General features: G+C 38.3%; 2 protein-coding genes across 2 annotated transcripts; one reads left to right on the top strand and one right to left on the bottom strand.

Moving 5' to 3' along the window:
* Positions 1-3016: 3016 nt before the first annotated feature.
* MRAP2 (melanocortin 2 receptor accessory protein 2) lies at positions 3017-13295 on the top strand. The gene is made up of 3 exons (XM_058802514.1): positions 3017-3182; positions 8413-8512; positions 12727-13295. The coding sequence occupies exons 1-3, from the start codon at positions 3056-3058 to the stop codon at positions 13076-13078; spliced, it is 579 nt and encodes a 192-aa protein (XP_058658497.1). The 5' UTR covers positions 3017-3055; the 3' UTR covers positions 13079-13295.
* Positions 13296-19122: 5827 nt separating this feature from the next.
* CEP162 (centrosomal protein 162) lies at positions 19123-61610 on the bottom strand. Its single transcript, XM_058801246.1, has 28 exons — positions 61590-61610; positions 61065-61242; positions 60132-60234; positions 55371-55509; positions 46955-47107; positions 46506-46692; positions 45507-45559; positions 44201-44316; positions 43224-43254; positions 42738-42860; positions 41823-42014; positions 41573-41654; positions 40453-40717; positions 39018-39276; positions 37211-37353; positions 36182-36409; positions 35430-35564; positions 34413-34525; positions 33528-33633; positions 32640-32766; positions 31572-31735; positions 30063-30167; positions 28796-29020; positions 27019-27689; positions 26051-26192; positions 24965-25063; positions 22044-22178; positions 19123-20318 (listed from the first exon to the last, which is right to left on the bottom strand). Exons 3-28 carry the CDS (start codon positions 60189-60191, stop codon positions 20109-20111), a joined length of 4263 nt encoding a protein of 1420 aa, XP_058657229.1. The 5' UTR covers positions 60192-60234; positions 61065-61242; positions 61590-61610; the 3' UTR covers positions 19123-20108.
* Between the last annotated feature and the right edge of the window lie 10479 nt (positions 61611-72089).

The raw sequence follows: 72089 nt of genomic DNA, 5'->3' as shown, positions 1-72089 counted from the left end.
CCTTACAGACTTTCATACAGATTATAAACAAGTTCTCATGAAGGCATAATTCAGATCCAAGAGTTGCAGTTGGGTCTCCATGGGGAACATCTGGTTACATTTATCTGCAGAGAGCAACCCAATGCTTCAGAAGAAAGCCCTGAGCACTTGCCCTTTTTAGGATGCAGTCCTGCCTAAATTTCTGCTTGGCAGCACTGAACACAAGTCCTGCCTTGAGGTTTCTCAAATAATCAAAGTGAAGCTTTTTATTCCTGACTTGCTCCTGAAAGAAGAGAGCTGGAGTGAGGAAAGCCTGGCTGCATCCATACACATCAAAATCAATGGAGGGGCTTTCATGTTTGCCTCAAAAGGCTCCTGTACCTTCCAGAAAAACCCTCAGCCAAGTCAGTTAGAGGAGGTCCCTGTGAGGCTCCAGAGCTGTGGGATGAATCATGGCTCTCTGTGTCTCACAGAAGAGTGTCTGAGAGCATCTCCTGGAGGAATTCCTTCTTAAAGGCTCTTACCTCTTACCTGAATGCCTGCATGACCTGCTGCAGCCAGGCAGATGCCCCTGAGAGGCTGCAACCCTGCCAGCTCAGCCTGCCTTGCTCTTCCCAGGAGATGCAAGGTCTAAATAGCCACCTCTTCCACTGTGCTGGTCCTTGTACCACCATGCTAGACTGGCGTTTCAAGTAGAATAAAAGCTTTTCACATGTTTGGGGCTGAGTTTTTGGAGCTATTCAGACAGACAAATCTTACAAGTGAGCTGAAAGTTGGTTTGGAGCAGTGCTCATGCTTAGCCCCGCTGGTTGATTTAGAAGCATATTTATGTGTCCTTGAAAGCACAGATTAGCCAGAGAGGTGGTGAATCAGCTTTTGTTAGCACCTCTCCCTCTGACAGTGGCTTGTCTACAGTGAAAGCAAGTCTCCACATGCATGCAGTCAGTGGTGAAAGGCTGGAGCTTCTAATCCTAACCTAATGCTATTAGGACACAGATTCTTTGTGTCCTGGAAGTGGCTATCCTCTCCATAAATCATAAATGGACACTAGTTACCAGAGTGGGAGAGAGCTCTGTGTGTGGCCCAGTCTGCTTTGAGGTGGGAAGAAACACTTAAGGTGGAAGAAACAACATTTTTCAGATTGTTCCCATACTCTATTCTGAAGTTTTCTACAAGTGGATTTCAGCTCTTTTTGCAATACTAAAAGGAGGGAGGAGACAATGGCCATTCTTGATGCCATGTGAGGAATATTGAAATGAAATGCTTCATTGGAAAGTTATAAAAAAGAAAAACAGCCTTTAAACAAGACTAATGTTGTCAAGAGACACGTCATCAACAAAACTTTGAGGAGAAGGGGGAAAAAGATGGTGGGAACCCTGTGTGGCTCCATGTTTTGTCCCAAAACAAAACACAGGGTCTTGTAACAAACAGAGCAGAGATGGGAGCAAACCAGGACAGGGATCCTAGGGTCTTCTCTGTGCCACCTCCTTCTCCCAGAGGCAGCAGTTGCTTTAGTTGATTAAAATAAGAAAGCTTCTGTCTAAAGCTTAATCAGGCATTCTCTCTTTAATTTGAAGAAATGGAAAAACCTAGGGAGAACTTTACTGTTACAACACAGGCACTTTTAGTTAGACTTACCTCTTCCTCTCTGTCCATTTTGAAAGGGTTGGAAGTACAAGATGGGAAGCATCCTCAGCCATGAACTGCACTCTCAGTGATATCCATGGTTTTTTTCCTTCTCCTCTGTGCTTCAGGCTATTTGATAATGCTGGAGGCTTTCTAAATGGCTAAGGGGAGGGTGAGGATAATGTGGTGAAGCTTCTTATCCTGATCCGAGAATGGGGTTGGTCACTTCTCTCCCCAGCCCACCCCTTCACCTTTCCTGCTGTCAGGTTGCTCATTCTGAAAACTCAATTGGTTTGGGTTGAAAAATAGATCCATTTATTGTTTTAAAAGATTTATAACTTGCCAGTCAAGTTTTTTGGCATGTGTTTAAAGTTCTGAACATTGTATTTAAGTGTGAAGTTTACTTTTTCAGGCATGCTACTTATTTAAAATTGCTTTGAGGCATTACTGCCAGCATTTGGTCATGGTAAAACAGCTGCAGAAAGAACTATTTTGCAAATTTGAAATGCTGTTCATATTACCTGAGTGAAAGTGTTTCTTATTTTGTGCCTGATTTTTTGTTCTTTATGATGGCTCTCCTAGCACATGAAGCATTAGTCAATCCTGCTGGGTTTTAATTGAATCCAGAATTACCCAAATCTCAGCTTGCTCTCACAAAAAGTATTTTGAAATATGTTTCAATTTGGGTTTCCTGACTCCAGCTACTGCAGCACGTTTTGTGCAGAGATGTGCTTTCTTTTGGTGTGCATAAAACTGTCTCATATTATGAAAAAAATTACTCTGCAAAATGCAAGACTCCAGTAGAGAATGGTGGTAATGACAGAGATATCTATCAAGAAAATTTCATCATGCTCAGTGTTGCTTTGCAGTTTTTTGCTAGTCTGTGAGGGAAATCACTCCTGTTTTCTTTACCTTCTGTAGTGTCATATTAAGCCCGTTTATCAGCATAGAGAAATTTAGGTTGGAAGGGACCCCTGGTGGTCATCTGGTCCAACCTCCTACTCAAAGCATGTTTGACTAGATCAGGTAAGCTTTTCCTTTTATCTAATATGAATTTCTTGTTGCCCAATTTTTGTCTATTCCTTCTTGTCCTCTTACTGTGCACCTCTGAGAGGAGCCTGGCAGTGGCATCTCTGCACCCTCTGAGTGCAGACAGCACTGAGGTTTCCCTGCAGCTGTCCCTTCTCCAGGCTGAACAAACCCTTAGGTTCTTTTACCTCCCTAAACATCTTGGTTGCCTTTCTCTGGGCCCCACAGTCTGTGTCTGCAGTTAGGGGAAGGAATGGGAGGGGATGGGGCAGCCTTGTCTGAAGAGGCAGCGGCTGCTCTTGGGAGCAGGGGTGGGGAAGTGATCCAATAGATGAGAAAGAGCAAAAACCCAAAAGCTGTGCTAGGTGTATCTCCATTAACACATTTCATCTCCACAGGTCTGTATTTGCTGAGGTGCAGGATGTCTGCCCTGAGGCTGATCTCTAACAGGACCTCCCAGCAGGCCTTGTCCAACTCTGATTACACCTGGGACTACGAGTACTATGAGTATGGACCTGTGTCATTTGAAGGCCTCAAGGCTCATAAGTGTAAGTTCAGTGGAGACACAGTTCATGCAGCTCAGCTTCCTGTGTTCCTGTTCTTCACTTGTGACTGCATATTGTACAAAAACATTCCTCTCCTAATTCCTAGGAGTCTCTGCAATTAGCAGTATCCCTCTATTAGATCATCATTGTTGTTTATTATTCTGTATCCTTTTGTTGACTTGTACATGAGAGAACCATGGATTTGTTGGCTGTGGTAGGAATTTGTCAATACTGAGGAATATCTCACTGTCAGGGAAAGTTAACAACAACAAATACAGATACACTGCTGCTTCTGGTGGCTACTTGTTAGATCAGTGTTGCTTTGTTTTGGTTCTATTTGTTTGTATTAATGGTAACATTTGATTCTGTTAATGGTAAAAAGGCAGTGGTGGGGAGCCTTACCTGCATTAGCTGTGTTTGGTTTTCCTGATAGAAAATAAATTTTTGGTTTTTAAAATGTTGAAAATAAGAGAAGAATTTTCTCCTTATGAACAAACTTGCCATTGGTACTTTCTTCATAGGAGGAGTGTGCTAAATTCACTTCTGTTAATACTGGAGTTGTTTTAGAGAAAAAGCAAAAAATGGAAAATGGGTACCAGAAAGATGAAAACTGTGGATTGGAACTTGGAGAAGGTGTAACTAGGACAGGCTAATACAGCTGGACTAACATTTTTCTAAAAAGTAGACAATGGATTTGATGATCTTTCCTTTTAGAGGAGATGATTGTGAAGGACAAACAGTAAAAAGGGGGGGGGAAAGTAACAGAAACCGACTTAATTACCTGATGTGTCTTGCAAGCACTTTGCAGAAGAGAAAAAACCCATCCTGTTTCTTTGTTTCTGAGGTAGATACACTGTGGAACGGTTTGATTCCCAGACTTTAAAGTTCTGGGGAAGGGTTCCCATCCAGTGCTGGAGCACTGGTCCCGGATGAATTTCGTACTTTGTCTCATTTGTCCCAATGAGCATTCAGCCTGGGAAAAAGTAGTGCCTGCACTGGCAAACAGCAGCCCAGAAAGGCAAATCTCCCTTTCCTCTACACAGTCAGAAGGTTTTGGGGAGGCTCTGCAAGGGATAGAAGAAATTTGTTGAAATTACTAACATGTTTGAAAAAACAATAGAGTAGAATTTACTTTTTATTTTTTCCCCTCAAAAAAGTCTGCTGATTACTGCCTGTATTTTTACAAGTGATAGGTAATTGAAAAACGTGGGCTAGCTTTCATCATGTTTTTAATTTATCTTCCATTCTTACACTTAATCAGAGGTTAGACCTGATTGCAAAGATTACTGGTTGCAAAGATCAGCTGGAATGTTATGTAGACTTCTTCTTTTCATCTCAGCTTCTCAAACAGCATGATGGGACAAAAAGGTATAAATGACATCTGCCTCTGGATTGCAGAAGGCACAGCTGCAAGTCAGGTCTTGGATTGCCACCAAAGTTATTGCCATGCTGAGCGTGGCAGCTGAGCTTCCCTGTCTGCTGTTCATAGAGCAGAAGGTCCTGAACAGGTCCTAGAGAATGGGACAGATGTAAAAACTGCTTTTCAGGTGGACTTGATGAAAGATGTCATTAGTAGTACTTGAATCAGTGATCTAGGCAGTCCCTCTAGCTAGGGTGGATTTTCTTTAGTTTTTGTTTGTTTCTTTGTTTGCTTTAACTGATAGGTTGGAGTTGCCTCTGTTTCCTTCACGGTTGTTGCATGCATTCTCCAGAGGGCAGAGTTTAATCTGCTAAAGGAATAGTCTGTGCTGTGTATGGGATGATACTTCATGACGTGGTGTGTTCTTGTTCCTGCTATTGCCAGCTGAGCTGGGATTGTTGTGAAATGTGGAGGCAATGTGACCAGACGTGAACTTCTCTGAAATCCTAAACTGGGGAGAAGGACAGGAGATTAAACAAGGGTTGTATGAGGAGGGAGACCTTGAAAACTAACAAAGAAAAGGTGTCAATGAATGCTTGTAACTTGTTGGAAAGCTCAACAGGGAATGGACTCCAGCATAGGTGATTTGATTTTAATATAAAGAAATTCAGAAGCCTGTTTTCTGAAAGCAGAGAAAAATGTATTCAAAGTGACCTGTGAGAAAAAGGATTGACCAAATAATCTACCAGACCAAAAAAAAAAATGCCACAGTGATGTTTCAAATATATGACTGCAAAAGGAAAAAAAAAAAAGGCAAAAAGTATGTTCTGCTGGAAAAGAAGTGAAGGCATGTAGTGGGATAGAATATAAGAAAATAAAGATAGTGTAGAAAGTAATCTTACCCCTAAGGAGTTGCAGCTGGGCCAATTATCAAAGATTAGGAACAGGCCTGACTGTACCAGGCCAGAGCTGTAACCAATGGGAAGAAGATGCTATAAAAGAGTGGGGTGGCTGGGTATTGTAGTCAGTTGGTGGCTTTGTGAAGAATAGAGAGTCAGTGCTCTGAAGATGCCCACGAGAAACACCAAGAAGGTATGAAACTTTTGTGATAAGGAGACAATGGTATGGAAGCCCTGTGATAAGATGAGAACAAAGGCAGGAACTAGAAATCAAAAAATCTGGAAAAGTAGGGACCAAATATCTTATACATAGAAGCTTTAGAAAGTAAATAGACAAAGATAGTGAGGAGATACTTGTGACTGGCAGAGATAAGAACAAAATGACATTTTGTGCCTTTGAAAATGAGGAAACCTCAGCATGTTAGTTATGCTAGTGAGAGGAAAAATAGGTAGCAGTGATCAGAGGATTGGAACTGCTGCCAGGATGTTATGAATCTGTGTAATGAAGAAAAGAAAGGTCAAAACTGCAACTTGATAATGTAAAAGTATCGTATGAATATCTGCCTGTAACTTTGGGCAGCATAAATGTCCTTCATACCATATTTTTTGAACAAAAGTTAGGTTATGTCCTGTTAATTTTGAATAAGTGTTTAGAATTTAGTAGGTTTGAATAATTTCCACTGAAGTGAGTGAGACCTAAATCAAATATTGAAGAGAACTCAGGATACCTGCTTGAATTTTAAATTAATTCAAACAATGTAATTTATGCAGCAGAGAGTTGGAAGTGTGTCAGGGGGCACAATAAAGCAAGGAAGGTGTAGCATTAGGCTCAGTAAACTTAAGAATTCTGTTGGGAGCAGGGGCACCAAACCAACCAAAAAACAGACTTGTTATTCAGCACACAATAGCAGCTGTGATTTTTGTGGGGAGCAGTAGTTTACTGGAGCCTTGACTTTCTTTTTTTTCTTTCTTCCTTTTAGTTAAGTTTTTCAGCTTGATTGAAATAATCTATGTGCATATTTTTTTAGTCATCTTGATTGCATTTTACATTCTGGTTGTTAATGCAGCTGCATACCATCCAAGCATATCTGACTAACTGGAAGGTACTAGTAGCTATAAATGCTTAAATGGTATTTTTTAAAGGCAGTACTTATTTTTAGATTAAATCTTCAGGTACTACCAAGTCTAGTAGGATCAGCTATTTTGTATTAGGAAGGTAAGGTACATCTTTAACCAGTGAATACAGGCTGTGCTTACAGAATGATTCTGAAAGTAATTTAGTGCGCATAATAGATGGAATTGCAAAAAAAAGCTCATGGCAGAATGCTTTAAGCAGAAAGGGGTATTAAAATCTCCTCACCTCCATCACAGAGATCTATACTCAAGCCACATTCCAGTTATTTTACACAAGGTATTGAGAGGGGAAGATATGGCATAGGAGAGATGGAATGAATATTGCAGTGGGAGACTTGAAACTTAACCTCCTTAGCTACCTAAGAAAGGGATTAAGGAGAGACTTCATTGTGATAGAGTATTTTCTCAGGGAGAAAATCTCAAGTTGCAGCAGGCATTTTGACTTTGCAGAAAAAAGAGAGAATGGTTTGAGTTGATTTCCGGTTTCCACATCTGCCTTTTAGCATGGGAGATATTCCACAGTGGGAGCATGATTAACAGCTGGGGCCAAGCACCAGGTAGGATAGCTGATTCCTTGTTTTTTCAGTGCCTTTAATTAGTCCTGTAGGAAATTCAGCAGTTCAGTGCTGTGCCTGCTGCACTGGGTCAGACATTACAGCCAGTGAGCTCTCTGAGGCTTGGTAGTGGCTGTGTCATGAGAGGTAAGGGTAGGAAGGATTCCTGACCAAGCCTTCCCTCCTGAATGTTTGTATGTTACTGTTTTTTGTCTTCTACAGTGGAAGTGTTGAATACTTGTATAGGTAAAGAATAACTAACTGAAATGACAGGTGAAAAACACCAGAGTGCTGATGGGTCCTGGGCCAGGTAATACTGAATGCTGGTGCTCTGTAACTTTGGTCCATGCTAATCAGTTGATTGTGTCTGGAAATATTTTTGTTCCACTTGAACCTCTCTAAATCAAATTCCTGGAAACTCTGAACAGCTTGGAGCAGCTGTGGACCCACCTTGAAGTTGTAAGTGGACATAGATTTGTTCTTAGTAGTGCTGGCAAATTGCCTACATCCATTTGCTGTAAATGAGAAGAGTAGTTGGAGTTTAAGCACACAGGTAAAAGGCCATGCTCTTCCCAATGGCTGCTGTATTTGCCTACTGCGCTGGTTTTCCTATTGCTTAACTGCTGGTTTGACTTTTTTGTCTAAATCTGTTGTGCTCCTTTGACACTGTGTTGCACTTTCCTGTACTTAAGTTGGAAACCCAAATTGAAAATTATTCAAAAACATCTGGTATCTGTTGGTTATTGATATTTATTGAAGTAGGAAAGGGTTTTATCTGTGGTTCTGTTTCTTGCAGAACCCTCTGTCTTGCCACTTAAAGGTCTTTTTAAACATATTTTGTCAAAGAATTATATTTAAATCCAGAAACTTAATGGTCTGGGGCAGAAATAACTTAAAATAGCAGGAGTTCAGTTCTACAGAGACAGAGGATTTTGAGGAAAATCAAATAATCCTCCCTTCCTAGTTCTAGCACTGAAGTTCCAAAGCTTGGAAATGGGCCTGGCATCACAGAGGGAGCTCCTCTTATTTTACTTACCAAGAGAATTGTCTTCCCTCTGTTATCTACTGTCTGGTTTGCATAGATATCAGTAAGATTTGGTCTTGAAATGAGATTTGCAGTGGCAGCTTTCTGTTTAAAAATAGATAAAAATAAATTTGATTTTCCCTTTGTCACCCAGAAATAAGCTGCAAATTGTTTTGGGTTTGCACTCATGCTGCCTGTAGAAGGCAGCTTTTTGCAAGTGCAAGTAAAATATTGATCATTTTGTTTCTTTTTCTTTCACCAGATTCCATTGTGATTGGATTTTGGGTTGGTCTTGCAGTTTTTGTCATCTTCATGTTTTTTGTCCTGACCCTGCTGACGAAGACAGGAGCACCACATCAAGAGTGAGTCTGGAAATGGGAATAACAAATCCAGGCTGCTGAGTGGCACACCTGGGCTCTTGCAGCCCCCAGACCAGCAGTGACAGTGCTGGCACTCTACCATCTTGTTACAGTCTGTTCTTATCAAACAGTGCAGCCTGTCTTCATTTCAAGAAATTTTACCATTTTCATTGTGAAAGGATGTTTTGGGTGGGCTGCCAAACAGGTGCCTTTAGTGGGATGGTTCTAAGTAGGCTCAAGTTTTCATGGAGTGATACTGTGAATATCAACAGAGTAGGAACAGATAAAATGCAGTGCAGATGTTGAATTTGGTTGGTTTCCAAATGTTTGTTTGTTCAAGTCCCAGGATAGATTTGGGTAGTGTTTGCAAAATCTTCCCTTAACCCCTGAGACCGAGTGTCAGTTTCTGCTGAGAATTTGCAATAGATGCTGAAGTAGAGACCAGCTCAACATTTCTTTCTTTCAGGTTTTTATTCTTTCTGGCTGATAAGTATGTGCAGACCATGCCTTGCCTCAGTGGTTTATCTGCATTTGCAGAGGATGCAGGCTGTCAGTGTCCCTTCCTCTGACAAAGTGTGAACCCACATCTCCTCTCAGGCTTGTGTGCCATAAAGTGGAAATAAAAAGCCTCTCTGGAGTGTGAGATTGCTTGCAGGCAGGTAGCAATGATGAGAAGATGATTGTAAAAGGCAATTGCTGGTGCTTATCACTTCCTAAAGCAGCCTGTCTCTGCCTCCTGGAGCCCCTTTGCTATTTAATCACATGTAAACTGGCTCTGGAACTCTGTGTAATAGCACATCTCCAGGGACAGGCCCATGTTAGGGATGGCTGATGTACATCCTCAGCCTCTTCTGTGCTCCTGAAGTTTTGCTCCTGTGAGGAAAAAAATAGAGTCAGAAGAATCCAGTTTACCAGAACTGATGTGCTGGTATTTTTGCTTCCCCTACAGAGTGTTATGAAGTAGCCAGACATTGGTCCCAAACAGATTTAAAATCCCTGTAATTGTTGGTGTGCTGCCTCCTTTTCACAAAGATCTTACTTGTTAGCTGAGCATGAGTCTGGATCCCATGTGGACAATCTGAAAGGGGAAAACATGATGAAGTCAAAAATACAGTGATAGAGACTTTAGAGAGCATTTAATATGGATATTTGCCAAAAATTTTACACTTGTAAAAATTTACTTTCAGGTAACAGAGGCCTGCTTGATATCTCCCACTTTTTTCTGCTTTTTTCATCAATTTTCTCAGAACACTGTCCTTAAGAGTTTGTGAAATGTCCACATTTGATCATCTTCTACATCCAGATAATGTAATCAGGATTCAGACTTGCCTTTCTTGAGACTTCCAGAAGTCCCTTCTACACCTTATTATAATTTTTCTTCAGTTGCTGGAGTGAGACCAATTATTCCTTTTAATATTTGTTATGGATCTGTTTGCAGCTTTGGGAGCTGTGTGCCTGAGTGCTTGCCCACTTGCCATGCATGCTGAGCTGGCACCTTTAACAAATTTGAGCAGTTTTTTGACATTTGGTAATGAAATTCTCATGGTACTGAACATGGATCCTCTGGGAATATGCTAAGGGCAGGGAATACAGTTGGGTTCTCTTATTCTTGATACATGTGTGTAAAAACTGGAGAACAGCTACCTGTAAACCACTTGCTTTAGTTTGCCTGCACCTTCTATTTCCATGCCTGACTGGATTCTTCATGGCTTGGTGTTTCATTGGTGGGCTGCCTTGAGCCCTCCTAGGAAATAGAAAATAGATGTTAACAGGATTCCCAGGTCTCTGACTTCAGGAAGGCTATTTGGCTGCTCTTTGAAGTACCATTAATGTGAGAGATTAGGTGTGTCTGGGCTCAGATGGATGGATCCAAAGTAGAATACTCTGATTTTTTTTTTTCCTAGTAGTAGGCTTTTCTTAGCTCAATATAAGGGGCCATGATAGGATGTACTTTTGAAAATTATACAAGATGTTCAGAATTAGGTACATTCTCAGACCAGAATGGACAGGGTATGGATGGGGACTGGCAGAAATTTAAAGAAGTTATGGAAATTAAGTCTGTTGCATTTATCTTTTGTTTCTTTGCATGCATGAGTATGTGTGGAACATTAGCTTGTTGCAACTGAAAAAAAAAAAATTGGCAATATCTGAATTTCCAAAAAATATTTTTATTCATCAGTAGGAGAGGAAAGCATGCCACGTTTGTTTCTGCATTTGAACACATCCTTAAGAGCACATTTGTGCAACAAATGCAAGAGATCATGCAACTGATTTGTAGAAAATAATGGCTGGTGTAATCTCAAAGCAGTAAATGTTAGATAACATTTTTTTTTAAGAAATGAGTTGATCTTGGTTAAATAAAGCTGGGATTTTTGAGGCTGCTTTTCTTGAGTGGGCTGAAAAAGATACCTGCTGAGGAATTATTGCAGATTGTAATGAGCAAGACTATGCTAGTTTCTAGTCTAGTTAAAAAAAAATGTAATAAAATTGCACTCAATTTCAAAGATGGTGTTTGTGAATTTCAAAATCCAAAACCATCGCTGTATATTAGATCATGTCTTCCCTGCTCATGAACACAGGTTTATACTTCATTATATAGCCTTGATATTCTGGGGCATTGTAAAATTTATTTTACATCTTCCATTAAAGTTAGGTTGCCATTGCCAGTCTTGTGTGCCCTTCTGCATGGTCAGCCTTTGCTCCCTCACACTTCACTGGATTATGAAGCACCTTCCACACCTATGAAGTAATTCTGCTCCTGCAGTGGATGCATTCTAAACTTTCTTCTGCAGTCACTTCTTCCTGGGCTTACAGTGCTTCTCCTTCTTTCTGTCCTTATTTGCCACTTCTGTTGCCTGTGCTACAACACAGGCAATTTGCCAAATTATATATGAAACTTAGAGTGGTGCTTTTTACTGCATTGTAAATACATAAATGTCAGTTGTCAGCTCAGAATTATTCCAGGCTGTTTGGCCCCTGCTGTGTATACAGCAGATTATTACTTGGTTACTGGTCAGTCTTACATCAATTGAACATTATTCTTCTACCTGGTTCACTTTGAAATGCAGAGTGAGCCAATACAGTTTTGACAAACGAGAGAACTGCTTTGATTTCTAGGCTAGTGGAAGTGATTTTGTGAGGACAGAATTCCCCCATCATGTAATGGAAGTAAATTAGCTTTTGAGAGGCAGGGATCTTTAACTGTGCCTGAAAGACTAATGCTAGGTATCCTGTGAAAATTTGAGTGGGTGGATTTCTGAAGGTGTCATCTGAGGCACTTACCTCCCTCTGCGGGCTTGAGGAGATGAAATTTCACTGAAAAACTCTTCAGTGCTGGGTGGACCTTTAGGTATCCAATTATCTGACTCCAGTATCATTTGCTACATCTCCAGATGTAAACAGTATGACTTATTAGTTCTTAAAAAAATTCATATTCTGAGAACATGTTTCATTGCTCATTCTCTGAATATCTCTACTAAATGCAAATAACTTGCATTTTGTGATTATAGCATGTAAATTCAGCCTGACAAAGAATGAATCTGTAGAACTGCTGTCTTGCTTGAGCTCTTCTCACCCCCAACTGCAAATGGCTCCTGCATGAGTCCATGCAGATTGGTGCTGGTTTGAGCTAAGGTTTATAAAGAAAACTGCCAAAAAACATGTTAAACTATCCTTCCTGGCTGCTGGGATTGTTAAGACTGCCAGTGTCTAAAGCAGTCTTTAGTTCCAGCTCTCCTAATTTGGAAATCTGAATGTCATTGATTGATGTCAGTGGAAAAGAGGGTTTGATGTCTGGACAAGCAAGCACTCAGTGCCCTCAGCGAGAGCAGAGCTGCCTGTGCCTCAGAAACATTTTGTCTATCAAGGACTTTCTCAAACTGTTCTTATGAGCCATTTAAAACAACTGTTACTACTTGAAATCAAGAGTGTTTATAAACTCATTCGGTGAGGTGATTATTACAGTCTGTTGATTACTGGAAGTGCCATTTAAGAGTGCTGGCATTAACTTATTCCCATGGAAAATTGTCATGACAAATGAAGACTTAACATTGCTTCAGCTGAAAATAGTAAGTAGTGCTGGCTTTCAAAGTCTGTGGTAGCTAAACTGTAGGGTTTCCTTTTCTCCTGATCATAATGGTTCCTGAAACCAAGCTACTTGATAAGAATTCAAATAGTTTTACTTTTGTGTTTACTGCATTTTTCTTTTTCCTCTATAGCAATGCAGAGCTTTCTGAAAAAAGATTTCACATGAAGAGCTTTGTGGCAGAATTTGGAAGACCTCTGGAGTCTGAGAGGGTCTTTTCTCACCAAATGGCTGAAGAATCCCAGTCACTTTTCCATTTCTGCATTAATGAAGTGGACCATATGAACAAAGAAAAAGAGAGCCAGAAAGGTCCAAGTCTGGAGGGTAACACCCACTTCCAGGAGGTTCCCAAGAACAGTGCAATGTTTGAGGAAGACCTACATTGTCTTACAAAATTTAACATTCCTAACTTTGTGAACACTGAGCAGAACTCTTCATTAGGTGAGGATGATCTCCTCATCTCAGAGCCACCAATCATTTTATAAAGCAAACTGGTTATGCAATCTTAACATTGGATTCTTGATTGAAGAATCCTTTACTTTAAGGTAAACACCTCCATTATTGTCCAGTTTGAAGCCTTTCTTGGCCTCCTGCTTCTTTGACAGGAAGCATTTCAGACCTGTGCTTTTTATTGTATGTAAGAGTGGCTGTACTGAGAGCTCACTTTAGACAAGAAGAAAGACACTGAATGCTTTATTCTGATGCCCTCTGTGGTCTAAAACTTCTGCCCAGTATTATTTTTGCCTTTTTTTTTTTTTTTTTTTTTGTTTCTTGCACTGTTCTTCATTTTTTAAACAACTACTCATGACCAGCTTCTGAAGGATAATAATTCACAAGGACTGTGAAGGCTGAGCCTGGCATTGGGAGGTCTGTGAAAATTCATTGGCCAAGAAAAGTGTAAATCTCCAAGGAGACTGAAGAAAGGAATAAACAGCCCCTGGGGATGCTCTGTAGTTTCTGCTGCTCCCAATAAGGATGCCTGAAGCTGAGCACCACAATAAATCCTGCTTTGGGACTAACTTCACTTTCTGATCCCTAACTGCTTTTTGGTGCAGTTTAAACCCAATTTTACAAAGCTTCCAGAGGGAATACCTTGCAAGTGAAATTGTTTGGTTACAGTGTTTACAAAATGCTATCACCACCTGCTGCTGAGTAAAAAAAATTGATGCCTGTAATTATAACTCAGAATGACACCTCAGCAGCTGCCCCTGATGACATAAATTAGTATTCTACACACAAACTGTAATTTGACTCCTTTTTTTTTTTTCCCCTGCTAGTTGCTGATGTGAAATTCTAGTTCAGTAATTACAGGATTCAGTAGCTAAATCATAGGAAATAAGAAAAAACCTATTTTTCTTCTGCCAATAAAGTTATTACATGCAAATGGTGGTGGTATGTTAAGCTGGTGTCATGTGTTGCTAACAGGCTGAACCTCCCCATGCTTTTTGCCTTTATAAAAGGTCATTTCTTTATTCATTGGCCACTGAAGTGCTAGCAGGCTTTGAGCTGAGAGGACCAACTCCAAAAGTACAGCTAAGCTATGCCTGCTTCATCTTCTTTTTATGTTGCAACCCTAGCTGTTCTCCAGTGAAAGATTTGGTAAGGATTTGAATAGGTATAGTTTCAATCTTTATTTTTTTAGAGATGGAATTAAGTTCTGAACCTTTGAGAGTACTTAAAATTGTATTTCAGCTTTCTTCAAATGACTGAATGGTTTTAGAGCAAGCATATAAGATGCAGAGGTACCAGGTTCAAACCCTTTGCTGGATTTCAAGTATGCTCTGCAGGAAGTCCTTAATTGAAATGAAAAAGAATGGATTCTGGACATGCCTAACTGGATTTTCTTGAAATTAACATGCTTCGTATCCAACACATCTGTGTTCCAGATTAGAGACCTGCTGATACATTCTTCAGTCACTAAAATGCTGATTCATTCATCCCTTCTTCACCTTACAAATAGGAAAGAGTGAATGGGTTGAGCATTTAAAGAATACAAATTGTGTAGGAAGAGTACAAGGAAATGTTTTTTGTTTTTATGTCCTGTGCCGTTATTACACACCACTTACAGCACAATTTCCTGTTTTCAAATGTGATTTTTGCAGGACTTGCTGCTGTTTAAAGCAGCAGGATTACACTTAAAACAAAGCAGACACTCTTTAAGACTAGCAGGTTATTGCTGAAAATAGTTCCCAAAGAGTGAAATGAGCCCTGCTCTGAATGAGCACAGCTCCAGTAAAATGTCTCCAGTGCAGAAAAAGCCTTGTTTCACAGGAAGTACATAACTACAACTGTGAAGGCTGTAGGTGTGGACTTTCCTTTTCCTGAATTTGGGAAATCTGTCTCTGAATATGGCATCTACTTCCTGCTGAGGCACCTCAGTAACTATTGGCTGATGGTTAAACTTTGAAGCTCAATGTTGTTCTTGCTAGCATGTTGTGGGACTTGTCCTAAATGGGGTTTTTATAGCTGATTTCTGGATGTGACCTGCCTTCAGTAATGTCTGAACTATTATTTTTGTTTTGTTTTATTTTATTTTTTCCTTTGCTGTGCTTGAAAACAGCAATGCTGCCTGAAGGAAGGGCAAATCTATATGGAATCCATCTCCTTTGCAACAGAGAAATTAACGGTATTTTTAAGCCATTTAAGACCATTTAGGTTGGAAAAAGACCTTTAAGATCATAAAGGTCCAACCATTAACTCAGCACTGCCGAGTCCCCATCAAAATCACCTCACCCTGTGGCACAAGGCTTTTCAAAGCCTCTAGGGATGGTGACTCCACTGCATCCCTGGGCAGTCTGTTCCACTGCTCCACACCCCCTTGGGGGGAAAAATTCTCAAAAGTTTCAGAAGTTCCCAAATAATGCAGATGGGGTTTTAGAAAAAGAAAATGCTGTTATTCCCTGTAGGCTAGACTATGCTTTTCTTCTGCTACCTTAAATCTCAGTGGCTTTTCTTTGGGTACATAACTACTACTTTGGGGAGAAAAAGGAAGCATTCTGTGTATGGATATTGGCAATAATGCCTAGATGAAAGGTACTAGATAAAATGACCCAGAGATGCTGCCAACTTAAGTTACAACACATTTGCATAGTTAATGTCCTTCTGCAGCATGTATTAATCCTGTAGAGCTATTTAAGTGTTTGGTTCCTGCTTCTGTTCTTTCCTGATGACAGACCTACTTTTTTTCATCTTATCTCCCTTCTATATTTAAAGTCCTTCATGCTGCTTTTCTCAGAACAATAACCTGTCAGTCCCCACTGTAGAGCTCCCACGCCACTCCAGAGACACTTTGGCAGCAATATCTGATTCAGATTTTTGCTCTGCCTCAAAGCAGAGCCAAAGGCAAACGCAAAAATGTTCTGCAGTCTTCAGAAGCAGCTATTTTAAGGTTGTCCTTTCTTTTTTTCCCCTTTTAAATAAAAACACATATTTTGCCTCAGGGGAAAGGGCAATATGTAACCTGTTAAAAAATCATCTTTTCTCAGAAAATCAACTCATTGATGCACTAGAAACAGAATAGAAAATGTTCTAATCAGAGTAATCTTCAAAAGGAGTACTTGGAATATAATGGTCTTTGAAAATGAAATTTTTGTGAGGTTTTTTCAGTGCTTGGCCTCAAGCCTCTTCTCAAAACTCAATACAAATGCATCACCTGCAGCAGATTTAACTGCAGAGAGACATAGCTCCTCTAAGCCAGCTATATATATTTGTTTGCCTAAACATGTCTTGTATTCTGGAAGAACTTACTAGGTCAAGTTATTTATCCCAGTTTTCAAAGCTAAATACTTGCAAATGATCTTCTATATAAACAAGTTTTAGTTGTGTATTAAAAAAAAAAGGCAAAACCCCAAAACCTATAATGTAAAATCAGTAAATGCCTGCTCATAGAGAAGAGAAAGAGAATGGTAAAACTGTGATTGTTTCCACTCCAATCCAGAGCCATTCAGTCTCTGAGACTATCAGGTGAAGTAAACAGGGTATATTTGTAATAAAATTAAGTATTTATGCACCTTAGCCCTGAACCTTGAATACTGTAACACTGACATTTTTGGCCAATTTTTAGCCTTGGATATTGACAGGTAGCAAGGACAGCAGAGAAGAACCTTCTACCACACATTCTGCAATGAGAGCAAGAGAGGCCTGTGCTTTCTTATTTCTGGATGAGAGATAGGTGGTTAGCTATATGAAAAGCTACTTTCAATTCAGATTTATCACTGGAGTTCTGTTCAAGAGCCAGGGCAGCACTTGATACATGACCCCTCATTCCCTGCAGAAGTGGATTTGCACAGCAAGTGCTGGTGTATTTGTCCTTTTTCCTTGTACTTTCCAGAACAGGTTAAATATGGGATAGAGGGGCAGACTTGAAAATGTATTATGTGCTATCACATAAAGTCTTCATTCACAATAACCTGTTGAATTTGTTAATGAACAATTCTGACATGTATTTCAGAGAACTTGAAATGGAATACACTGCTGCCTCAGGTGCCATGATGAAATCTGATCTTTTTCTGCACATCATGTTTCCTCTCTTGAAGCAGTGTAGGTCACTGAGTCACCTAGCCAGCTGTTCACATGATTTCTTAAAAACTTCAAACAGGACAATTCAAATTATTGTACTCCAGCTCTTTGCTGTAAACAGATGAAGTCCAGCTAAGCATTAGGCAATGTTTTACAGATACTACATTTAATTCTTTAAATCCATCCATTATGCCTCCTGGAAATGCACGATGAAACAGAATGGCACAAGAAGAGGAAAAATATACATGAGGAGTGTATAATTATGTAACTCCTTAAAAGATCACACTGAAATCCTCAGAGAATCAGTAACAACTTTAGAAGAGAACTTAAAACTTGCACCTTAGTTCTCTACAAGGACACCCTAACTGCAGCCACGGAAGCCCACAGAGTCTGTTTCTGTGCAGAGTGACCACTTCATGGTAAATGCCTAAAAACTGAAGACCATGCTTCAGTGAGTGTACAACTGCATAAATACTTGTAGGAAAATGGTATAAACCATCTCATAGCTTACAGTAATGGTAAATAACACTGTCCCTGCTCAGTAAAACACGCTCAGAGAGAGAATTTAATTCCAGCTATGTAAGAAAACAGCAATTGCTGAGAACTGACTGTAAGAATTGTAAAAAGTGTTTGAACGAACTGCATGAACATTAGGGCAAACCTCTGTTGGTGACTTAAGCACCACACACATGAGAGAGTTTCCAGTAACTAGAAATGCTTCCTCCAGGATTCCTGTCCTAGGAACCCCCATCCAGGACCTGGCCTCTCTGGGAACACAAGGCTTGCAGTAGTTGAAAAAACATCTCTCACTTCAGGTCACACAGTTTAATACAGTATTACACATACAGCAAATTATACAGGAAATAAATTAGTTGAAATGATTCAATTTTTATCCTTTTCCTTTGCAAAACAGACCCAAATCAAGAAAATCAATAATATTTATACATAGCTGATATTTTATATACAAAGCGTTTTTATATTTACACATTTTATGAATGTAGACTAATACTTTGTTAGATGGGGACAAAATAAAAATACTGATAATACCTGAACGTGAAACAATCAAGATTACCATATTAACTGGCAACTGACCATCCTTTTAAAATATCTATATATATGTGTATACAGGCTCATTTTATGTTTGTGTATGTGCCAAAAAAGAAAAAAACCTTGCACTTAAGCACTGTCTGTGTCTATACGGTATGATTTGTTGTACTCTTTTGTTTTTTATGCATGCTATGCCACATGCTTGTATGAGAGAAAAATGCAGGTTTACTTCTGGTCCCTGAAGAATATGCTACATAAACAGACAAGCACAGGCCTGAACTATTTCACATCTGATTTAAATGCTAGGTTCAACCAATACTGCAGGTGCTCAGGGATCTAAGGAGTACAGTCTAGCTTTCATCTTCTCCTTGCCCTAAGTAAGTAGAATTGATTGAGATACAACCTCAATATATGTGCTTGGGAATTCTTAAGGACTTGCAGCCACTGAAACTTCAAACTAATAGTGTACTGATTCATTGGGAAAGCATGCCTTCCAACCACCAAATAGTTATCATCATCTATTTTAAATTTCCTTTATTATTTATTAATTGCTGCTTCTTGCTTTTAGCAGCAGGTTTTTCATATATGTTAAGTGCAATAGCCATGCTCATCATCCCCCCCCGGCTCCTCTCTGGAGCAGTGTAGTTCCTATGTCTTCACAGGTTCCTTGAACTACATTTCCTGGAGTGATGAGTCTTCCTTCCCTCCACTGGGTCCATCTCTTTCGTAAAAGAAGAGACCAAAACTGTAGCACCCTCAGCTACACATTTGTTACACATTTGTGCTGCAGCAGGAATTGCTCCTGTGTGCCAGCTCTACAGCACAGGTGTGTAACTGGCAGGGCCTGAGGAGAGGGAGAAAGCAACAGCCTCCAACATTCAGGGTGTTACCTGCCATGATGCCTGTCAGTTCAGCAGAAAGTTACCTCCCTGTTTGATGTTTTGGTCTGGTTTTTGGTTGGGTGTTTTTGTTTTTTTTCCTTTTCCTTTTCTGTTTTTTTTTTTTTTTTTTTTTTTTTTTTTCCTGGCCCCTTTCCTAGCTTGCTCAATATTTTAACTCTAAATTTCCCCACCTACACATCCCTGAAGTCTGAGCTTTATCCCACTGTCTTCACATTTGACTGGTCTCTTAGCCTGTCAAGATCACCTAAAGAGGTACTTACTATGTCAGATCCTGAACAGCCCATTGTACAAACCTTATCAACACAGCCTTCCCTTTTAAAAGGGACACCAATAACTACACTCACACTGTATTTTATAGGTTTTTTCTGTATGGGCCCTGTAAGAATTCAGCCAGACCCACTCTGCCATCATTCTTACCAGCACAGCTGGAATAATCTGAAAAGGAAACAAAGAACAGCTTGAATGTGAGCACCACCAGGAATGCCTGCTCTGTTCCAGCCCTCCAATCATTCACTAAAGTGGAAAGTGGTCTTAAGGGAAGGAGTATTATATGAATTGGAGGGAGAGAAGCAAATGTTGGAAAAATACACTTTTCCTGCCCTATGGAATGAAATACATCAATGAAATGTAAAAAATGAAATACATCAATGCTATACAACAATGCTATATAACTGAACAGCTTACTACTAAAATTTCCACAAAGGGAATACTGTAAGACAAGTTAGAAATCAAACTTTAAAATATACAGGCATGTTCTACAGTCTGTGAAAAAGGAAATTTTCAATGGTAGTTGAATTTACAGAATAACCTCAATATTTCTATTATTAAAAAATTATGTAAATTTATTACTAATAAAATAGAAGACATACATTATGACTAGAGTATTGCTCATTGCAAATCTGCCTCTGGACAGGAGAGATTCCAGAGAAGATCAAAATGCAATGCAATTCATACATGGTGCAATAATGATTTTCAATAACATTTCTATACCATAACTTTGAATATTAAAATTCTGCTGCTCTGTTTAACTACTACCTAATCATGCCTTCTAACAGCTGCCTGTCACTGTGAATCCAGTGGAATCAGGTGCAGGAATCACAACCCCTTGTTTCTGCAGTTCACGTAAAACATCGAGTATTGAATCCAACTCCATTCGAAATTTCTCCAGTTCCTGATTCTTCTGCTGGGCCAGCCTTCGCCACCTCTCAACCTCCTGGGTTTGCCTTACTTCAGAAATGTGCTGTCTTAGTTGGGTAGCCTGCAAATTAGAAGAAAGCATTGTGATTTCCTATGCCAATACTCAGCCAGTGCTGCCACTTTGCCAAAATCTGCCACGTCATTTTATCTGATGCTCAGTCTCAAAGCTGAATGCTCACAATTAAATGGAAACAATTTGTTCTGAATATTACAAAAATCATTCCGATAGCAATGAATTCCTTTAAATATTTGCATTAATGACAGAAGGGTAGAATTGATTATTGACTAATGAGCCCCAGGAGAATTTAATTTATCCTCTCCAAAGCAGCAATTAAATTTGAATATTTAAGGCAAAGCTGAGCATATAACATAAAACCCTCTATAAATTAAAATTAATTTTTAAAATTTCCACTTAAATGTGGTAATTAAAAGAATGCTCTGCAAAACAAAATAAAACCTGAATGACATGTTGTAGCCTACTACTCTACTTTTAAAAACCACAAATTCTATGAATTATCAGAAAATGTCCTGTAATCACAAAGATCTGATGCTGCTGTAGATAAAGGTATGAATAACTTTAATGAATCCCGAACATAATCCTATTAAGTTACACAACATAAGAAGTATCATAAGATATCAAAAGCTCCACAATTAATTTTAATAGATCCTTTAAAGAGAGGTTATAATTATCATATTAATGATAGGCCATAAATTATCACATTTGCAGTTTGATACTAAGGATAACCTGTTAACTTCATGCTCATTAATTTCCTTTTCAACACTATTCATTTTGATATAATTCATTTGGGCAACTGTTCAATGCCCCAGTGCTGATGGTTAATGGAGAAAATCTGGGACAAATCAAAACCCAAAGCATAATACATAACAAGGACAGGAGCACCACAAAAAGATGAAATTGTTTAGTACTAAATATGTATACTATTATTTCTTAAAAAAAAAACCCCAAACATGACAAAATATCTTAGTAAATACCATTGGTATTCAGTGGAGCTAGATCACAGAATAGGCAGCAGCAAACACTTCACAGAAATGGTAAAGACATCCTCACATCATATAAAAGCAAATTAATAGCAAAAAATGAACTGTATTACAGTCACCTTTAGCAGGACAGAATGTGAACAAAAATAACAAAAAAAACAGTGGCAATAGGATTTATTTTTAATCCAATGACTTGTTTTATGCATGGGTCTTTTTTGAAAGAAAATAAAGATCTGATATAGGAATGTACAAGAAGAAATCCTTCTACAGCAAAAAAAATCTGTACATTAAAAGCATATTCCTTGAGATCTGGTTTTAAAATTTAAAATAAAATAAGATATTACTATACTTTTAATGTAGCTTTTCTGAATAGGGCTGCCAGGACTAGATAATCACAGTTCCATTGAGGAATATATCATAGGTTAGACTCTGCACTCCAAACTCTTTGTCAGTTTTCAGTAGCTTGCTTTCATTGTGAAACTGAAGTATGAAATAATGATATTGACTCCAAAGGTTTGTCTGTAGTCCAACCCTCTGGGACACCAAGACCTCCTCAGACCAGGCAGCAAGGAAGTTACCCAAGTAATCCTAATTAGCACAGCAGGGTCAAGCTGACCAGACCAGCACCTACACTCACTTGCATTAGAGGCAAAGACAAAACCATGGCTGCATAAAAACTACTTTCCTCCTGCAGTGTGAGCTACATAAGCCTGAATAAATACCACAAAATTACATTTAAACCAATAAACTGCTCTTGAGAAGTAAATGCAGCTATGAACTGGTATACCTTTTGAATTTCATGCTCCCTTTCTGCATGTCTGCTCTCTATATGCTTGATTTTCTTTTCCAGGCACAAGAAATGTTTCATTTCAGGACTCTGGCTCTCCCTAGCCTCTCTCAGTTCTTCCAACAATTTTGTCACCTACAGTCAAAAAGAGAATTGATGAAAATTGTTATAATTGTGTTAGGCAGTGTATAAACCAGATTCCTTTAAAAATGTATTTGCATTGTTTAATTGTTACATTCAAAAGCTGTAGAAAAAAAGACATAAAAGAGCAATCTCCTTTGTTCAAAAGCTTTAACAGGGACTCAGGGATTTATGTTAGGATTTTTCATTTCTAAGAAGTAGCTTGAGGACATGAAAGTCTAGTCCTCTCTGATAAATCCAGTGCTGTTAATAATGTTAAGAAGGGATTGTGTTCTGTCACACTTTTTACTTCATACAACAAAAGTTAACAGAGAATATTATGATTAGATGTTCTTACACTTTCCCTTCTCACACCCAAGATAAAGACCAAATATAAAAGATACCAATGTATTTCTAAGGACTAAATTAATTAGACATGCTGCTGAGAGAGATGATTACAAGCCTGCATGTAAGCTTAATAATTGCCAGGGAAAAATAACTTGACAATGACTTAAAACTGATTTCCTAATCCTCCAGAAATTCAGGGAAGTTTGCTTATAAAGCCCTACTGGTTTATTCTCATTCTTTGCCTGTTCTCAGTAACTTGATACTCCTTCATCCAAAGTATTTTTTGGTCACTCTTAATGTATATAAGTAAACTAAAGTGACAACTTTGATATCTTTATCCTTTATTATGATAGTCTTAGCTTCCCTTAGCCAATATATTTGAGAGCTGCTACCCCTCTTCAAGCACTCAGTCATCCTTGCCTCTCTGCTGTGAATTCAGGTAGCTGGCAGCTTTGTGTCTTCATAAGATGTTACCACTCTTACTGAGAAGTGACTCTGAGGCAGCTTACTATTACTTACACATTTCAAGGTGGCTTTCTAAAATAATAAGGCCTGTGTCAGTATGTTTTTGCCTGTCCATCACTCGAGCAGACAAAACTTTTCAGCCACGTTTTTCAGAGGAGCAGAAGTCTTAGTTTCAAACGATCTGTGCAAATGAGTGTCTGCTGCTTGGCTGCTGAGTTGCTCCACTGAAGGGAAGGGCTGATGTGTGGTCTCAAGTATATAATTAAACACAATTTAAAAATCATAGTGGAAAGATCTCATGAGAGGAAAAAAGCCCCAGGAGAAAAGAGGCTCTGTGTATTTTGCCAGCGACAGAACCACGTCAAATACAATGCAGTGCTATGTGCAAGCTGTTAAGGAAAGGAAGCACTCAGTTAATGGAAAACATCCATGAACAGCATTTCTGAGATTAGTATTCAAATAACAATCTTCCAAGAAGCCACAGGAAAAACTGCCTTTTTGGATGTTACCACCATTTTAGACACAGGACTCAACCCTATTACCAGTGAGGTGCTTTCCCCTATCACTGCTATTTCCATTTGCAGGTCTGGTTGTCTTCTTTTCTCAGCACAACTTATTGAACCATTTAATGCCAAAGATGTATTTTAAAAGCAGCACAGAAGTTGTGCTAGAGTGCAAAAGCAAGGCATAGATACTTCTCTCTGTACAGTCTTGCAATGATTTCTGTAACAAAGACACTCCTTTACATTTTCTTAAATACCAGCACCTTGAAGTTGGCCTCTGTCATGTGGGTCAGACTGGATGATCTCTTAAACCATTACTGTCAATAACCTGTAAAGCAGTCACAGAGGAAACAATAACATTTGTCTCATTGTACTCTTGCTCTGTTTTTCCAGGAAGAAGTATTACATAAACTGACACCACTGGAATGAAACAAGCTTTGTAAGGAAAGCCAACATCTATATGAACCCAAAGTCTCAGCCCCTATTCTGCAAACATAGAACTTGTTTAATAGGACATCTTTTTTCTCCCCATACAGACCCACAGTTTTATAGAAATACTTCACAACAGAGGTGGAATTTTGCACATGTAAGAGAAATACCTGGATGAGTTTAGCAAGATTAGGATTAATCACTTTTAATAACCCTTGCAAGTTAAAGTATTACCAAAATTAAGTTAAAATAGTGATCTTCATACATCAGGGAGATGGTGAATGAAGCACAGGCAAAATGCTGAGACAGGCTACATCCTCCTGAACAGGAAAGGGCAACAAAGACTGGCACTACTTCAAGAACAAAAAATGCATAGCCAGTGATTCTGAAAGCTTGAGCTAAAAGGTGGACAGCAATTTGATCCAACATTAACCCAAATGCAAAGATAGGAACAAGTGTAAATTTTAGATTTGCTATTGAATGAAGTAGAAGATTAGAAAAAAAAATCAGCCTATATACTTCTCTCAAAACCCATTGAATTTCACAGATTTTATAGCTAACTCTCCCTTCTTAAGACACATTAAGTTTCAGAGATAGCAGAGGAGAAAGCCAAGAATACAATTGCCTAAGTCAGTTTTACAGCAATGGAGGATGAAAAAAGAAAAGCTTTTGAAAACAGTAATAAAAAATCCCCTTAATTAAGAGGAATAAAGAATAAGTCCTGTGGTCTATTTACCACTACCCACCATAACTCTCAGAGGATATGAAAACCTGGATTAACCTACTGATCAAACTTCATACAAATGTCAGACATTTCAAACAAAATAATAATAAAAATATTAACATCAAAAAAGGTCAAAGTTCTGCATTCTGTTCTGTGTTGTTCTCCTGGTCACACTAGAAAAACTTTGCATTCTCAGGGATAATTGATGTAGAAGCAACTGACAAAGATTTTGTTTCTAAGACTTATTTTACTACATATTATTTCAGGCTTGACATGAATTATGATGAAAACTCTTATTAGACTAAGGTGCCCCCATTGAAATTTAAATATACCTCTTTTTGCAGGAGTTGCTCTCTTATCTGTGAAACTAAAAGAGCTTCTTGATGTCTCTCTTGTTCACCAAGTTGTTCTTGAAGATGTTTGATTAATATCTAAAAAAGGTTTAAAAATACTTTGTCATTAGCATATACCCCCATGACAACATGTGAAAACCAATGCAGGAGAAGTACAGAAAAAAATAAGCAGCACTGAGAAAGTTGGGGCCATTCAGCCTGGAGAAGAGAAGGTTGTGTGGACACCTCATAGCAACCTTCCAGTATCTGAAGGGGCCTACAGGGAATCCGGAGAGACTCATGATCAGGAACTGTAGTGATAGCACAAGGAATAATGGGTACACATTAAAATGGAGGAAGTTTAGGTCAAATATTAGGAAGAAATTCTTTATTGTGAGGGCAATGAAACACTGGAACAGGGTGCCCAGGAAGGCTGTGGATGCCACAAACCTGGCACTGTTCAAAGCCAGACTGAATAAGGCCTTGAGCAACCTGTTCTCGTAGGAGGTGTCCCTGCCCATGGCAAGGGGGCTTGTGAGTATGATCACAAGTACGTTCAATGATCTCTGAGGTCTATTGAACCCCTTAACATTCTATGATTCTGTGATTGCAGCACTGCAGGTGTAAGTGCTGTATGCATTAACAACACTGCCTCCAACACATGTGTGTGCATGGGCTGTTAAATAGCACATATATACCACATATGAGGTATGTGAAAACAAGCCTCAATCTTCAAGTTACTCTCCTCATTTTTAAATGTTAAATAATCTGAATGAAACAGCTCTTTCTACCCTTTATACCATGTGTGAAATAGCCCAGAGAAGTAGTGGAATTACCCTCCTTAGACATACTCAAAAGCCATCTGGATATAGTCCTGGATGATCCTCCTGAGCAGAGCAGTTGGACAAGATGACCTTCAGAGGTCCCTTCCAACCTCAGCCATTCTGGGATTTTATGAATACTGTGGCACAGGATGATTTTTGAAACAACAGGTCCTACCTCCAAGAAAGTAAGTTTATAGTAATACAGAAAGAAATAACTTTTAAGATATATCTATATGTAAGTAATGTATCTACTATATCTTACCTCCTGTGCTGAAATTCTGTTCTTTAGTTCAGCTACTTTAGAAGTAGAATGTTCCTTTGCATGCTGGCAAACAATCTTCTCAACTTCCCTCTGGTGGGAAGCTTTCAGAGATGCAATGTATTCTGCTGTGTCTTCCTGTATCCTGAACAGAGCAAGAGAAAAGTGAGATGTAGTAGTGCAGCTACAGACAGTTCTTCAAAAATGCAGCAGCTTCTCACTTGAACACACAAAATAACCAAAATGTTAAAGGCAGCAGATATTGTATATTTCATAACAAAACCTTGCGAGACAGGATCACCATTACTTCTATTGCTCTGAAGGGAGAAAAGGGTGGGAAACCTACAGTGGTGGATATGTGCATCATCTAACTAGAGGCAGTGAGGATACAAAAAATTCAGTCAATCATCTTTGCTGGTTCCTCTTATTAAAACAGCGGCAAGAGAACACCTGCTTTTTAATCATAATGCAGCTACCTTCTTTCAGATATCTATTTTAGAAAAGAATGTGTTGTAATCTAAATTGCATGTCCATTTCTTCTGCTTTGATTGTCAAGGGATGTAAGGGAGACTAGGTAAAGTATAAGGTTTCTACTGTTGGCCAAGTAAATTCCACTGAAAGCACACTCCAGGTTTGAAGGAAATAACATGGACCAAGTATTAATGCCGTACAACACAAAGCATGTAAGATATGATGATTTAAACTGAGATATTTTCTTAAAAGCGTAAGAAATTGTAGCATTAATAAAAGCATTAACATAGGTTTGCCTGTGGAAAGAACTGTGACAGTGCACTGCTTTTAAAAAAACCCCAAAGTCACAAAAGAACTCCCAAAACCCCTCCCAAAGCCAGAAACAGCACAAATGAAGGTAGAAGCAACCTTCACACATGGCTGAATGCTAATATGCTACTTCAATCCTATGTTTGCCAACACTTTAAGAAGGTTTTTAAAGGAATATATTGAGCATTTACCTTCGCATGTTGCTTTCAGAATAAGCTAGAGCTGCCTGAGACTTCACCCGCTGCTGGCTCATTTCCAGGGACAGTTTCTCCAGCTCCTCTTTCAGATGGGCATTTTCTTGCACAACTTCCAAGAGATGAGAATCAGAGAAGGTATGTGGTTGCTGTGTTTTGTCATCATTGAAAATGCTTAGACAGGCTTCAGTGTTGTTGGAATTCCTTCTATCTGCGGCTGAGGTATTCTTTTTCATGACCTCTGTAGAATTTCCATTAGTGTTTGTTTTATTTCTCAAATTATTATCAGACAACATCACCATCCTTTCTTTTTGAAGTTTCTCAACAGTTTTTGTGAGGTCTTGTATTTCTCTATTTTTGGTGACCAGTTCTTCGTTTAGTTTTAACAACCTGTCTTTTGTGCTTCCTTGTTTCATCTTAGAGTCCATGGAATCTAAGTCTTTATTATAATTTTTGCTTCTGAGTTTTAATTGGGAATTTTGACTTTTAAGATTTTCAATTTCTGTTTGGAGGTTTCCAACAGTGATCTGATGGGTCTTCTTTAGATTCTGAAGCTCCTGCTCAAGTTCTGCAGAAGTGGCTTTATCACCATTCAGTTTTGGTGGTTCATTCATAAATTCATAGGCAAGTAGTTGCTCAAGCTCTGCAAGTCTTTGTTCATACTGTATCTAGGAAGGGAGTAAAAAGTAGGGACAAAAAAGCAGTTTTGTAAGTGTACTGTTATTATTAGCTCTTCCTATTATTCTTTAAAGTTACTGCCCTTCTGAAGAAAGACTTCAGAAGACAAAATACAAATCAGGATTACTAACAAACTACTCAATCAGTTCAGAAATTAGTGAGTGAAATAATTAAGTCTGCTGTAAAATAGAATTACTTGAAGAATTTACTACAAAAGACTCTAATCACTCTAATGGATGCAAGTAATTATGGGATAGACAATTATACTGACAAGAAAATATTTCATTTCTATGCAATTGAGTTCTCTTCAGATGCTACCAATGTTAATTTTGTCATTATGTACTTGGTATATGTCAGCTGGCAAACATTCATGTCACATGTTCAAAGCTGTATTTCACATTTTTCAAAACATCCTAAATTTTAACAGAACAGATCTTTCTTTTTATGTATTTCTAAGTATGAAGAAAGAAGTATGAATTCAAAGAGAGACACAATCTTTCCCCCTAATGAGCTGAGGAAAACCTAACCTTCTTAATAGCTTGGATGGCCTTTGAGGAAAGTATGATGAGTGACTTATGGAGAAAAGGTGGAACAGCTGGCCAATGCTTTCTTTTCTTGCTCATTAAGCACCTGTGCAGTTCACCTTTTCCTTAAAGTAAAATTCCAGACTTCCAGGCTTCCTAACCCAAGTCTTTAGGCTCACTATCATGTAATTTTTGGACATGCGTAGTGGTTCTCAATGTTCCCTGCAGAAATGCTCAGTCAGTAGACCTCTGAAATCACAGCCTTTGGTACAACAAGGAATTAGAGAAGCAGCTCTACTCTGACCCACAGGGTGAAAACTACTTATCTTAATTGTAAGAATAAAATTATTATGCCTTGAGAACATGTCCTCTTCATTTCAACACTACCCTAACAATTTCAATGCTATTTTTATTTATCTTAGGTGCTGAAGGTACCGAAATTCCGGTTCTGAATTCTTTGAATAATTTTTTTCCCTTGAATGTGGTCTTTGCCTTCAGTTTTAACCACTACCCTCTGTTACACTTAGTTGACTTGTGACTGTTACTTGCAAAGCGGACTACTCAACTTTTACCTTTATTTTTTGAAACTGTTGTTCCATGGCACGAAGGCTTTTCTTAGCTTCTTCATCTTTACCTTCAAGTTCTGTTTCTAATTTCTTTATTCTTCTCTCTAAAAATTCAACTGTGTTTGTTTTAGCTGAAAGATCATTTGCTTTCTCAGCAGCAGCAGCAGCAAAAATCAAAGCAGGCAAAGAATTTGGATACCTTCTTTTTAGAATTCCTTCCATTTCTCTGATCTATTCATAAGAAAATTAAGTCAAAGGTTAAAAATAATAAAGTTCTAATAGAAAGGGAACAAAAGTAAGTGACAGAATGTTAACAAATTTCATTCCCTTAAGGTGGAAGAATGAAAACCGTAGATGCATATATTGAGAATTACTTTATATTCCTCCCATTTATGGTTTTGTTTACAGAAAAGCAAGACTCATTGTCTCTTACTGACTAACTTACACATGATCTTAAACAAAATATTGCTCGGGTCTTCAGATTACCTTATATCAATAGTCTAAAGAAAGTCAAAAAACATGATTTAAGAATGGCTTTTAATGCTGTGAATATGCTTTTTTTCCTGGATTTGCATTCACATTCTACTTTTCCAACTGTTAAGGATATTTCATAGCAATATTGGAATTATTCTCCCAATAACACATTATAAGTCTTTTATTTTGTAGTATGCAATCATGTAAAACTAACACTTTGCATGCAGCATTAATAACAAGTCCCTCTCTTATCTGTAGATAAGATATTCATATCAGAATTCTGCAAAGGCTCTTGCCCATGACTCCCACATCTCTAACCAATGCAACTGCTACCTCCTAAAATTCAGGAAGGCTCACTTCCACTTGATGTTTTTTTAGTAGAAATATGGATTTTAAGGTTTCCACTCCCCCAGTTTTCATGAATCTTGTATGAATCCAGCAGAATTTAAACCCCTACTCTTGAATCAACTTGGCTGAAATTCATCATACTGTTAAGGAATTACTGAATGTGGACAGGAGTCTTAGCAAGCTTTGGCTTTTGCCCTCTTGCCCCTTTTAAAGAAACTCTGAACAGTTATTTTAAAAGATTTTAAAAGGGATACCAGCTTGTTGAATATAGTAGCAAGAAGATTTACTTAGTCTAAGTAAATAATTACTCTTGTGTTGATGAGTGTCCAATAACATGAGTTACTTTATCACAGAACTTCATGCTATCCTTTATCCTTATCAAGGCACTGAGGTTTTAAGAGACTTTATCTGAAACAAAATTTAAATGAGAGAGAGTTCTTTTATTGCATACTTGTCGCTCAAGATCCTGAATTCTTTTAGCATCTGTTGCTCTGTCTCGCAAACGTTTCTTCTGTTGCACACACTGATCTCCTGCATCAGCTCTGAGCTTCTCAACCTGTCCAATTTATGAGAAAACAAATTGAAACATGTATTCAGAGACACTGTCCTGTAGTACAAAACATTTCAAACACACATAGTACAATGGAAGTATGCTGCCCTTTCAAAACTCGTAATGGTAATTTCTGTACTAACTGATTCTTCAGACTCTAAACCTCCATGACAGCTTCCTTCTCCAAAGCAACTGAAATTAGATATGGAAATCTAAAAGAGAATTTCAGCTCTGGGACACTCTTGTCTTAATACCAGAAATACTGGTCCTTTCTTTCATACTGCCAGTATACAGGCTTAATTAGTAAGCTGTCATATAAAGAGCTACTGTGCATTCCATGATTTCAGGATGAGTTTAGGAAATGGTTTGTGATTTGCAATGCTACACTATGCCATGAGATACAGAAACAGCCAAAAGGCAATGTTATGTTGTGCCTAAATAAAAGCTGAGTCCCAGCTGAGAATCAGGGCCTGGCTAACTCATGTTCCTGCATTCCTGTGATGCCTGGTCATGAGGACTCAAAGCTATAATCTAAAATTGAATTTCCTACCTTTATTAGCCACTATGATCTCTGTACAGGGATATTATATCCTGGATATTTAAAAATATTCCTATCTTGAATTCTCTCCCAGATTGGTAGTATTACCAAGTCATGCTAAGTCATGCTTTTATGCCAGCATTTTATAGTTTGACTGATTTGATTATTCCTGTGAAGTCACAGCTTATGGTACCAGAATTTTTAGATACCAGTCCAGCCCAGAGAAAATGCCAATAAAAATATTTTCTTTCACAGGAATGGTATCTTGAACAAAGGTTGATATGGTGGTGTCTGTCCCTGGCTGCTCCTTCAGAAACATCTCCATTCATCTGCGATCTCTCTAATAAAAGATCATAAAAGATTCCAAGATCAGTTGTATTTTAGCACTGGTAAAATGTCTGGGTTTTTTTGTAACTCCCAAGTCTATTGTACTGACAAGTAGACAATGCAAATCTCACCAGTATCCAAGATACATGTATTAATTTTGTTTAGATTTCAAGTATTTTGGGTTTTCCCCCCCTGCCACAGTAACCAGGGAGCTTTTCCTAAGAAAGAATTTAGAACTGGTACTTAAGAGAATAAAAAAGTGTTGTCTAAGTTACTATGGAGAAAAAAGGAGGAAAAGAGAATGAGAAGAAGGGTGTTCCTGGTTGTTAACATAACAATATTCTTTCCCTTAGGTCAAGAAATGTGAAGACTTTAGGGAAGCATGTTACTTTTGTTCCCAGAAGCATTGGCAAGATGTCCAATAGAACCAATCTAATATACCAAAAAAAGTAATTATTATGAAGGAAATAATTACATTACACTCATCACTGGAAAAAGAAACAATTTTCAGTTCCAACTTCTTACATAAAGCTAGATATTATCACCTCTAGTCTTAGTTTCTCAATTTCTTCTCTTGCATCTCTAAGACGGGCTGCATCTTTATCCAGAAGATCTTGATTTTCTGCATACCACTGAAGTCTTTTTTTTAAATGAGTAATTTCCTGTTTGTACGATTCTTCCATAACTTTAAATTCATAAGACTTCTCACCTACAAGAATAAAACATTCTCAGAATTGTTTTATTAGTAATTATGTATTGAAGAAGTAATTAGTCAACACTGTCTTCCTCAGCAGATTTCATACATTTACCATTTTTAAAACACTGTTACTGCAGTAGTTTTAAAACCAGATCCTAACTGGGATTTTAAAAGCAACAGTATTTGTAAAAAACCCTGTATTTTTCTCATACACAGCAGTACTCAATGGCTTACAGTTCACTATAGAATGTATTTAAGACAGAATCTCAGGGAGATCTGTTCTTGATTGTGCTCTAATAAACAGACCTTCATCATCAAGATGAATGACAACATAGAATATATGCTTTGATGTTTATTGATCATACTCCTCCCATTTAGGGATCAAGCATTTTCAGAAGAGACATGGAGGTAAGTATTACTGCACTTAGCATTTGTGATGCCTGACACTGGAAATGGGAGAGTCCAATTTTGAGCGTTCTCTCATTAATTCAAACTGGAAAAAGCTCTGATAAGAATGCTGAAAAAAGTCCCAAGGTGTAAGTTATAGGCAAAAAATGGGGAAGAACTAAATAGGAGACTAAGATGTAACACAGTAAATCTTTTCTTTTGAACAGAGTTGTCACATAATTGAAATAATTTTTTTTTCCACATCCAGTGAAAGATTGGCAAGAAATCAAACCTAACAAATCACAACAAAGAGTTTGGTTGGATACAGGAAGATACTTTCTAACAGAGTACCAAAAGTACTGCAGCATGTCCTTCACTGTATGCTTTCGTTAGAAGTTTAGACAGTACTTGTAAATGGTCTAGATGCATTTCACTAAGTAATACTTTAATAAGAACAAGCTTTTGTTACATATTTATTTACTGAAATGCAAAGTAAGCAAAATTATTCAACAAAATGAAGGTGCTTTACTTGATGCAGATGCAATCTGGACTTTGGCTAAATCTCTCTCTTTCTTGGCTTGTACCAAGTCTACCTCAAGAGCTTGCTTATCTTGTTTTAGACGTCTTATCTCTTCTTGTAATTTAGCTTCTTCTTTCTAGGTTATAAAGAAAACAGTAAAACATGAAAAACTAAACACATAATATCACACAAAACCCCTGAGCATGCTTTTTCATCACACAAAGATTAAATCACAACAGTGTTACATCCAACCACAGCAACAATAAGGTATTTTAATTTTGGTATTATTGTCAGGCCCTGCAATAGAAGACCATGGGAAAACATAAGCTAAGCATTAAAAAAAATCCAAACTCCAGATTTTTTAAGCCTTACTTAACTGTCATAGAAGTAGAAAATCTCTGTCTTTTGAAAGGGTCAGTAAAGAAAATGGCTTGACTTACTTCTGAGACTGAAGACTGTAGGATAAGTGGTCAAATGTATTGTCCAACAGTTCACCCTACTACATTCTACTTCTTGCCATTTTCTGCAGGCAGTCTCTCTTTTTGCTACACACAAACACTAGGAAACTTCAAGACCAAGTAGGACAAAAGGTCTTGGTGCCAGAACCACCTCTAGAGATGGAGCCCCTTGGTCCTAGGTATGCACAGGTACAGCAGAAACCAGCTGGGGGGGGCTGAGATTTTGGGAGCAGCCAGTAAACAGACCGAGTGTCTAGGCATGTACATGTAGGTATGTCACTGCTAGTGAGCTCCTATCCTGAACTGCTAAGCAGGCCACATCAGGCTGTGTGCATTGGGCCACACGTGCTCCTTGTGTTTCCAGTGGTATTAGTTGTATTTGTGTGCTACATGCAAAGGCACTACACTCTGTTATCTTACAGGCTTGGTATATACCTACCTGTGCTACTCGAAGCTCTGAAATCAATTCTGTGAAACTCTGATTTCTGGCTGGTTCAGAATCCTGCATGACTCGTGACTGGTTGTTAATCTTCTCTAGCTTTTCTCTAAACAACAACAGAAAAGCAGTTATGCAATGTGGTGATTCAGCATACTATCAGTGGCCACTGAAAAACAAACACAATCCCCTGCCCCCCAAACAGTAGCACACAGTCAATCTGGGCAGGTTCAAAACAAAAAGAGAAACAAACATACACAATATTTATACACAAACAAAATTCACTGTACAGTGAAGTCTTCTCACCTCACACAAACTAGTTTATTTGGACTAGGAAGGAAAGGGAAGGAAATAAAGTTCTACCCTGCATCAGTGGAACTCATTTACAGGCCTCTCCATAGCAAAGATCTGTAGATTAGGAGTACACACAATTGCTAGGTTGTTTCTCCTTACTAGCACAGGATGCAAATCTCACAGGACCAACAATGCAGGGAATAGAATTGTTTCTCCACTAGCAGAACCTCTTGTGCCCCCTGATTTACTGTGTGTCTTACAACAGCATCAAAACATCTTAACAACATCAGCAGAGCCAAAATATCAGAACAAGTGCAGTGTAATGTATTATGTATTCTGATATGAATAAGAACACTGAAATATTTCCCAAGTGGAAGTCTCCAGTCTTCCCACAGGTTTGCAACACCATCAAGAAAACAAAGAATTAAGCGCCCATAATCAACACAAATCAATTCTCAAAAGAAGAAACAAGACCACGAACCTGAGGAACACCAGAAAACATGCCCCTGATAGACTCTGCAATGGTTCTTCATTAAAAAAAAATAACAGCAGAAAATTCTAGAGATTTTAGGTCAGATATGCAAATGAGCCTACCTTAACTGTATTAATTCAGACTTTAAGCACTGATTCTCCTTAAACATTCGTTCCTCATTTTTTTTGTTTTGGATTTGTAGCTCTTTCATTTGTTTGTATAACCTCTCATTTTCCTAAGTTGAGACAGACAAAGTTAAAGAATATTCACAGATTACTGTTTTCTTCAGTTATAAAACAGTTTTCTATGAATCACATAGTTTACCTGCTGAAACAGTGGAAGAAAACACTGAATATTTAATTACTGAGCTTCTAAAATGGATATCTACTTTCACTATCTGCAATCTCATCCAAGTGTCTGCTCCCTCTGCAGGAAGGAGCTAAGACAGATCCTCTGCTCACTACCCCAACTATATTCTAGAAATGTGTTCAGGGGTGAGTGTTGATAGATCAGAGCTCAGCCTGCCCATGCTCCAGTCCTGGGGACACAAATCATCATTGTCTGGGATGCTCACAGACATATGTTGGCAAGACACTGTGTTTATATCAGGGAATCATGCTGAGCAACAGCTGGAAGCTGGTTGAGCTACCCACTGGATTTTTACAGCTGCAAGTATTCAAAAGGATTATTAAGCCTGAATTATCTATTTCTCCACTTGACTAAGTAATACAAATCAGGCATGCTAATAAGGTTACCTTGAAATCTGCTGCTCAGATCTTGAGAAAAACATTTTAAAAACCAATTTTTTTCATATTTCAAATGCTGATTAAAAATACTAATTTTCAGCTACTTTTGGGAAAAAGTTTGTGGTTCTCACTGACCATAAAGTTCTCAACTGTAAAGTTACTGGTTTTTACAATTTAGAACATTTACAGGGATCTGTGGAAAAACTTAGTCCAAACTAGACGTGTGAAAGACTTTTTAAATCTGCAATATGTTTGCCTTTCACACCCAAATTCCATCCACTTTTCAGAAAACAAGATACTTTTTTTCAACAGAAAAGTAGTAATCATTAAACAATTTTGTTTCTGAAACTGGATAGAACACAGGTCAACATATATGTTGATATGTGGTGTTACCTGTTGATAACCTTGAATAATGACCTCTTGATCTTCAATCTCTTTTTGTATTTGGGCCAGTTTTTCCTCAGTTATAGAAATTGTTGCTGCATGGGTCCACCTCTTTTCTTGGGTAAGCTCTTCCATACTTCTTAGCTTTCAGAACACACAAACAATAAGAAAGTTTTGTTAGCAACATCGACTTTTCTACAAGACTTACAAGACTGTGGTCTCTTCATTATGGTATGAGAGCAGACCAACGAGTGGCTCTAACTGGAGTTTTACAGAAGCATTATGAAAGAGAGAATGTTTGGGAAAAGCTAGAAGTTTCTGTTCTTATGTCTCTAGACAGGAGGGTATGTTATGATGCAGGGAGTTATTCTCACTAAGGGTAGAGTGGAATAAGTCTGGGAGTATTTCATACAGACAAAACACAACACTGAAAAATGCATCAAGAACTATAAACAATATCTCAGCATACAGTACTTACCAGTAACAAGTGGTATCTGTGGGAGTGAATCAAATCTGCAAAAACTTGCAGCAAGACTCTCAAAATAACAAAGTAAAGGAACTCAGGATAACATGGTTTATCTCCAGGAAAAAAAAATCATGTCTTACAGGCACTAAATGTAACAGCAGGTATGCATTACAGGGTGTCTGTGTAAATTTGGATTTTCTCCTCATCAACACCTCATCTGAAGTAACATTGATTCAATTTTCAGAAGCAATGTTTCCTCTCTTCTATAGGCACAGGATACATGATGATAAAGTACCTTACTCTGAAGAACATAGTTTTCCTGACCCAGACGGGACAGCTCCTTTTCATGCTGTGTTTTCAGTTCTACTACCTTGGCCTCCATCTCCTTCTCTTTTTGTGAAAGCTTGCTGGCCAGCTGCTGAATCAAATCCCGAGCTCTGCTCAGGTCCTCCTCTGCTGTTTGTAGTCGTTTTAACAAATACAGCTCTCTATCACAGCTTTTGAAAGGGGAAAATGATAAGTCCTAGGGCAGACAATTCAGGGAAACATTACACTGAGCTGATTGTTTACCAGAACTCTGCTCATCAGCTTTATTTAACTGGTTTGTCTAGCTCTCAGCAACAACACAAGGCGCTTGAAAAAACAACCCAAAATACAACCCCCCCCAACACTTCAATAGCAAAACATCCTATATTCATTTTAATGAGTGACCTCATTTGCAAAATATATATGAGGAAATCAAGACAAAAAAATCCAAAAAGAAACAAATACATCTCATACGACAGCCACTATATTGCTACCATAATTATTATATTATGCATCATCTTATTTTTAGAAAAGCAGCAATGCTTTAGGTATTCAATGAATAGCTTTTTTATGCAGTTGATAAGGGAGAAGGAAAAATCATTATGGTACTGTAAATTCAGTCATCTTGAGAAGTCAGAAGGTACTATTAAATATTTAATGCAATGAAAATAGGAAAAATCCCTGAACAGTAGTACTGTTTAAACATTCATAGCAGAATATTATAAGTAGAAGTTATATTTAACCTTCTTTTACAATTAAATAGTAATTCTTAGAATTTAATAAGAGACTTTAATTATATAGACCCATCAAAGCAACAGCACTATCCAAGCAACTGAAAAGCAGTATAATTATATTTGCATATTTTAAAAGCAAAAAGTAGTATTCGACAAAAGGGAAGTCTTCAGTCACTGTTTCAGTATTTTCCAACCTTGTGATAATTGTTAAAAGCCTTGAAAAAATAGGCTTGCAAGCCAAGTTGTACATGCTAATATTAAGAGCAACACTGGTTATTACTCACATGATGATATTGCCTGTTATAATCCTCAGCCTGGTGTCCAAGATTACTAACAACTGATTGGCCAGACAAAACTCTGTTAATACTTCCCTCCAAAGTTGGTTCATTTGCTGCAGATCTTATTATCCTAGTAGCAAATAAGGCTTCTTCATTTAGGCAGAAAGTAAAATAGAACAAATTATAATCAGAATTTTATTTCCTTTAGGAAAAATATGTATTCATGTGATCCAGCCTGTAGGTATATAAATTATTCTACAACCTGAATTTTGAATGAAATATAGAAAGTTGAGAACACTGATATACTACGGAAAAGCTGGAGGGTTTTTTTTTAAGTAAGGAACTGATGACAAGATGAACAAAACCAAAGAGAACAACTGAAACATGCAGCTGGATAATAAATCCTTCACAAAACAAGGTTAATCTCACTCCTCCACTTTAGAAGCAGCCAGTTATCTAAGTATATATAAACACAAAATATTTCAAGCTACGGGGAAGATAAGACACAGCAATTTTCAAAACAGACTTTGGAGTGCAGACAGTATAGAAAGAAATGCAACATTTATTTGTTGCATCAAATAAATGTTGACTGGAGTAAGAAATCAGGCAAGATCCCTCCAGAGTCACTAACATACATGGAACTGTTCACATCTCAGCCTTCTGACAGTAACTACAACTGCCATTTCAACTGCTCCTGCTTAGGAATGTTACACCTGAATAAAAACCCCACCAGACAATGACTCTTTTCCAAATCTCATGCCTTTTTAGTGTCACACACCCCTCAGAAAGGTACTCCCTTAGCACTGATGACTTGGCAATTGCTTGATTCAATGCTATCCTCCTCCTAGCTATAGAAGAGGCCCCTGCAGAATGCAGCCAGGTGAGATTAATTTTCTAAAATCACATAAAATTGAACTATCACGAACACTTATAGCTAGAGAGGGAAGAGCAAGTGTGAAAAAAGCCTGTAGTCTTATTTTCTCAGTACTTGTCATTCACTTTACCACCTTCACCAGGCTGAGACATCTTCCTCAGGGAGAGACACATCAACGTACTGAGGAACTGAGGTCCCTCAGTTCAACAGCTGCCACTGAAGCACCTCCCTAAGACAGGTGAATAATCCTGAACTGCTTTTCCTGACACTTCCTGCAGGGCTTTTAAAAGCCCTGCATGCTAGAAGTGCATTAAGCCTGGGTACCTGTAGTGTTACTTGCTCATGCCTCAGGGATAGTAAACATTGTCTGAATTGAGCTGAATAAGCTTAAGATGAATTATCTCATGAAACTCTTTGGGCTTCACCCCAAAATAAAAAGTTTCCTTGCAACCCAGCTTTCACAGGATTACATTGGTATTCTCCTTTCCATAGTGTTTCCAAGAGACGTGAACAGAAAATAGGACTTCCTTTTTAGTACCTCTTTTGTACTCTAGGAAAGCAAAGATCAAAAGAAGCTCTGAACAGGAATTCAGCCTCAAACATATAAATTAGTGAGTCAGCAAATCTTTGCATTTACTGTAATGAAAAATGTCAACTTGTAGATATTACTTTTTGAACACCAGCTTTTTTTACTCTTTCAGTCCTGCTGGTGAATAATAGATGTCTCAAACACAGTGGTGGTAAATGTGAGTGGAAAAAAGATTCATATAAAAGTCTCTCTCACAGCTATTTCATGCTAATACAGAAAAAAATCAGTACTTAACTGCATTTGAGTTTAGATTTCTCTACGATATTTGGGGTTTTTTAAATGTGAAGCATAAAACGCAAATCTCTCTGGCTCTTAAACTCAGAATCAAAACTCTCAAAACTTACAATTACCTTTAGATTTTGCTCTATCTGCAAGACTTTTGGCTTTCATAGAGGTCTTTTTGAAAGTTTCTTTTGGTGTTTTCTTTTCACTGACTGGAAAAGATTGCTTTGAAAGTAAACTGGGCTTCCCATAGCCAGAACTTCTAACCAGTCCATAAGGACCATGTGAAGGTTTCTTTTTATGTACAGGTGCTGGACTTCTAATATTCTTTGGTTTGATTGACATTGATTCTGATCTTTCATTCTTCAAGGAACAAGACCGAAGAGCCTGTGACAGAACACATTGGTTTAAAACAAGTTTTAGGCTCTGCTGTAAACTGAGGGTAGCATTCACCAGTGAAAAACATAGAACCAGTTACCAAAATTACACAACAATAAGACTCAGGGTGATGGCAAGCATTGTTTTTAAACAAATTAGTAGTAAGTAATTTTGCAGAATTGTACTACTTCAGAACTACACAAGGCAAGTACTTTGTACTGGCTCTATTTAATTGATCTGGGAAAATGTATCTTTATTTTAATTGTACTGTACATTACAGGGTCTTTTGCTTACCAAATAAGGTAGGTCATGACTAAAGGCTAATAAACACAGTGGATATAGAAACCCAGCCATGAATAAAGGAACAGTGGCAGGCAGAGGAACTCTGCTAAACTTGATCATCAAAAACAAAGCACACAACTCCCAAGACTAACAAATGAAAAAATTTAACCTGTTTGCCCTAAAGGGCAATCCACCAGGATAAATCAGCCAAACCTCTGTCCCTACAATGCCTTACACACACAAAAGATGATTGCTTAAAGGAATGTGAAGCTAATTTAGGGGATGCAAGAAGAAAATAATTTGGGGATACAAGGAGAAGATTTGGGGTTACATGAATCTTGTCCTGGGATGTCTGAGATGATTGCAAGAATATGCAAAATTTACAGGATCTCTAGGGAAATAACAAAATAGAAGTAAGAAACAAGTCTGGAAAATAGAGGAAAAAAACAGATTAAAAAAGCTGGTGACATGAGCAGGTTGCTGGTCAGCACACTTGTCTGACTCAGCTGGACATGGACCACTGCAGCCCCTCCTATATTCTTACTGAACTGCATTTCTAACTGTTCTCTCTGTACAAATGCTCCCTGTTCTGAGCCTGTTGTGCATTTACACGTGTCCCTCCAATGCTCATGTGCTCAAAGACATCACTGTCCTGAGCTGGAGACATGGCATTGCAGCAGCCTTCCACATGTTGGGCTGGGACAAGAAGAATCCCACTGGACCCAATGTACACTGGATTTGGTGACCTCTAACAGTAGCAATGGCAACATGAGAATTTCAAGGAAAACAAACACAGTCTCTCAATTTCTTAACATCAGAGCATAATCAAGTGACAGGCAGTCTAAAAATACATACCTTTAAAAATTACTTCCATACAACAAAAATCTGGTTGGTAATACTTACTTTTTTAGTTTTGTTCCCTTGTGAAAGCAGAGAGTTTTGTCCTATTTTTTCTCTTAGTAGATCAGGCTGCACTTCACTGGTCTGAATTTCCTTCTCAGTCATCCTCTGAAAGTTATTATCATTCACGCTTGTCTGTAGAAAGATGCTTTCTTCTCTGCTAAACTTTTCAACTAAGTTTTTCTCCCAAGATGTATTATTCTGGGGGTCTTCCAAGGGTGAGTGGCTAATGAGGTCATTGTCTGTGCTGCCTACCAGTTTCACAGGACTACAAGAAAAGAGAAGTCATATATAATAAGACTTTTGCCTTTTGCTTTTCTATCACTCTGGAAAAAGCAGGACATTTTTTCCTTACGTATCAGCTGTAAAAACTGCCTGAATTTCAAAGAGCTACTAAGCCTCTTTTAAGACCCGTCTTGCAGATTTAGTCATACAGATTCACTCCCATGCTGTGTAAAAAGAGCTGCTTCTCAGCAGCAACTGTTTTTGTAGAGGTAGCAAAATTATCTACAAGATAAACATCTGTAAGCCTGCAATTAATGCTAATTAAAAAATGAGCAGTATTTCTGTTGAGTGCAGTTACATGATAAGCTCCCTGAACTCATCTGCTAAGCATAAGCTGTATTTCTGACAGTTGCCAGGCCTGTGCTGTCTGCTCTAGACAGAACAGTTGCAGCAAATAAGAGGGAGGTACGGAGCATAGGTTAGTAAGAATCACAACAGTGAGGTTTGATCTTAAGAGAATTTGAAATTAAGATTATGGAGTTTGGAGAGCTAGAATAGGATGTGGGCTGAAATGCTTGTATGGGGAAGGGGAAAGAGCAAAACACTGGGAAGGCAGAGATCCTAGCTGTGAGAGTGATGAACACTCCTCCAAATGATTTGACAAACATTGCTGCTTATCACCTGAAGTAAGTATGGGAATCCCTGGTCTAAACCTACTAACACTGTATAATTAATTTAACAGTTCACTGCAAATGCCATAATGCCAATGCATGATATAACAAAATTTCAGTATGTAATTAGAGAAAGATACAGATAAGTTATTTAGTGAGCTATTTTTCACAAATTGTTAGCAGCTTTAGATTGCTACAAGTCTTAAAATGCATCTTGAAATAAATACCGTTCAGGGTCCACATCAAAATTTCTGGTATTAAACATATGTCCTGTAATTGTTTTCATCAATTCTTCCACAGTAGGTAAATCTAAATTATGAGAAATAGATATAAAATAAATTAAAAGACAGCCTAGAAAAAAAATATTTGTTACAAGGACAACATTTAAAAATGTTTCATAAATGGACTATTATAGATATTACTGGTTCACTCATTTTACAAGCTTGTACAATACATGCCTTCCTTTGAGCTATTTACCTGAATCAACAGTTGACATGTTTTTTGCATAGATGTCATTATTTTGTGCAATCCTTTGCCCTAAGCCTTCTGAGACTGCCATTGCAGAACTGTGCAGTTTCTGCTCGCCAGTGTCCCCCAGAGACTGATCAATGTGATGATATGCCTGGTATAGTGCTTCCATGTCACTGGTAGCTTGTCCATAGGAAGTACCTGAGAAAAAAGCAGCTTTGTAAGAGACACTACTGGATTTTCTGTTTTGGGAAACAGAATCCCACTGGAGCCTGGGTTCCAGTTACTAGCTTGGTCTATTATGTGGGGAGAGAGTGATATCATGTGGGGAACAGTGATATCATGTGCATTAAAAAATAATTAAAAATCTAATTTTTCCTATAAAAAGAAACAGTTGCCAAGTTAATTAGCGCCTACTAAATTATCTCATCTACAGTTTGTGTTCCTCTCCCTCATTCTCCCCCATCTCAATATTTTAACAGTACCAAAATTAACAGCTTTTGTTAAATGACTATTTGAACAGGTGCCATCACAGCCATAATCTGGAGGTAAGTGGCCTGTACTGTTGTGTGAAGTTTGATAAGAGAATGCATTTAATAATTCAGTTCAATGCTGTCAAAGAAGAATTTTAGATATGAGAAATAACCAGAGGTGATGGTATTTAAATATGAAATTGCAGCATCAAAAACTACTTTTCAATAACCAAGTGTTTGGCAGAAACACCACTATTTCCTGAAGTATTTCCTCCTGCTTTCAAGATCTGTTGGCAAAAGCCAAGGGCTTAATGTTCCCCAGTAATCTAAGAACAAGTGAGTTACCTATTTTAAAAAGTCACCTATTTTAAAAAAGGAAGATTTTAGGTTTTGAGTTTTGTTGTGTGGTGGGGTTTTTTAATTTTTCATCTTTTTCTAAAGTACCCCTTACCTGCTTCATTCATTTCAACTGCACCGACTTCTTCAGGCTGATCATGTTCCCCTGGAGCTACATCTGATGCTTCAATGGCCTTCTGAAGCTCTACAGCAGAATCTTGTGAATCAAGCAATACAACTAAGAAGATAAATGTTAAAGAAAACAAAAATTCTCTTATTTATACTTCAAATAGAAGTATACCAGAGCTTGATGTCTTAAGTATACAAAAAATACTACACAGATTATTTTATTGCCATTAGTGGAAAACCAATGAACTCTGATTACAAGTCTGAGTTCTGAATAGGTGTAATAAATATAAAAATACATTGATGATCACCTTGAAGTGTTAATATGTAGATTATTTTAACTATTTAAGTTCAATGTATTTTCAGTAGAACACAATAAAATGAGGTGAAAAATATCAAAATAGTAAAAATCAAGTAAGCAAGTTTCAGAAAGTTCCATTTAATCTTCTTCCACTGAACAAAGTTTGTATTTTACCTTTAGCCAGCATGCCAGTGTTTGCTTCTTCCTAACACAAAAAAACCAAAAACCCAAACAATTACTTTTTGAATATCAGGGGAAAAAAACTGGACAAACTTTAGAAGTTGGTCCAATACCTAAAAACAGTTTTTAGAACTTAGAACTAACACTCATTCATTCTCCAAGAATATGTGCTTCTCTAAAGTCCTCCTTAGAATGCCATAAAGTTCTCAACATCCTGTACTCTATAAATCTTTTCGCAGGTGAATAGAAATTAAATGCTCCTCTGCATAGAGGAGCATTTTTGCACCTTCCTGGTTCTCTTTTATTGTAATTTGAGAAACAAAAGTTAAGTAGCAGTAAGGACATTATTTACAGCTCCATTCTAACTTTTCAAACATTTACTAGAAATACCACTCTAATAAATTTCTTTAAAAAGAACAAAAAAACCCAAATAAGTTTACCTAGTGAAAATGATTACATGATGCTCTATAGACTTCTTTTGAAAAAAGCCCAAATCTGAATGTGTGCTCCAGGGATGCAGCCATGTGCTTCAACCACATGGGCTACACATGAGAAATAAGCCAGTGGACAGCAGTGCCCTCACAGCTCATACATACAGTGAAGATTTTTGGGTCCTCTGTCCAAAGGGCTTCTCTGCACAGAATTAATTGCAGTAGTCTGCGTCACTCAAAAGCTCTGAGAGATTAGACACTACCCATCCTGAGGCTGAGTTTCCACCTGAGCTCATAATTTGTGCACTTCCATCTTCATTTCTTAACTCAAAGGAGGAGTAAGCAGGAAACCCTGTGAAGAACTTAACCCCTTCTATGACCTAGCACAGGGAAGTGCATATCCTTAATAGAAAGATATAGTCTGAGAGCCACAATATTCTTTCAGACAGTATGTATCATATAAAGGTTTACTATATTTAGTTACATATTGCAGAGCTTTTAAAATTCCTGCAAGTAACAGAAACATTTAGCAAGCTATACCTGTTCTTGAAGACTTAAATCAACTTCTGACATGATGTTTTGATTCACCTGATCTCCTTCAGTTTTAAGGGCAGGATTAGTATCTGTTTCTTCTTCAAAATCTTCACTGTAGCTACCTAAAAGAGTAAAAGTAAATGTCAAACAGAATGAATACTCAAGGAAGATAAAGCACTAAGAGACAGCTACTTCCTTTTCCCCAAGGCCTCATCTAAGAACAGCTACTGCTAATGTTACTCCTTTTACAAAGGCAATAGAAAGTTTCCAAAACTGAGTGTGGTACTAAAACTACAGTGAAAGTCACACATAATATCTCTAAATTCAAAGGAAGCTGCCTTGTGATCAGACATGCTTTGTCTCAAGGTGTACTTGAACTGACCCCTTTTATTCAATTACTCTCTCTCACTTAGGGGTGCAATGATGCAATTCCAACCCTGCAGATAAAGTACTCTGTACATTCACTCAGACAGTTTTGAGGCTCAGAATCTGTAATTTGGCTTCTTATGACCTGCTCTGGTTGGCCAAAAGCCACTCTTAAGACAAAGCACTATTTAAACCCACGTGTTTCAGAGAATGAACTTTACAAGCAAGCCAAAGGCTTTTCCTTCAGTTACCTAGATCCTTTGACAAGTTTCAGTTCTCTTTTGCTGTATCTCTCCCCCTCAGCTCCTGTGGTTAACAGGCTCCAGTGTCTGCATTATCTGTAACACTTAAGCCTAGAACCCTTGCAAAACACTGGATCATAATGTGTTCTTTATGTGTTTATGGTTTACAAATACATCCTCCTTATGCTTGGGAAATTCAATCCTGACAACAGGACCTCTCAAAAGTTCAGCTGAATATATACATTTGAAAATACAATCCATTAAATTACATGAATACACACTATCATATGACAGCAATGAAGCATAAAATAAAGAGACATGACAAGTGAAAGACAAATAAGCAAGAAATGTAGCATGAAAATTTTGTGGGGAAATCAGGTAAGAGTAATACTGCAGATTACAGAGATTAAATTCAGGTATGAGAAGATGGCACAAAATACAGACGACAAGACACTGGAGTAAATCAAATTTCAACATCAGAGGGTTTTTTTTCATTCATGAATGATGCAGGATTTTTACTACTTTTTTTCCCTTTTTTTGTCTTATGGCTCACAATGGATTAAAAATCCACTTCAGAAAAGAAAAGCACAGAAGCAAAAGTAAACACCTTAATCCCTCTGTATGAATAACAGCTGCAGTCATAATGCAACAGCAGCCTAAAAGGCTGATGTAAGAACTACAGGTGAAATAAAAGATTGCATTACCAGATTTCTCTTCATGTGCAGGTTCTTCTTCTTCTTTTTCAGCATTTTCATTTCTGAGAAATAAAATGAAAATTCTACTCTCTTTTTGGACAGCAAATAAATATACTTTTTTTCTTGGAACTCTACACTCTGATATTTCTTACAATTATTAATAAAAGAAAAAATTGCAATTTGTCCAACAAACCAAATCAAAGGTAAGAAAAGTTGTAAAAGTGTCAGAAATTATTAAAATAAAGTATTTCACAGCTAAAATTCTCAATCTAACTCTTAAAAACACTCCCTTTCTGCATTCTTTTCAACATCTACATTAACTTCTCAAAAAATATTTTTACCATCAAGGTTTGCTTCCTATTCTGACCCAGTCATTCTGGATTAACAAAATCATTTTAAAAATCACCCACCTCTCCTTTCTTTCCCCTTTTTCCCATAAAACAGAAGTTTTGCCCTTATCTAAAGCTCTCCAGAATTCTGTTTCTCTAACCATTTTCATATCAGAAGTTGCCTCTGAACTCAGCATTTTCACCAAGAGCAGCCTGAACTTCTCCTTCATCCATTTCTCTCACAGATGTTGGAACTTATTTTCACATAACTGATTATAAATGGGTTGCCCTAGTCTATGAAGATTAGGTATCTTTCCTCTAGATTCATTTGTAATATCACATCTAAAGTGACATAGAATGTTTCCTGATCTATTTTCTTGTTATTATCAGTTGTTACATCTTTGTTTAGTTACTCTGTACAATTATGAATGTTGAGTTGTTTCTACTGAGTTATGCCCAAGACTGTGGAGCTACATCCAATCATCACTAATTCATGCTCTCACTTTTATTTATTAAGCTCATTTCTTCCCTTGTCTTGAAGAAAAAAAGCAAACCACAATAAACAAAAAAAACCTGTCTGAAATTATATACAGGATATCATCCAACAAAATCTCAGTGGCTATACCCACCCACATGTGCCCACTAATACCGTCCACAACCTTTCTTCCCCCTAAATTACCGTACAAATGGTGCTAGTACAACAGAATCATTGGAATCCAGCTCTTTATTTAATCTTGAATAATCAATAGTAGAGGAAGCTTCTTGTTCAAGCTTGGCAAAGAAGATCTCTTTTTCTTCTTGTTCTTCCAAGGTATCCAATCCAGCTCCTACAATACTTTGATTAGGCCCAGAAGCTAAAACTGAATCTGAATTTCAAAAAAGAAAATAAATGGTGTCTGTGCTGTATGTCCACACAGAATAGCCAAAATAGTTAACAACAGCTACAGACAGACTTATAAAGTACTAATGGTATCAAATCATTACAAACTAGTACTAGGAGACTTCAGTTCATGACACAGCTGACAGAAGCGAAGAATCCCATCTTGAAATGAATTAAGGTAAAAAATTTCATAGTAACTTATTTAGATTTAGTTAACTTGATGAAATGGTTGGGCTCTCAGTTCTCACCATTTGTTTCCAGGCTGTCTCTACTCAAAGAGACAGCATCTCCATTACTTTTCTCAAGCTGCATCTTTTCCACATCCATGTTTTCATGACCTTCTCCCACAGGCTGTGAAGTGTTCTGCACCTTGAGAAAGTTTCCATTGGCTTCAAGCATTCCTAGGAACAAAGTTGCAATATTCTTGACTACCATCTAAAAGTTACTTGCATGACACATCATTTTTCTAGTCTCGTTCCAGAACCACCAGTTTTAATCACGCATTGCAACTGCAAAGATGTGCCGTCTCACAAGTCGCATTCACCTAATTTCCACTGATTCTACATGTAAATCTTGTTTAATTAATTAAGCTATTAAAAACATTATCTTTCTATCCTTCATATTTGCACACACACCTAAGGTTCAGCATGAGTCAAATGCACCTGAGTTACTGTCACATTACTCATGAAAGACAATCTCACACACAGACCCTATATAGAAATTGATATTTCTTTCTTAAAACCCAGCCCATTTCATTTGATTTACTACCTCAGATCACCATAGATTTTTTTAAACTTGCTAAGCCATTGGCTTGGCAGCTACATTTCATTTGCTGCTTAAAGGCTGTAAGGAAAAAAATAGTAATCAAAGTCTCTTAAAAGTCACTGATGAACACCCAGTTATGCCATTCTACACATTTATGCAACTACAATTTGTAGCTGCTCTCTCCTAATTGCAATTTCACTGTTGTGAGGGTTCAACATCACCTTAACAACTTTTTGCTGGCTCTCAGGCAGAACACTGCCGTATCTACTTCCTTACGGAAGACTAAAAGCCAGATATCGCAGGACACTCCTAGTTCAAAAACTCCCTTCTGCCTGCAAAACACACACGCTTATACTCAGATTCTGGATAAGTTCTCATTGGAGGAGGGATAGGAGAAAAGCTGCTCATGCATTTTATCAAATGACACATGAAATTATTTAACAGTTCTCACAGAAGGGAACAGAAACTAAGTCTGTTTTTTCCAACATGAATCCTCAGTTGGTAACACTCAGAATTTTTCATCCTGGCCACATGATGCTGAGATATAGCTGTGTCCTTGTACTGAGCACAGCAGAAGGGGTGAAGACACTGACAACAGCTCATTACCTGCTGCAGGAGACAGGAGATCCATACATCAATTACACTAAATCAGTCTTCCATGTGCTGATCAAGTGTTTCAGCTCTGAGATCTTCCTCTGTTCCCTACACAAGCCCATACAAGTCCCATTAAAAAACCCCATACTTGCCTATATCATGACAATGGACAATCCTTTCCCTTTGGTACTAAAAATACACTTAGGGTGAGGGAAGGTGGGAAAGTAGGAGCTTCAACACCTTTTCCCTCCCTACTGGGCAGCCCTCAGCATATTCATTCTGATTGTAAGAGCCTCCGTTTTAAAAAAACAGAATAGGTTTATTTTCTGGATTTTAATGATAAAGTCCCCTTGCATGTCTTTTTGGGAGGCTAAGCGCAGAAGATTCCACACCTTGGAAATCCACATCCCTGTATCTAACCTCAGCTCTGTCCTCAATATAGAGTTCTTACTGACTTGCCCTGCACGCAACAAACAATGTCAGAGACATTGTCTAAAAGGCAAGCTCCACACGCACAAAGGCTAATGCCAATATAAATACATATTGCTACATTGAAAAGCAGAAAATGGAAAGCTCAAAGTGCTGAACAGAAGTAAAAAACTACAAATAGCCCATTTCTCAGGTAGCCAAATGCAGTAATTTAAAGTAATTTACTCAGATGGCACTCTATTCTAGTTTTCAAGACAGCAAATAGGAGTCTGTTTGCAGCTGGGTGACAGGTTTTTTGCAGAGATTTAGATTAGCCAAACCCTCATCAGACCTCCAACACCCTGTTTTTGAATGAGAATATATTAGCAGAATCAAATGCTAACTGCAACTGACCTCCTATGTAGAGATTTGCAAGAAAGGAGAAGGGATTATACAACAGTAAAAAAACCCAATTAGAATGTTTAATAAAACAAAAGTTTAAAGAAAACATTTTCCTCTGTTTTTTTAATTTAAATCATCTGATATAGAGTGAAATTTCTCACCAGATGTACATTGATCTTAAAGGCTTCACAGGGTTTATGCAAGCTATCTACTAATTTTTAAATATTTTGCTAGCCAGGGTTTGAGTCAAATAAAGAGTTTTTTTAAAAAAGCAACTTCCTTAATAATCTGAAAATCTAATACTGTTTCTGCAGCCATTAAACATGGCAACTTAGCCACTCTCAACACCCACACACACTACTCGCTGCTAGTGAAGGCAAAAATATTTGTTTTCTCTCATCCTACACAATCTGAACTCTGGGAAACTTATCAAACCTGGAGAAAATATCGACTCATATGGATTTAAGTCTCTTAATTGTGTTTTTGTGTTTGAACAGTCCCATGGATTTCAGTGAGGTTAGCAAGAGCCATTTGTTTTTGCGGGGTGGGTATCTGTTACTTCTCTTAAAAGCTTCTTAAGTAGTTATCTTGAATGCCAAAGATTTCACTACCTGTATGTTTCTAAGCAACATTTTGTAAGACTAATGATATATGGTATTCTTTTTTCAAGTACAGCCACTTGAAATGAATTAAAATAAGAACCTGAGTTTCACTTTGAATATTTATAATGACCATACTTGCAGAGAAACATTTAAAAACAAAGGACTCAAAGTGGTAATAACAAACATCTACCTCAAAAAAGTAACTTATTTTTTTCCTAATCTGACCAAGACTGTCAGAATTGAGTTATTTTACCTTTTTAATACCATATAAAATACAGTAAATTTGTTACCCTCAGAATTGCATGGACTGTCAGAAGCGAGGGCTCCTTCTTCTTTGTTTAAGTATGAATCTTTCTTGTCCTTATGAAATTTTTCCACCATTTTGGATTTAGACAAAGCCTTGCTGCGAGATGCACTGGAAGATTTAGAGGGAACTACTTCTAAGTGTACAAAAACATTATAAAATTTAATGCATAGTGGACAGGGAATAAAGAGAAGAACAAGATGTGAGACTTCAAAGTGACATTTCTGAAAAAGTAATACAGTTCAGTTTCTTGTACACTGAATTACTTCTGATTTTCTACCTGTAAGTAAAAACTAAAGTTAATACTTATAATTTCTGGAAATAGAACTACTCTTCTCCATCCTTTTTTTCTTATTTTTAAAAAGATTCTTGATACAGGAATACTTTGTATTCAATTGCACTGTTCTAGGAGCTCAATAAATGACCTGAAGACAAAGAAAACTAGTAAAACTACTTCAGCAGTGAAAGGTTTTTACTACGAGGTTTGAAAGGAAGCATGTAGGTTGTTGGTACACAGAAAAGTGGGAAAACAGAGGTACATAAGTATAAATTACTACTGTCTTTATCACTGTCAGATATAAGAACTGCATTTGTTTGCTCTAACCCTTGTGGGGACCTGCTCAGCAGCAAAGCAAATTTCATTCATGTTAGCAGAATTAAGTTTTAGATAACAGCACCTATGCTGAAAACTGCTGTCATGATCAAAGACCCATAGAATGGTTTGGGCTGGAAAGGACCTTAAAGACCATCCAGCTCCTGAGCAGGGACACCTTTCACTAGACCAGACTGCTCAGAGACCCATCCAATCTGGCCTTCAACACTTCCAGGGATGGGGCATCCACAGCTTCTCGGAGCAACCCATTCACCGTCACATCAAAGAACTTCCTCCTAATACCTAACCAAAAGCTACTGTCTTAGTGTGATACCATTCCCCCTTGGCCTGTCTCTAAATGCTCTTGTCAAAAGTCTCTCCATCTTTCTTGCAGGCTCTCTTTAGTTACTGCAAGGGGGCAGTTAAGTCACCCTGAAGTCTCTTTCCTGGGCTTAACAAAGCCAATTCTCTCAGCCTCTTCTCATAGTAGAGGTCCTCCACCCCTCTAACCACCCTAGTGGCCTCCTCTGGACTCTTACAGCTACACTACAGCCTCCATATACCTTAGGCTAGCCAGACAGTGTGTGTTGGATTTTGACATGTTGAAATTGTCACAGCGGAAGAGGCTTCAGAATGGAGTAATTCTGATAAAACTCTTAGTTATGGGTCGTTTGAGTTCATCTTGACACAAGAGAGAGTAGTCTAGGACATCAAGCCAAATACTTCAGCTATTTAGAACAGGAATATGGGGATATGTGACCAGACCTTAACACAGCTCAAACATCCAAGATAACTAAAGGAAGCTGGTGCAGCAAGGAGAGAAATGGAATTCTCTCCAAGGAGAGAAATCAATTCTGATACAATGCATAGGTCCTTTATTACCTCAACTGATGTGTAAGTTCACTAGCAAGGCACTACTTCTCTAAATCTATATTCTCCCACATTTACTGGGAAACTAGAAGTGTTTTCAGCATACCATCTATTATAAATAATGCAAACACCTGATACCTTTTAAAAGAGTAATTTGAAATAAGTACAGAGGTCCTCATATTGCTCATATTTAAAATATTAACCCTGATTTGAGAAATAAATTAATTTTTAGTATTTATCTCCCAGACCTAGATGCTTTACACCTATTCTATACAAATGAGACTTATGAAAACATATACATACATTTTCTAGACTGCACATACACTCTAGAAAACAAGCACAGGAGATGTTCTATAGTCTACAAACTATATCACCAATGTGATCCAAAGACCAAGTGCCAAATATTACATTTTCATGGCTCTCCAAAACATTACTGATCTGCTTGAATTTAACACCAATGCCACGCTTACATCAGGACAAGCTGATTGCTATTGTCTTTTATACAGACAATGTGTATGTGGCAGCTTGGTCAAATGGACAGTTTGCCAAGGATTTTCTACAGGAAACACACTAATAATATAAGGTTGATACTGAATAAATATATCAAAACATATTGAATCAAATACCAGACTGGGAATGGGGACTCTTTTGTTCAGTGTTTTCCACTACTTCGGCATGGCTTTCTGTCAGTTTCTTCTCTTTCCTCGCTTTAACAAATTTTATTTGAAAATCTTGAAAAGACAAACAGCAGGAACAAACATGCAAGCAAGACAGGACAGGAATTCTTAGTATCCAATTTCTTTTTATCATTTAAATGACAAAATCAAGTAGAAAGGGCATCACCTAGGTCTCCAACCTGTCCAATATGGAAGACAGTGTCTTGAATCATAATTTGCACATTTCAGTTTAAAGCTGAAGAGCAAACAGTTTAAATGTGCCTAGAATAACTCATGGAGTTATTTTAAAATGTACTTTATACTTCTCAGTGAAATAGGCTACCTATATAACAGGCTCTCTACCTATTTCCTGGCACTTCTGCAACAAGATGCCTTGGGAAACAAAAAGAACAGACAACAAGTAAGTGTAGAGCACATATTTAATCTTCTTCTCTTTGTCTTTCAAGAAAGTGTGATATAGATAATGAAGTAACACAAAATCAAAACTCAAACTGCAAGCAACTTACCAGCTTGGTGTATTACACAAGCTAATGATCCAGACTTTCTTCAGATAACATTATCTCTAAACAGTCACACCCAAAGACATCAACTTATACATATGGAGCATGCATTTGTAATGAATGCACTGCCACACTGTGGGTGAAGGTAAAATTTAAGCATTTATATAAGTTTGATTCATGATGATAAAACAACTTTAAAACCTAATTCTGTTAGCTGATAGTCTATTGACTATGTCCTATCTGCAACCAACATGAAGGGTCCAGCCTAGAACGACACAGAAGGGTCTCCAAAAAATTTTGAAGCATGCTGACATTACACTTCCCTGAAATTAAATTCTGCTTATTTTCATGTTTGTTAGCATCACAGCAGTGTTATTATTTTCTCCCATAAGAAACTGTTTTGCTGTTTAGGAGATGTTTACATATAACCTTACAAAAAACTACAAGTCTAAATCATCTTCTCAGTCATCCAGTGCAGTAACTTACATTGCAACGTTGCTGTGCCATCATCCACTTTTAATAGGTCTGAGCAACACACCACACAACATACACATGCTGAGAATATTAGACATGGCAAAATGGTATGTGACAAAGTACTTGGAAGCACACAAGAAAAACAGAGAGATACAGAGAGGAGAACATGAGCAGTTCTGGAAGCCTATCCACACTGAACTCCTTACAGTCACCCAACCTGTCATTTTAAAACATCACAAATATGTCTATATGAAGTAAAATCATAGCCACATAAAACTGCAGAGGAAAACTCCATTTATCCCAAAGGTGGTCAAGAGGTGGTCTCTGCAAATGGCTCCCTTTTGACTCTAGGTTAATTGCCCTACAACTAGACCCTACCTTGCAGAAGGGGATTCATCATAGCATGTATTTTACAACTGATACCATTTACACGTGTCCAGTGTGACAAATACATCCCTTTCCTCATGGGATGCCACAACCAGGAGATCCACTTCACGCCATGGAGTTACCACCTTCTTGCTAAGACAGAAAGAGGAAGGCCCTCTAGCAGGAATTAAAGGCCCCTCTGCTTGGCAGTACTAAAGTAGTAGGTGGGATATGGCTTATTGCATATGCTCCATGAGTGTGGTATTCTATGCAGAGTGGTGACAGAGCAGTAAATTAAATAAAATGAATAATCTGCCTGGCAAAAACGGTGCTCAGGGAAGAAATCTGTGCACGGATCTGGCACACCTGGCGTTCACTCCTATATTCTCAGCTTTGTTATGTCCAACTGCCAAGATGTTGGATCTTGGGACTCAAACTGCATTACACACACATTACTTTTAACTCCCTCCAAAAAAACCCCCAAAAAGCAGTCCCTCATCAACAGTATGAATATGAACAGGCTAGCTTCTTTTGCATGTAAATTGATTCCATACTAGCAAAACCGGGTAGGCTCAGCCTTTGAATGTTTTTCCATTAAATGAGAAGCTTTTCTTAAGAGAGACGTTTAAAAGTTTACCAGGTATTTCACACATCAGTAAATTGTAGATAAAGCTTGTTCCAGCTCTAATAGCTTTACCTCTAGTTAACCTGCACAACTGATAAGATATTCTTAATTTTAAGAACAACAGTGGTAGAAATTGTTTGGATAGAACATCTCAATATAATCACATTGTTTCTTGTGACTCTGTTTTTAATTTTACTTAATCCACACAGGCACTGTTCTCTAAAACTTGTAATCACCCTGCCCTTTAGGAACCTATTTCAGTGTGTTTTCTACCATAAGTATCAAAGTTGGGTTGCCTCAAGCATCTCAGAAAAACCATGGAAACATGCTGAGCTTTTAAAGTAATCAAAATTTTCTTTGAGTATGTAGAAAAATGAGGTCATGATAACCTCTTAATTCTCACATTACCCAGCAAGAACACTCCATCCTTACATTATCTGAAAAGCTGTAAGGAAATCATCATATCTCATAACCAACTGATAAGAATTTTCTCATATCCATGTGAGTTTTACATCAACATCTTAAAAGGCCAAGACAGACAAGAAGTCCAGGTAGCACCTATTAGGATTAAACCTAAATGGCACAACTGCTGACTAAGATTGGACTCCTCACTAAGATGACACTGACAGATAGTCTTAAAATCTGAGACTATCAGCAGTATTTTAACTCTGTCAGATGAAAAAAATGATTTTTGTAACTTTCTGTTAGGGTCCACTTGCAATTAATACAAATCATGAAAATTAAGAAACCACCAATTACTACAAGAAGAAGAGGGCGAACAAACATCCTGTGGAAACTCACTACTATAGGTTTTACTATCCGACAAGAAGACAATGTAGAAATTAAAAAAAAAAATAGAGGTGGAATGCTTGCAAACAATTATGTATTTTCTTCCAGAACTATGTGACCGTGTCAATACTGAGCCAGCAATCATGTCATCACAGCCCATTTCGCCTTGAGCCACAGTTCTTGGCAAGGGAAATGCTGGGAATACTGAAGACATACATCTTGGATTCAGCTGATGTTGAAAAGTTTTTCTGTCTTTGTGCTTTTCCAACCTACTACAAATATTGCAGTTAGCATGTTTATACAAACTGGTCTTTTTCCACTACAGTTTCGAAAACAGAAAGTTACAAAAAGTCAGTATAAAGAACAGGTTGGCTACAAAACACATATGCCAATATTTCTGTGAGTTTGTAAGTTATATTTTCTAACTATTTTACTATTTATAATGTGCTTATTTTTTACAAATTTGATTAATTCAAAAGCTACAGAAAAAAACCCCATCAAACAGCTTGCATACAACTTGAATATAAACCATTAAAAAATACAATTCTATTTGACTTTTATGCTTTACAAACTTGCACTGTAACATTCTAAAACACGAGTGGCACCAGCTTAATCTCAAACCAGGCCTAACATGCAGTATGAGAAAGGACTAGCCTGACCCCCTGTGGCCAAAACATTGCAAAACTTTTAATTTACCACCATCATCCGAGTCTTCCTCAGATAACCACCAGGGCATTGAATCCTTTTTCTTTTTTTCTTTTTTCCTGGGCTGTCCCAATTTCTCAAGAATGCTGGACTTTTTCTTTGAATTTCCAAGTGAATCATCTGAAAGAGACTGAATAAAACGCATACAAGATTAAAGAGATCTTTTACATGTTTACATTGTTTCAGCCACTCAATTCTAGACTTCTGAGTCCAGATGCCTCTCATTACTCCCCACTGTTTGCCATTCTTGTATATGCATGACAAAACTGATTAAGGAACAATAACTATATTCGTATGGAATAATACTGTATATTTTAATAATCCCACTGCCAGAATTTGGATATATTAAAAGTGGATCGCTTCAGAGAAACTAAGTTCAAATGAACAGCAAAATCAGCTCTTTTTCAATTAGTTAAGACATGTAAGAACCAAAATTCTGACTATATTCCTGAAGATAATGAAGTAGACCAGAAACAATTTTATCTTATCCTTGCTTTGTATGCGAACATTATTATTAAAATTCTAAAAATAAATGTGCACTAGCAACATTCTGGCTGCCAGCAAATCAGACTTCAGAAATTAATTTTATACTTTGTATTCATGAAATGTAATAGAAATGCCAGAGCCATTCCTACCCAACTATGTATTAAACTTTCATATGTGTTAGTCATCCATGCTGATTTTGACTGATGGCTTGAATCAATGGAAAAAAAAATCTGAGTATGGACACCATATGAATTTAAGTTACTGATAAGTAACAGGAAGGAAAAGACAACTAACCTCTGCTCCTTTCTTTTAATAAAGCTCTTTATGGCCTACAGCAGGCTCAGAGTCACAATTAGCTATCCACACACGCAACAAGGAAATATTCATTAATCTGGTGCACTGCATCCTTATGTTCTACATATTCGTTGTGCAGCAAACTGGGGTTAAGGGGAATGGAATACTTTTAATCTAAATTTTTAGCTACAACTGTTAAAACCAATTGTCCTAAAATGTCTTAGAGAACATGGTGCACAGAGTTAGTAAAAGCCATAAATGGTAAGAAACAAAGAATTCACATATGAAATGCATCACATGAGAAAATTTCAAAAGCTTCGCTTTTGTAATAGTCACAAATAAGAAAATCTGATAGTATAAACCCAGTATTAGAGGCAACAGGATTGTGGATACTTAACATGGAAAACACAAGGGTATGTTTTATTAAAACAAGCCTCTGCAATCTACTGCCTACTATTACATTAAAAACACTGCCATAAAAGCCTACTTTTACTATATGACTAAAATTTCAACTTCTTCATTCAAATATCAAATGCCAATTATATAAAACTATAATTTAAAGAAAAATAATTGTAATAAAATATTCTTTTTAGTATCTCTGATGAAGAACATCTTTAGAGCTTTCAGTTTCACTAGAGAAAACTAAATGTCTGTCATACATCTTAGAAAGAAAGAAGTGCTCTGAGCCTTGCACTTTAAAAAACCCACAATTTTAATAAATTATGAAACTGCTAGACAACAGGATGTATTGCAATTTCTCTCAGTTGGCTCTGTGACATTGAACAAAACAGGCTTTAGATTTCTAATAAATATCCCACTAATAACAATTTCCTGACACTAGTCACAACACAAGCACTAGTGCCATTGTCCCCAAAGGTCAGACTGCCTCCTGCTAGCTGGAAGCACTGACAGGTGCTTGATGCAAGCAAACCCTGTTATCACTTGCTGTTTCTTTTACAACTAACAGGATCCTCTGCTCTGCAAGCAGAACTTCAGTGAATGCTCACTCTCCTTAGTGGATTGTAACTAAAGAACCTGCAACTCCCACAGGCTGTGCTCAAATTCTGGAAACTTTCCATGTCCAGCCATCTTGTCAACTGCAGACAGTAAAGGTGCAGCAGCTGGGAGCGAAACGCTGACACAAAAATATTGGTGTATTTTCCCCAACATATCAGTTGTCTCAACAGCAAAACTTCCAGATTTTTTTTCCTTCCTTTGAAATAAAGGTAAATCAGTCAATCATCAATCAACATTTTGGACTCGTAATGACTTCTCTGCACCAGTAAGTGGCACCAATTTGTTCTTTCCCCTCCTCCATAAGACAGCCTCTCAGCCTTTCAGGAACACAGACACACAAAAAGTGTCAGTTGTTTAATCTCAACATTGATAAAAGCCTAAAGAGGCAGTTTTAAGAACCAGAACAACTACAACGCACATCATCAGCTTACCACCTCCTCTGCATGTGAAAGAACTTAAAAAAGATGGGTAATACAGAATTTGATCTAAACTACTCGGACTTTCATGACCAGTTGTCCTAATTAATCCATGAAACCAGTATTTTTCAATTATATAAGTCTACTCCAAAATATGCTTTTATTATACAAAGATATGTTAATCTATTTGATCTTTTAATAAAAAGTTAAAATGCTTCTCTAACGTGGCTTAATGTGCAGTGTTTCTCTTCCAGATACAATTCTACAGATATTCTAATAAGGATGGTATAGCCTTCCTTTTGAAAGTCTTCCTTCTCAAGTATCCATGAATATCAAGTAGAACAACGGTCAACTGAAAATACTAGAAGCAGACAACAGCTTTTTCACAACATTGCATTGAGTCATCAAAAAAGGGCAATTAATTCAATTAATTGAAGCACTGTGTATTAGAAAGACTTCCTCACAATAGCACATCCCAAGAGAATGTCACAGCAAACACTGAAAACCTGGAGCTAAACCAGTATGACAGATGATGCTCAAGGGAAATCCAGTTGACAACAGGGGGAAGCACACCAAAACAAGATACTGATGGTGAGGAGTGGATGGAAAGGAACACAGACAGTGGAGGAGGAAGGATTATGGGAAGAAGTATGGATGACAACAGGGTGTCTTGGCAAGGGGCTGGGAATAGGCATGACCAGGCAGAGGGAATAATTAAAGGATTTATCCTACATGCAGTCATTGTTATTACACATTTGTGTTTCCTTCTGTATAATAATAGTCTAGAAAATCCACTGATAGCTTTTAAAGTTCTGTGTATATGCCAAAAGACTTAGTTTAATCCTCCTATTAGACCTGCATGATCCAGCTGTATATACAGCCTTTCTTTTAACTTCATATGTTTTAATCACAAACATACATACATACACTCACCCCAAACATAGATTCATTAAGAGTTATTTAAAAGGGAAAAATCCTGCTCCATTTCCTCTTTGAAAGATTTGCTTCAACAATATTAAGTCTGCCCCAAACTACTGAGAAACAGATTTTATTATTCCCCACCTGCTGCGACACTCTCAACACAAACATCACCTAAGACAGGTTTCAAGAAATGGACCACATCAGTTTCTCATCTTTCTAGTATTAAAAGGCCAAACACTTTTTATAAAAAACAAAAGCAAGGAGAAGGGCATAGCAGAAGATGCCCGTGTAAAAATAACAGAGAGAAGAGAACATAATTGTTATCTGGGTCTGTATCTAGCTAGCAAAAATCACAGTGCATATTTTTAATAACTGGATTAGCAGTTTGAAAACAATTTTGGATTGAAATTATAAAAAAAATTAAGACATGAATTGTTAAAGTTACATTCTCTGGGACATTCCAAATGCCACTTAGAATAATTCAATAGTTATATGAATTTTTTTTATGAGCATCCTCAATGTCGGCAATAGCTGAGGGGGAAGAAGAGGGTGTCAAATGAGGAATGGAATACTAGAAGCAATCACATGCAGAGTTTTGCAAGATGTGCATAACAAATAAAAGAATAAAACTCTTTTCTCCTCACCAAAGCAGCTCCCTCTGTAACAACCGTAAGTACAGAATTTTGAAGGAAATGCAAAGACTAGTTTTCTAATTTTACTAACATTAATAATTTCAGTGAGTTCAAGAGTGCTTAGTTACATCATTAAATTACTTTTCACAAGTCATTCAATTGTAACACAGCCTCTACTTAAAAAAAAAAATAATTCATGCATACATTACATATAACAGAGACTCCACAAATATTCTCTGCCATCACTAGTTCTGCTTATATACAGAATTAAAATCTAGTGAAGGCCTTATGTAGCAGTATTTATGTTTTAGGGTTACCACACCGTGTTCTGACAGACCAGAGGGCAAGTTCTGAAATTAAAGGTCTATCTGCATTGAAAAAAACATACCTAGTCAGGGCATTTAGATCATGTCTGATTATTCTTAGATTAAGCCACAACCCACAGACTTGCATGATTTTGCCAGTACTCAAAACCATGAAGCACCATGAGGAATTAAAGGAATCTAATTCAAATTTTCTAATCACTACAACACGCTTCATTTTATACAAGAATTTTTAAATATAATTCAGTGAGAGTAAGCACTGCACAGAAAAATATAGAAATTTTAAACATGTAGCCTGTGTTTGTATACAGGCAGATTTTTTTTTACCTCATTTCCAATTATACATCAATTTGAAGCTTCTGGTACTAAGTAGCACCAACAATAAAACTGAAACAAAAATCAAGAACCAAGGGCTCTTTCTGAAGATACAACCAGGCAATGACAAAAATATTTATTTAATTACAAAACTCTTCCCTTGATATCTATACAGCAAAATAGTATGAATTTAGCTTAGCAATTAAGAGCAATTAAGACCCATAGATAAGACAGCTATGTTAATTATGTGATAAAAGGAGAGCTGAATCTTACATTTCATATTCTTCCATACTCAATTTTCCCCATTTTTAATAGAGAATAGGCATGTGACCTTGCTCTCAAACATACCTCTTTCAGAAACTCTTCAAACTGCTCATCTAATTCTTCCTTTGAAAATCGATGAGCCATAATTTGCAGCTGGATTTTCCTTCCAAACAACTGAGTCTAAAAACTAAAATTTAAATTGAAGTTAATTAAATGCATTCTGAAATTGATGTAACCTAATGATTTTCTTGAATAGAGCTATAAGAAAAAAAACCCCAATCCATAACTTGAGAGATGACAAACACCATTCTCCCATCCCTTATAAAACTATTTACTGAATGAGACAACCAGCACAAACGTACCTAAATCACCCAAATTCCTTACAAGCAAAATACTCATTTCCAAAACACCAGCTTCAGCATTTAAACTTTGACGGATAAATAAAATCTGATTAACTTCATCATCTTTACATTTTTCTTCAAAACTCAGCTCTCTTAGCAACCCAAGCATTTTGTTAATAATCAAACGAGAATCTAATGCAGTAATATTTTCATTTTAAGGGTTTTTAATTCATTTCTACACTTCTTTTCCAACACTGGGAACATCTGGCACTGTTAGTTTTGTTTCATCATCTCTGCTGTGCTTTGGATTTAGTAAACAATAAATACATGTAAATCTTTTTAAGGTTAGGGAATGGCATTTGGTTTGATCTGCCCTGATGGAGAAAGCCAATGACATTTGCACCCCTCTCCTTCCCCTAAGTCTGCATCAACTTCTCAGGTACAAAATATGCCCAACAACCAAAAGGCTGCAAAGCTTTTGTGTATCACACTGCTCAACACATATGGCTGCCTTCAAAACTGCAGATGTATGGCAGCATTAAACTGCACTAGCATCTTCCAGCCTGAGAAGTGTGATGTAAACATAAAAGGGCTAAACATTTGCAAAAGTGCTTTTACCATTAAATAAAACTTCTCCCAGTATGGAGCCCACTCAGTACACAGGACTGTTACCTACCTAGTAAATTGATTCTGACAGGCGAGTTGTGACAACTGTTTCCTGCTTTCACTCCTTATCCATCCATAGACCACCCGACACCTTGGCTTTGGCAGTTAAAAAAAAAGAAGTTTTATAGCAGACTGGCCAGGCGTTGAATTCAGCACGATATTGTTATATAAGCATTTGGACAATATCTCTGAAAACATGGTAAGGAGATTAAGAACGTTACCTCTCAGGGCACACATAATTCAGCATCCTTTTGTGCTTTCACATCAAAGCACACTCGATGTTAAACGCAAGATGCTTTAGCAATTTAGTAACTGTGCCAGCTACTTCAGCAGGTGGGGAATATTTAATTCTAGCCTTGCCAGAAAAACCAAGTGATTCTCCTGACATTATCTTTACTTTTTCCTACATTAGAATGACGGGCTTCTTCTGCCTACCCCCTAATTACATCTTTTATAAAAACTAAAAATATGTCACTTAAAGAACAACAAACATGTTTACAATTTCGGTAACAGAAGATCACAGGCAAACATTAACCTTAGCAAATATACTTTTCAGCCATATCTTCAGACCTGGCGGCTCACAAATGACTTCGTGCACAAAACAAAGGCGGCACTTGCTGGGATATATGCTACAACACTGCGCAAAACGTGGAAGTTTTGAGGAGGTATGGCTAAACCACGGGGATGGAGGGAAGCTTAAACAGCCTAACACATTTCACGTAACCTTTTAATCATCCCAGCCGCGACCTGATCTTCTTCCTCCTCCTCCTCCGGCTTTCCCTGGAGCACACGCGCGGCGGGCGCAGGGCAGCGCGGGACTCGGGGGCGCAGGGCAGGGCTCGGCTCCAAGGCCCGACGGGCGCCCCGGGGAGCAGCGGGAGAGGGAACTGGCCGCGGCTCGGAGCCGAGCGCTGCCCGGGCTCCGGGCCCGTACCTGCACCGCGCCGGGCCCCGCGCAGCCACGGCCGCCCCGCTCGCCGGCGGCGCCGTTACCCGGGAAACCCTCCCGGCCACCGTCCCGCCCGCCAGCAGGGACCGCGCCACGTGATTCCGCCAAATCCACCCGCTTCCCTCGGCTCCGCCCGCTCCGCCGCAGGACACACGGCACCGGGGCGGCCACGCGGGACGGGAGGGGACGGGCCGGGGTGCCATGTCCGCCGCGGGACACGCGAGGGGACGGGGACAGGGACAGGGACAGGGACGGGGACGAGCCCGGGCGCCATTGACGGGGGGCACTGGCGGAAAGGGCCGGCCTGCGGAACGGCGCCCCCTGGCGGGCGGGGGTGGTGTCCATGAGCGGTCAGGGCGGACGGGGATGGGTCCAAGAGTTCAGGAACCAGCCTGGGTCTGGGGGCATTTCAATGTCCGAGCGTTCAGGAACCAGCCTGGGGTTGGGGGCATTTCAGTGTCCGAGCGTTCAGGAACCAGCCTGGGCTTTGGAGGATTTCTATGTCCGAGCGTTCAGGAACCAGCCTGGGGCTGAGAGGTTTCCATGTCCGAGCGCTCAGGAACCAGCCTGGGGCTCAGAGGTTTCCATGTCCGAACGCTCAGGAACCAGCCTGGGATTGGGAGGTTTCCATGTCCGGGTTCAGGAGCCAGCCTGGCCTCACATCTCACCACCTCAGCGGGCACTGGAGGCCCTCAGCTGCTCCAAGACCCCGCAGTCACACGGTCGGAGCAGGTTTCCTTCCGCCTCCGCCCCAAGCGCTTCTCCAGAAGTCGGGCAACTGATCTTCAGGAAAGGCAACAAGAAAAGGGTTAAAAGTGTGTTTAATTCCCTAATGCAAGGGTCAAACTCAAAGCATCCCTTCTCCCTTTTTCACAGAAATCCCTTTCTAAAGTTTTCCTAATGTTTTCAGCCTTAGATGTCGGCCGTTGTGCTTTTAATGCATTTTAGCACATCTCTGGAAATGTTTAAAACACGCAGGGAAATTAATGACCCCTGTTTCCCTGACCACTGCCTCTCAAATAACCACAGAACAATTGCAGTCTGTGCTTGCATGTGCTCTCCAGTGAGGGTCTGTCAGTTGTGTTTGTTGTGAGAGTCACGTTGCTTCAGGAATTTTTATGCCAGCATTTAGTAAATGGCAAAATAAAACAAGTTCACTTAAGAATACAAATGGACATTGTTCTCACACACACACACACACACACACACACACACACACACACGTTTTGATTCTCTATTCAGCAGACTTGGAACGAAAAGATTTTGAAAGGAAGTTTTCTTCAACAAGTGTTGGATCCTCATTGCAAGTGAGAAACCAGTTAAAGTCCTATTACTGCCTCTCATTTCCTGTTAGCTTGAGAGATAAAGACAGCGCTTCCAATATGGCCTTTATGTATCCCAGATTTTTTAATGCTAGCATAAATTGTAGTTTAAATTCAAAGAAACAAAGAAATATGGGCTCAGTATTTTTCACACAAGTCTATAGGAATTACTTTGCTAAAGGTGCTGCAGCACTTCTTTCAGTCAGGCCTATTGTCTGCAGATGGAGTATTATGTTTCCATTTGCAAAGTATTTTTTTCATCTTTATGTGCAACTTCTGCTGCTGTCTGTGGGAAATGTGGGAGCTGATCAAGGACAGAATGCCCACATAAACTAATATACTAGAACAATTTGTTACACACGACAGCCCACTGATGGTGAAAACATCAATTTCCAACATTTACTCTTTTCTCTTGTGGCGTGAAAAAGCATGGAGTGAGGCACGAGAATTAAAAAAGAAATATGGAAATTAATTAAAAGAATGTCAGTCATGCTTCATGCCTTGATCCTGCTCAGATTTAAGCCAATGCAAATTTTACTATTAACTTCAAAGTGATAGCTGTGACATCATTCATTGATCATGAGAGTTACTTCATATATGATCAAATAATCACATCAAGGGCTCAGTCCTTCAAGCTGCTAAAAACTGTTGCACATTGAAGCTTTTCTGTTTGCTGAAATATGTTCAAAGAGCCTTGTACAAAGTATAGAAAAATGTGCAGAGGGATCAATGCTGTTGGAAACCTCAGTGCCCATATGGGAAAGAAAAAAACCTAAACCACTCTTGATGACTGTGGTGGAGAGGAGGCATTGCCTGGTGTTGAAATGTCATCCAGTGCATTCAAATAAAATGCACAATAGCCACTTAAAAGATTTTCATTTCCTTCTAATGCCATCCAGTTGGAGCAATTTTCTCAAGAGCTCTTAACAGCAGAACTTAAAGAATGGAGAGTGGGGCTAGCCATGAATTTCAGCCAGGAACATGGCAATTTGGTAAACAGTGCTAATAAGGCAGAAGGATGGGTGCAAATGCTAGAATAGATCCTGCTGGACAGAGCCCCAAATTATAAGGTAAATTTCAGGCTCTGCTGACATGGGTGGGAAGCCTTTGTTGGCTTCTATGAAACCAGATTTTCCTGCTGTAGTCATTAGCTTTTCATTTAAATATGTGGCATATGTGCACATAGTACATATGGGTTTTTTTGCTAAACAGCAAAAATATGAGGCTTCATGGTTTATTATAGTAATTTCCAAAGATAAATGGCAAAATTAAAAGGAAAAAAATATCCACACTTTTATTCTGTTGTCTAATTTCAAGTTTGCATAATCCATAAAAGCCTATAGGAGAAAAGATACCAAATAAAAACCAAATAAAAACCAAAAACCTCTCCCACATTCGCTTTGGCTGAAGCATTGCATCAGATAATATTTCAGTTGTGAGCCTACAAATATGTGAAATACGAGATTATGGTAATAAATATTTCACCATATTCTTGGTTATGTTTTTTTAAGGGTTAACAGTTTCCTACTGAATCAAAAGAAAGCAAACAGTGGTGGACTAAGAAGTTAAAATTGCATTCTCTGTGTATGCTCACCGGGATGACACTTCCTTAAGTGACGATACAATAAAAGCCCTCTCCAGTATGCACATCCAAAAAAAGAAAAGCCTTCCATAATTAGAAATTGCACAGAGAACATAAAGAATCATGTGGAACCATATTCCATGTGAGAGAAAGTGGTAGTCAAATTAGGATTATTTATAAAATAGTTCACATAGCTAGAATTGTAGTTTAAAAGAGCATTTTTAATACTTTCACTTTTGGCTCGCTGCAGGTCTCATTTTGTTCCGTCACTGATAGCAAGTCCTCAGATCCCAAGGGTTGAATTTTTGGTTGATTCAGTTACAGTAGCCTGAACTCAGTGTCTCACTGTAGGGTTTTTTCCATCATGAATTTTCTCCACGGGCTGAGAACTAAATTCTGTGTCATGTTTCAGATTATTCCAGAGACTCAGACTGGTCACAAATCTTGTTTCTTCTTGCATCCTTTGAAGGGAGCCGCAAAGTTGAGAGTTTGGAAGCTGGGCTGTTGCTGGCCATTTCCTGTTTTCTGGAAGTTAGCAGACATGCACTGTTTCTCATGGTTTTTGAAAATGGATCCTCCCTCTGGCTTATTTGTGTAAATGTTTAATTGCCTTAATGTTGTGCCCTGTACTGCCAAGTTTTCAGTTTCTGTGGAAGCGTGTAAAGTTGCTGTAATTACTGGCTGCAGGAATAAATCCTTCATCATCATAGAGGAAACTCTCCTACCGCCAGCAACTGTAAGCAATTAAAAATTCTTTCAAGAGGGTGATTGTTTGCAGTCAGTAATTAAAGGTGCTTATCACTCTCTCAGATTAAAGTGCATTTTCCAATGTTTAACACTGCCTTTTCTTTCTTCTCCTGATTCTCTATAAACTTGTTGGAAAACATTGCTCCACTTTGTAATCCAGCTAGTGGAGCAAGATCCCTTCTGTTGCTTTTGTGAAGTCCTGGGAAAATTATTGTGCAATGACTGTCACACTTTTAATTTGCTCTAATGATGCTGCCCTGTGCTGACTGTAGGTCCCTCTTTGCCTGTGAAAATTCTCAGTTCTTGGCATCAGGCAGCATGTTTACAATTTCTACTCTGTGGGACTGGAGAAATAACTTGGGTCGCTTCCACCTGAGATCATTTGAAGTGTAAACCCTCATCTGCCTTGAATATTCTCCTTTGCATATAGAGAGTTTTGTAGTAAGTTTTTCTCTTTGTGTGAAAACACACTGCATGTGTTCTGTTCAGAAAAAGTCAAGGTAAATATTTTTATAAAAATTTCTTGGTGGCTTAGGAAAGATCAAACCCAGAAAATTCTGCAGAGAAAAATTAAGTATTCTGATTTATTAAAATTTTTCAGATCTGTAACATCCTTCGTTGATCCTGACAACATATCTGCTTAGCACTGGCGGGAATGTTAGCTTTGCATTTCAGATTTTCACTTGGTTATTTTTAGTTCTTCTGAAGCCTGGGAAATAAGAAATATAACCGCTTTGAACAGTCTGAAAGAGCCAACTCTAGCAGGGCCTCTGAATCTGATTAGATAAAACAACAAAGAGGTTCTGTTAGGGCAGAGGCAGGAAGAACTAAGGTGGGTGGCAATATCTGTCATAACTCAGGGGAAATGTAGCCTCAAAGCACTCAAAAGTGGGTGAAAAAATAACATAAGCAATAGACAACTTTCCCACATCTTAGGTCACTCTCCAAATGCAGTTTGAAGAACTTTCTCTGCGCTCCACTTTTTTTTTTTTTTTTTGTAATTTTAAAGTACAATAAACAGCACATGTATGTGTGTTTATATTAAAAAGCTGATTTAGGGGAACATCGTTTCTCTTCACATAAGTATCTGAAGAAGTACAATGTGGCAAGTGCAATTAGATTTGTTGGTACAGAAACTGTGTAAGATTTTAAGGGATAGATTTGCAATTTTCAGTGCTCTCCTCGGAAAGTTGGGTAACTTAGGGATGGACACGGGATTTTTCCACTAAAATACAACTAGTCATAACACCACATTTTATCATATTGTGCAGAAAAAGAATCAAACTGTTGTGATTAGTGCCAATGGGAGGTGTTCAGTTTTTTGAGGGGCTTGATTTAAAAATTATCTGTTATTGGAGGGGTGGAAACCTGAAACACCCACTCAGCCAAGGATTGTGCTTCCCTTCATTCAGTGTAGGATGCATATTTTGGGTTGGACGAGATCAAAAGAGAGATTTGTGCACTTCCTCAGAAAAATCAGTCAAAACGTTTGCAAAGTTGCTGTGCATCCACAATGTTGAGCTTAGTCTATGTCAAAGGCTGGGAGTGTTACCTGTTTGAAGCCCACTGCTAAGTGTGCCCCAAATTAGTCCTGCAGCTGAGGAATGTTGTGCTTGTTCCTCATATTGGAGGCATATGAGAAAAGTCCCTCCAAACTGCTCTTTCCCCTGTGGGTAACTGTGGCATTCCTGCAGTAACTGCAGGTCTGTCTCCCTCCCATGGGACAGCCGTGGTGTGGAACAGGAGATGCATCCAGGTGTGATAACCACTGCTAACCCAACACCAGTTTGCACTGTTCCAGGGGCTCAGCTGAGCTAAGGGGCTTGTAAGTGGTATTTGTCATCAGGCTAAAGGTAGTTACAGTGTACATTTGGGCAGGAGAGCTGGCGTGTGAAATTTATCCCTATTACCTTTCTCTTCAAGTTTCTTCTCGTTGTAATTTCATTAGAAAATTATCTCCTCCACAGTTTTTAATTTTCCTTGCTATCACTCTGTGAGGTTCAGTCTTATATTCCTGGACAGGGAATTGAGCATCAGATCTTAGAAGCTTGAGGGGGAAAAATCAGATTCTTGCCAGGAATTGTTGCCAATACAAGTTATGCTTCACCAGCTGATCTCTGGACTGTCCAGGTGAATGTATAGGAAGACTTTTTCCCATGATGAATGAAAAAAAAGATAGATAAGTGGACATGGATACCCCTTTTTGTCTTTGGCCAGTGGAGGAATAACCCCCTCACAACCAGGTTCACATGTAGTAACAAAAACTCCGGGATGTGTTAACCAGTATTGATGGGGAGGATAGGGTGACTATTACAAATCTGTTCTCTGTGAGAAGCACGTTTACATGTTTTGTCTACTTAATGTAGCTGTCCCACTCGTCATCTTCTCACTCGTGGAGACAGAGGGCCCAGTCCCATGCTGTTTGTGCAGATGCTGTTGGTACAGAGATGGGGGAGGAGGAAGTCAGGGAAATCTGAGGTCTCCTTCTCTGCCGCACATCCCCAGCTCTGCTTGGAGACATTTCAGGTAGGTGCAGGTCCCTCATCTTGAGCACATTTCTAGCACGATGCCTTTGTTGCCTTGTGCTGGTGTAAGGAGTTTTCATTCTGCACCAGGTTGTGTGAAACAACTTTTCTGAAGTCAGCATGTGACTTCTGCTTTTTTGGTTTAATTTTTCCTTACCTGGAAAAAAAGATAATCTAAACTGATGTTCTGTGTATGTGAAACAAGAGCCAGCCAGATAGGGACTATGGAATAGAAAACCTCACTACTCTGGAATTCAAATCTGGACAGACAGATTTATTTATTTATTTATTTATTTATTTATTTATTTTTTTCTCTATAAACAGTGCTTTAGGGATATGACCTGTCATTACTTAGAGATTTCCAGCAGTGGAACCTTTGGTGTCTGTCTACCACCCACCTAGTAACAAAAATGCCAAGAGATCAGCTTGTCATGGGACTAAAATAGTCCTTAATGCTTAGCCTCAAAGGACCATGACACCTGTTCTCCTGTGTCTTCTCTTTCTCTCCATATCTACCCCACTAATCACCTATTAGCTCCTAAGGTACCAGAAATAAACACCAGCACTCCCTAGGTTCAGACAGTGTATATTAAGACCTCTGAAAACAGCCTTTTGCAATCATTTGTCTGGAAAATAATACCTAGCTTAAGGATTTAAAACTACTGAGGTTTCTTTGTTATTTCAGGCTTCTGGGAATGGCCATTTTCTTAATGTGATAAGAAACTGGGAAATGTTTTCAAAGAAAAGACACTTAGATGTGTGGCCTGCCTGCATTAGTAAGGCTGGAAGCTGCTGTTCCACGAATCCCTTAATTTGACAAACCTTCCCTGGCAAGTTGCTATATTTATTTAATTGAATATTAGGCTATGATTTTTACATGCATACTAAAGGTATTTAGGTGTCATAATTGTCTCACAGTGTAATAATATTTGAAGTGATTTAATTTAAAGTTGGATAAACTTGGACTTTTTGTTCATTTCCTCCACTCTGAGGGATAAAATAGCATGGTGTGAAAGCCTTTTAAGATTCAACAATATTGTTCAAGCTTAGCATCTGCAACTAATAACTATATAACTTTGAATGAAAAAAAAGTCTAATTATCGTGGAAAAGAGAAGAAGGTTGACTCATCTTCTGCAGTTTGGATTACATGTGTGGGATTGTGTTTTGGATGGAGCACTCCAGAATAGCAACACTCCATCAAAAACACAGTCATGCACCTGTACTCCAAATGGCTGAATAAGGCAAAACACATGTCATCTGAACACTGTGAATCAAATTAAAAAAAAAAAAAAACTAAAAAAAAAAAAGAAAAGAAAAGAAAAGAAAAGAAAGGAAAGCTGGAAGAGAAATAAAGACAAGTACCATAACATTGGTGTGTTCTGAAGAGTTGTTTCTTTAAAGCTCCCTGAGTGATTTATTTATCACTAAACCTCTGTTCGCAAGCCATGTTTGATTTTGCTCGATGCTGATATAGACACTGAAACTGGATATTATGGAAAGGGCTGCCAGCAACTGTTTGATCCTGATAAATTACAATAACAGGCACAATTTACAATGAGAAGCTATTGCTGCTTCTGGCTCTAATGTGTGATGAGGTTTAAAATTTGGTGGGCCAAAATTCCCTTACCTGGTGGCCCCCTCAGACCATTTACAGAAGAGCATTTAAGAGAATCACTGAGCAGAAGAAAATTACATTCACAGCAAGGGCCAGGCCCAATTTTATATCAAAGGTGAGCATGTGTTTGTATATCTGCCTGCATTTGGAGTGAAAGATGAGGGGAAAAGAAGTGTGTATAATCCACATGTTTGGAAACGTTTGTGTTAACTGAGCAGCCCATTCCCTGGATCCTTCTACATGTGTGCACACCCCCCAACACCCCCCACACCACCAGCCCTCACCACCCCCCTTTATGCCTGCAATGCATATGTGTTGTGAATATTGAACTATATGCTCTGGGAAGTTAATTGATGACTGGCTGCTTATTTGATCTTCACAGTGTCAAGTTCAAAATGTAATGGATGATAAAACCCACCCAATAGCTGGGCTTGGAAAGAGGTGCAAATTCAGAAAAGTGATATGAATTAGAATCCCCTGCATATTTTCTTTGCAGTAGCATTCCCAGACACCTGCCTCTCATTTCAGAAACTTATACAAGCTACAGTCCAGACCCAGGAGAGAAAATAAAGATTTCTTGATGTATTTCATTGCCTAGAAACTTTTGATAATCTTGTCAGGTGCTGTTTTTCCTATTTAGGGAACTTTGAGTCTAATCAGATTAACATACACATTTTTAATGATGTGCCAAAAGTTAATTGTCATTTGGGCTAATGAAAAATGGAGTGAAAGGGATGCTGGAGGAAAATGAGGAACAAGAAAAAGATATCGACTACACGTACATGAAACTGTTTAATCTCTGATCGGCTCACATTGCTGGTGCCTCCTGTAGTGAAGTACAAGGGTAGAAGAGACAATTTCATACACTTTACGTGAGGCTTCGGAAAGTCTCTAGGAGCAGTGGTGATGTTCAGTGTCTCTGACAGGTTGTTTACTTGACTTCTGAAGGACTGTAAAGCACCTCACCTAACACTGGATTCCTGTCTCTGGGAAGTGTTCACCTAACCAAGACTGTATCATACCTCGCTTGCCTGACCTCATCTTCTGTTAGCTGCCTCATCCAGCTGCTGTTAGATTCACATGGGATGTGTCCAGAGATGATCAGGAGAGGTTTTTCTGTATTTGCAGCGTGTTTCTCCCTTACTCCAACGTACGTAAACACACACGAACAGCAGAAGCTGTCCCCAGTTCCATATCCACAAGCCTACTTTTTCTGTGTCCTCTGCCTTTGACAGGTGAACTTTCCCATTGCTTTATTTTTCCTCTCTAGTTTTCCATTAAAAACCCCAATATATATATTCCACTAACCATTCCTCTTTTCCTTGGAAGAAATGTATGTATGCCTACCACCCCTTCTCCCTGCCACTGCTTTCCCAGCCTTTATATAGGATCAGTATTTCCAGGGTCATCTGCTGGGACAGGCTGGCAGAGTTGCTGCATGTCTTTAAAGAGTGAGTGTGTGTCCATGAACACACACATGTGCACACACATGCTCTCATGTATAGGGCATTTCGTCCCCTGTCTCCAGGAGTGAGGGGTTCCCTGGATCACAGAGAATGAAGCAGAAGGGGTGAACATGGGCTTGTGTCTCTGTAATGTGGACCCAGTTTAGCAAAGGCATAGTATGAAATACAGATCTGGAATACAAAGGGGACAGGTGTTGAGGACAAAAGGCACACACTTTCCCCTGATTCTAAACATAGACAAATGTTTAATGTCAGTATCTATGGACTCTGTGTGAAGGTGCAAACTACCTCAGAAAAGAAGCTGAGAATAATTTCTAAAGAGGTGCCCATTTCCATGCTGCTGGAAATTTTCTGCCAAGAATTAGGTTGGATAATTCCAGGCCAGGGTCCAAGTTTACATGCCTACCAGGGGAGCATACATTAGAAATTGAAATTAGATATGACAAGCTGATCACAGGAGAAAAAAATGCTTAAGTCAAAATATTTTGTAAGAGATCAGCCTGAAATTAGATTAATGGCTGCAAAAAGTGGTCTGAATATTCAAAATGAGGGCAGTCTATGGGAAATGCCTTAAATAAGTATTTTCCTTTCAGAGCAGGCTGTTCAAATTGCCAAAAATGAGCAGAATTTAAGGGATTTGTTTTCTCCATCGGTCCCACAGTGAAAGAAGAAGCAAGACTGTAATTTCCCTATACTTCTGGGCAGTGTGAGTTTTGTTATCTACAGCTTGGTGGGCTCCCAGCATAGATAGGTCTGATCTTATGTCCATTGGAAATACTGTGGTACTGGGACAGGTAACTTGTGTGACCATGACTTGCCCCCTAGGAA

Source organism: Ammospiza caudacuta, chromosome 3 (genome assembly GCF_027887145.1).
Source record: "Ammospiza caudacuta isolate bAmmCau1 chromosome 3, bAmmCau1.pri, whole genome shotgun sequence".
In the NCBI taxonomy this organism is placed as follows: domain Eukaryota; kingdom Metazoa; phylum Chordata; class Aves; order Passeriformes; family Passerellidae; genus Ammospiza; species Ammospiza caudacuta.
The sequence above is the reverse complement of the archived record's forward strand: the minus strand, read 5'-3'. Positions and strand labels throughout refer to the sequence as shown.

What these genes read in the sequence shown, in the direction of transcription:
- MRAP2 (XM_058802514.1), top strand. Translation starts at nt 3,056, where the DNA reads ATGTCTGCCCTGAGGCTGATCTCTAACAGGACCTCCCAGCAGGCCTTG. An exon ending in AGGCCTCAAGGCTCATAAGT is followed by an intron (nt 3,183 to 8,412) that starts GTAAGTTCAGTG and finishes TTCTTTCACCAG; the next exon opens with ATTCCATTGTGATTGGATTT. An exon ending in ACAGGAGCACCACATCAAGA is followed by an intron (nt 8,513 to 12,726) that starts GTGAGTCTGGAA and finishes TTTCCTCTATAG; the next exon opens with CAATGCAGAGCTTTCTGAAA.
- CEP162 (XM_058801246.1), bottom strand. Translation starts at nt 60,191, where the DNA reads ATGGCTCATCGATTTTCAAAGGAAGAATTAGATGAGCAGTTTGAAGAG. An exon ending in TTGAAGAGTTTCTGAAAGAG is followed by an intron (nt 55,510 to 60,131) that starts GTATGTTTGAGA and finishes CGTTTTATTCAG; the next exon opens with TCTCTTTCAGATGATTCACT. An exon ending in GTACTAGCACCATTTGTACG is followed by an intron (nt 45,560 to 46,505) that starts GTAATTTAGGGG and finishes TTTATTTCTCAG; the next exon opens with AAATGAAAATGCTGAAAAAG.